We start from the raw sequence: 57232 nt of genomic DNA, 5'->3' as shown, positions 1-57232 counted from the left end.
AGACGAGCGCTGGGGCAGGACGAGACGAGCGCTGGGGCAGGATGAGACGAGCGCTGGGGCAGGACGAGACGAGCGCTGGGGCAGGACGAGACGAGCGCCGTCCCGCCGTGCAGCCACCGGGGGAAGAGGCGCCAGCCCCGGGCTGCCTGGCGGGATGCTCCCTGGCACTTAGTCGTCCTTACTGGTTGTGCTTTGCTTTTTACCGTGCCTAGCGTAGCTCATCTGCACAGAACGTGCTACAGGAGTTATTGGGGGGGGAAGTATCCTTGTGATGTGCTAAATCGTCTGTAGAGACCGCGCCGAAAACCAAGTAAGCGCTAAGTCGGGTTTTAACATGCACATCCCAAACCCAAAGGTAATGCATTAACTCCCTATGCCGCCTACAGCGGGACCAGTCACAGTAATTTCAGCTGTTGTACCCAAGCTTTAGTAGGCAGAGTGGAGGGGATCACAGAAGCACTAAGAGAAATGTAAGAAAACCAGAACACCTAGGCTTGTATCTGCTTAAATTATTCTTACACTTCTGCTGTGTATTAGCACATAAAGAAGCTTTTACCTGTTGGTCGTTAATGCAGATGGGATAAGGTCTTTAAATAACTGGAAGTGAAAATGAGTCAGTGGGATGCCTTTAAACATGAGGAACACTCCTGCAGGAAAAGAAAGATTAGCTCACTTGGAAAAACTTAGCTAACTGTAAGGAACATATTTGCACATGAAAGGTAGAGGGTTCTTGCTGCTGTAGTGAACTGTATTTTCAGTGCTCTACAGACACCATCAGAGCCAGAAGATAAGCAGCAGTTCTTAAATTGGGCTTCAAGTATTCAGAGGATTCTGGGAACTGGTCAGTATTTAGTCAATATAAGTAAAATTTTTTTGCTGCTTAATGTGACTGGAAATGAGAAGAGGATCATGGTTAATTTGTGTTTCTATTATCTGTGAATTTATACCTCACAGTTTATGCAGAGCAAATGTCTCTACATAGCTCACTCCTTTCCATGGTTTCAGGATTTCAGTCCTGTGTCTCAGAAGCCACTTGGTGATTTGACCAAAAAAAATACTCAGAGAAAAATAGCAGCTCATGAGGAAAATGAAAGCAGTTGTAGTGGTCCCTATGGGTTTGCAAAGACAGAGGCTGGGCAGACCTTGCAGGCTTGTGGCCTCCCAAGCCATGAAAGACCTGTGATTCTGGCACTGTTAGTCACTTCATACCTCTTGATGTCCAGGGAGCAGTGACAAAAGATGAGACACTGAAATTAATGTTCTCTCATTCATTTAGAGAAATGGTCTTTGATCATTACTTGGACAGGTATCGTGTAAACACATGGGACACAAAACCTCCCTTTACTTAGGTCCATAATACTGAGTTATTTGACATCTTTATATTGTTAATAAACATACACACCTTAGTAACATGTTTTTGCAGTGGAGGAGCTGGCATTCTAGGTGAGGTGGACATCAAAGAGAGGAAGACAAATACTTGGAAACTAAAGAACACAAAACAGGCAGAAACAGAAGGTCCAGAGGAAGAACAATAACATTCAAGTCTTAGACTTGCATGGATGCAGAAACACAGAAGGGTTCCCTTACTGCTTCTACTCACAGGGAGCAGGGAAGAAAGGGTGGGATGAATACAAGAAGAGCTGAATGCCCTTAACCTGCACCACTGGTTGGCCTTCTTGTATCATATTGTCCCCCACTGAATGGAAAGGGTGTGTACTCTATCTATGGATGAAAAGATCTCCAGTAAATGGTGTGAATAGAAACTGTTGAGTTTTTATTGTGAAGCGATGAGCAATACAGGCTGTATGCATGGGCATTGGAATGTCTGTCAGCAGAGGAAGGTCTGGCCCTAAATAAATGGGAGCAGATGAAGAGAGCGAAGAACAGTGGAACAGCAGTACTGCAAAAGGTGGGGAGGTTGTCTCTGAAGAGCAACAGAAACACCACCATAGATTTTAAAATCTACTATTGCATGCACATTCCATGAGCCAGTGTGAGTCCATTCCCACTCCCACCAATTTTACAGGTAGGTGTTGTGCTCACTTCTAATTTACAGTGCTCTAGCCTCAGAAGAGAGTGCTCGTCGTGATTCTTCAGAAATTACTTGAAGACTATCTTCAGTGTGAATTTGACAGGCTCCCAGCAGAGCCTGGAATATTTATTTTCTGTTTTTAGGGACAGCTGTAAAGCTGTAGTCAAGAATTGCTTACGTGATGTTTTAAGAAATGACAGCGAAGCACAATGGCATATTTTGACCTTTGGCATTAGATAAGTAATTGGCAGATTAAGTTAATTTTTACTTAAGCAGGGAGACTTGCTTTTTGCTTGTGAACTCCTGTACCATCATACAAGATTAAACCCCATGGGTATGTTTTAGAAATAGGTTTTTATTGGCTTCTTTTGGCTATTTGATTGCCCCTTCATGTGAAGGAAGACCACGCTTCACTTCTCCATAAACTATGAGAAGTGTATGGTACGTGTGTGTGTGTGTTTGTGTGTGTGTTTGTGTGTGTGTGTGTAAGGAGAGAATTTTTAATTTCATGACCGACATTCTAGTAGTGTTACAAATACTCTGAAAACTCATCCAGAAAACATCTTTGTACTGTGCAGTCGAGCTAGCTTCAAGAGCTTTGCCTCAGTGTAAGTCCTCCAGTGATTTCTCCCTTTTCCTCTGCAGACACTGGGTTATGGGCAAGTCAGAAAGCCAGATGGATATAACTGAAATGAATACTCCAAAACCAAAGAAAAAGCTGCGCTGGAGTGCCCTGGAGATAGGGCTGGCTGTGGTGGTGGTGCTGCTGGCCATTGTGGCCATCACCATGATCATTCTGTATGCAACGTATGACGGTGAGTACACATCCAGTGCCTCTGGAGGTGTGAATACATATGAACTTCCAAGTATTTTAAGAAATCAGGGGAAAATAATTCAATGAATAGAATCCAGTTGTCGGTATATAGTTAGAAAAATTGAAGTTACATTGTATTAAAATGCTGTATTAGAAAAGATTGTGTTGCATGGTAAATATAGCTCTGCTACATAAATATTAAGAAAATAATGAGGTCAGCTCAGAATTATTTGCCCAATAATAGAAAATTGTACCTCAAGCAGTGTATAAAATCAGATGATTAATAGCTACTACATCATAACCGTATTTCATATGTATGTCACTAGACATTATGACACAATTACCTGAAATGTAAAGCTGCATCCACACTTATTGCTGGATGCTGTTACAAAACTGCTTTTTTCCAGGGAGGACTCACTCATTTGTTCACACAAAGTTGTGGTAAACACAAAACATCTGCTTGTTCTGACTTGGCAAACCTTCTGTTTGTAATTAATGCTTCAGTAAGCAAAACCTCTACAAAATACAACACTGCTGAAGAAACTAAACAACAGTGCTTCTTCCATACTCCTGTATATGCATGAAATTCCTGGGTTTTCCTTTTAGAGGCTGTTGCAGCAAGGACTCTTAGTGAGTGTAGTCAAACTGAGAGGTTTGTGGTTCACCAGCCATACCAAAATATTTAAAAATAGTTCAGGGGTAAATACCCTGGTGATTTTTAGAAAAGATAATATAGAGAAGCTAAAATTTCCATTTGGGGTCAAATTAGAATGTTTCCTTACATCAGAAATGCTTTGTTAATTTTAAAGTACTTAGTAACTTCGTTTCAGTGTTTTATTATAGTCTACTTCAATTATGGAATGGAAAAATGCCATTCTGAAATAAAAAATGTTTCTTTCTAAAGTCTCAAAAGGAAACATTTTTGTGTTCCTGTACCTTGTATTTTGCTTAAGAGACTTCAGAATGCATGTCTCAGAATTGTCAATTCCTTTTGTCATTGAAGGGTATTGCTAAATTCAAACTGAGTTTTCAAGTGTCTTCAGTCCTCTTTTCTTCAAATTTCATATTATTTTGCCCATAAGATTTTGAATGACAGGCACTGAATGACCCCAAAGGGATGAAGATGATGGTATTTTTAGAGTCTGATCCTGTAAATATTCACTTAGTGAGTGTAAGGTGCCCATTCTTCTTTATCTTACTGTACACTGCAATTTAATGCAATTCTGAAGTGACTGCCAATGCAAATAAAATTTACTGTAGGTTTTATTATATTTACATTCATTCAAGAATTAAGAATACAACTGTATCCTCTTTTAGATGGGGTCTGCAAGACACCAGACTGTATAAAATCAGGTAAGAATGAAAATTTGTACATTTTAATTAATTTCTATAATTGTAAACAAAATTCCCACTGTGTAAGTTTCCCATGTAACTGCAGCCAGGCACACTGAGGCATGGGATCCGCTAACCAAAATCATTTTTCTTCGCATGTTTCTTCTACAAATGTAAAATCCTGTGATGTGACATTGTCATATCAGTCATCAGGATGTGCCTCCTTTAAGACTTAGAAACAGCCTCAGCACAGAATGCCCCAGCCCTGCACTGCCAGTGTGAGGTCACTGTTACACCTGTGTACCCCTCTAACAGGTCTCTTGAGCATGTTTTTCTGGGAAGCTTCTGAAGTTGGGAGCCTGAACTCCCTCCCTTGGTGTCCCTTTCTGGCAGGCATTCCTCCTCTGCTTTTTCCACCCCTGTAGAATAACTTGGCCACACAGTTCACAAAGCCTGTGGCCCAGTCACAGAGGGTGGAAAGAAATCTAAAATGGGAGCTCAGAACATGGATCATGTCCCAGCACGCACACCGTGACTCTCAGCTCACCAAGCAAACATCTTGCATTTTGTCCAGCCCCAGTGCAGTCCCTTGCTCAGCAACTGCATGTTGTCATCAGCACAGCCTAAATCCTACAGGATTTACTTTGGGTGGTCATCACTGTCTTCTAATTACACTACCAAAGTTTTCCTGCCACCATGAAAGCTCATGCTGTGATTTGAGAAGTAATCGAGTCAGGGATCTACTCGGTCTTTGAAATCTCTGAATATGCTCCTTTTCAGCTAAATAAGCGTATCTGTTACAAAGAAGTTCAGACTGTGTAATGATGAATGAACTCAAAAAGGAACAGCAGTAGGTCTGGAGAAATAAGGCATAATGTAAACTGAAGACCTATCACAAAGTAGTTTAATTAAGCAGAACAGTTTTATTCTTTTATGCTTCCATTACAAGCTTTACCAGCAAGTATTTAGGGAATAAAACATTCTTGCTGATTGTTGGATCCTCAACAAAGAAGTAAAATTGTGAAAGGATCCCAGTAAGGACATTGATGGGGAGAAATGGCAGGCTTACAAACTTACAGAACAGTGAAGAAGGAGCATTTCTAAAAATATAAATTGCCTCAATTCAACAGAGATAATAATGAAACACAAAATGAGGAAAAAAAGGGAGATAGACTAAACTGTCCCAAAATAGAACTGTACAGTGTGGTTCTAATGTCAAACTCTCTTTTAATTTTTCATTAAAAACAGCTTTATTTTATTCACACATTTATCTCATTTACTGATTGTCATCTGCTCCATATTCTACAAGTTGTCTAGTTCAAACATTGAAAGAGTAAATTCTAAAGAAATGGTGAGAATTTAGTCTCAAAACATGTTCAGTGCCAGGGCAGTGCTATAAATGTGCTCTATGGAGGTGTTTTCTGCTGGCAGGAAAATGAGCTCACATAGAGCTCTTGTGTAATCCCCATTCTGCTGCTGCTATATAGGACATGAAAACTGCTCCACTGCAGACAGAGGGACTACTCTGTGAGTAATTACTACTACGTGTGCAGTCTGGAACACATATTTACAACTGGGCAAAAGGCACCTTTTGTATTTTACCAGCTGCTAATCTGCAGTATCCACATACCATCCTGTAGGGTCCTGGGAGGCAACCAGTGTCTCTCATGAAGTTCTGGCTATGGAGCTATACCTCAAGTAAGGCCTGAACAGAGGTGATAGCTGTGATGTCAGACTGGAACACTTCTGACCTCATGATCTGTAGCCTTAATGTGTGTTCCTGCCTAGCAAGGGTCCATTGCCAGAAGCAGCCAAAAATCTGCATAGTCAGTTAGAGTGTCATAGCAAAGAACCTCCCAGCTGGGGTCAGGGAGCCCCCCAGGACATTTGGCTGTGCCAGTCACTGCCCAACTCCCTCTCCACATCCTGCATCTGTCTGTTAAGGACTTAGAATGGATGGAAATGGCCAGTTTGAATTTAAAATTGTTATTTATTCACTCAGCCAGGATTTACGTGTCCCACCATGGTATAATGCCTTCAAGGTAGAAACTGCAGAAGTTTTGGGCCTTCTCCACACTGTGTAAGTGTGGAGTGCATGAAATACAATTAGCAACAGACAGAAGTGCAATGGGGATGCCTTGCACAATGCCTTCAAGGTAGAAACTGCAGAAGTTTTGAGCCTTCTCCACACTTACACAGCCAGTGCATGAAATACAATTAGGAACAGACAGAAGAGCATTGGGGATGCCTTGCACCAGAACTGGCCAATACTGTGACAATTGTTTGCAGTGAATTTCAAAATTTCGCAATAGGTACAAGCCAAGAATGAAGATACTGACAGAATTTACAGTACATTTAAAAGAGCAGCTTCAAATATATGACCAGAAGAAAAAAAAGTAATGAAAATTAAATTGCTATGCACAGGGTAAAACATCAGTAACTGCATGATAATGCTGTCAAAGTTTGTCAAATCCACTGCAATGCAGCACATGAAGATTCCATGGGATTGGTACATTTTCTGAATAGGCTGACATACTCTGCTGATTCTCCTGAGCTAGGACAGCACAGGCTTATGAGGAAGAATAGGGAATTTTGGTATCTCTTCTACCAGTTTCACCTGGGTAAGCATATTCAGTTTCTCTATGTCCTTCCCAGGTCACTGGTTCTTATGTCAGCTTATATTACTTTATTTGTAAGCTATTAAAGCAATAATTGGCAATCAGGAGTGCTACAATAAAATTAATCATTGAAAGTAATTGAGATAAGGCTGTGTGTTCTTTAGAGAGTCAGGAAATCAAATAAACAAGTGAGAATAGGAACAAACACAAACATTCAACAAAACAATACTGAGGACTAATGAGGAGTTTTATCTGTATTTATATGTGTATAAATTAACCTGTATTAGAATTAAAGTAAGAAAATATTCATCAGTCTCACACTTCTTATCTCTAGAGCAAAAATGCCTCCATGCATACTGTCAGGAACTTGCCATAAAGCTCCTTTGGGCACAAGTAGCAACTTAAAAATAACTGTTAATGATTGCTCAGATTTACACAAGATGTAGGTTTCTCCTGAGGTTTAATTTTGGGTATTTTGTTTCATTTAAAAAAAAACACCTAAGTCACAAGTTAGTGGATATGAACCATCTTTTCTTGGTGTCAGAAGGTTTCTCTCTCCTACCAGTACTTTTTGGCTGGGCTGGCACACTCCTCTGAATGATGGGATGTCTGGTCCTGGCTGTTAATCATTTTATTGCTGGATTAACACATGCCAAAATAATCCAAGGGACAGTGTTGCCCTTCAGATGTTGCTCCAGCCTAGCAGAGGTTATCATAAGGATACCCTTAAAACAGGAGAAGTTAGTAAAAATTTGCAATCTTCCTCTTTTACAGCAAATGGATCAAGCTAAGGTAGGAGAAAAGTGCACTACTCAAAACAGTCCCCTTCCCCTAAATGAAACAGGACAAACTAGGCAGAAACAAGTACCAGAGCTGACACAATCACAGAACAGTTGGGGTTGGAAGTGACCTCTGGAGACCACACAGTCCAACGGCCCTGATTAAGGCAGGGTCAACTAGAGAAAGTTGCTCAGGATCTTGTTTGGTCAAGTTAGGTTGTTTTCCAGATGGAGACTTTGCTACCTCCCTGGCAACGCATTCCAGTGTTTGAGCACCCTTATAGTAAGAAGTTTTTTCTTATGTTGAAGAGGATTTATTTTGTTCTTATTTCTGTATGTGCTTATTGCCTCTGGTCCAAGTTTACAGGCAGAGAGGGAATTTCATGCTCTAATTGACTGGACAGTAGGACTGGATACTTGGCTTTCTCAAGAATGGGTCAAAGGGTCAAACCTAGTAAAAACATGACAAAGTGCAGACTCCCTGGCTGTTGGCATGATTCTGTAGCCTTTCAAATTGAAGTCAGCCTGCCACTGGCTCCAAAGGAAAAGAATCACGTGCTGGTCACTGTACCTACTCCTGCAGTGGTTTTTATGCCACTACAGCAGTCTAAAATTGAAAATGCAGGGGTTTGAGGTTGTTTTCATCTTTGAAACACTGGAGCATTGTAAAGCCATCAGATGTTGGGCTAAAATACAACACTCCTAAGCCAGTTGAAGATTGCTATAAAAATGAGGCAGGGGATGGCGAGGAGGCAAGTCAGCATAAATACCAGCCTGTCTGTCCACCCCTTCTTTCCACCAGTAGATGTGGAAATACTGAAAGTAATGGAGAAAAAACTATAAATATTTGACTCACCCATGTGGGAGGAATGAACACTTGAAATCACAAGCCTTAGCATTTACTAAAAATAATGTCTGAAAAATGGGAAGGATATTTAGTATCCTGGGAAATTCAGAGGTATCACTAGCTCTTGTTTGGCTCCTAGGATCTCTCCTCTCTGTGAGAGACTTTGTGCTAGCACACAAGTGACAAAAGCAGTCTAGGTGGAAGAGGAATAAAAACAAGAAAAAGCACAGAAGGTTTGTGAACAGCAGCTGGGAAACTCATTAAGGAATCAGATTTTGGTAGAGGATCCCATGTCAGGACAGTAACTGGTTAGTCTTTGACAAGTCACTCCAAGAGGGTCAACTCACAAAGCCAAATAGACAAAGTCAAATTTGACAAGCCACAGCAAGAGGCATTATCAGTTCTAGAGTAAAATGTGGAATAAGTCTAAAAAAATCCATGTAGGTTCAGGAAAGTACTGATAGGAAAACGTTCTTGACAAGAATTTATACAGCACAACAAAGTCACTATTGAAACAGACTGGATTCAGCTGAGCCTACATCACACTTAATTACTTAAATTGTATTACGCAGGATACTTAACCTCTGATATGTCATGTGCTTTTAATGTTTCTCCATGTTTCAATACAAAGAAGTGTAAGTCAGTAAACGAAACATCTTACATTTAATTTAAAACCAACCAAGCACTCACATGGGGCAGGAACATCAGTCACTTTACCTATCAGTAAACACAGGCAACAGAAAAAGATTTGTGTTCTGGGCAGTAAAGGCCCAGTTGTTCACTGAACAGTACTTAGTTGGGGCTAGAGCATTCAAGTAGGCTTGAGCCTATTCTAAACTAAATATATATATTACTTCCCTCTTGGAAGCAAACAAATGTATCAATGTATTTCCTCTAAAGACTCTTGATGCCTTGATGTGTCTCGCATTACAGCAGCCCGAATCCTGCAGAACATGGACAGCACTGCAGAGCCCTGCAATGATTTCTACCAATATGCCTGTGGGGGGTGGCTGAAGAGGAACGTCATTCCAGAAACCAGCTCCCGTTATAGTAACTTTGACATTTTAAGAGATGAACTAGAGGTTGTTTTAAAAGGTCAGTGGAGTTTATGTTTGTGGACTATATAAAGTTTCTCCTTTGGCTTACGTGTTATCCTAATAAGATGCAGTTGACTAGCAAAGTAAAATACTAACAAGTGTTTCAGTTTCTTTGTGTTTGGTTCAGGTCAAATCTACCGCAAACTGTTCTCCTGGAGAATGCTGAGGAAGCTGTGCTGTTGTGTCTGACACTGGAGCAGGGCTGCCCAGACTTCAGCACCTTTCCAATTAAATACCAGCTATTCAGCTATATTTGGTGTCTGTGTGTTGCAGATGTCCTGGACACACCAAGCAGCAATGACATAACAGCAGTGCAGAAGGCAAAAACTCTTTACAGATCATGCATAAATGAAAGTAAGTGTCTCCTGAATTTATTGCATGTGGGATACATAAATATAATCCACAGAATCCCATCTTCACAGTCAGCAATACCTATATCCTCCCAATTTCTCTGCATAAATTGTCAGAAAGTCTCTGTGAAAACTAAAATGTGCAATTTCTATAAAGTCAGGTAAGAATGCCAATAATAAAATCAGTATCATGTCTCCTGTTTTACTAGCTTTTCTATTTTAAGTAACACTACATTACTCTTCAGTTACAGGTTTGCTGCAGCTATTTAAACTCAAATTCTTCTCATTACATGGGAGTTAACTTCTTTTGTAGAAATTATCAGGGCTGAGGTGCAAAATAACTGGCATACCAGCCTTCTGGAGAGACAAGGATATAATTTATTTCAAGAATTTGAGCTCGATGCTGCCACTAGAATGAGGAGCTGTAAAACAGTGAGCAGTGCTTCCAAATGGTGTTTCTGTACTTTCTGTAATGTTATTAATACTTTTCAAAACTACTACTTCAAGCTGTTTGCAGAGTGAAAACACAACAGATCTTCAATGTCACAATGGTCACAAGGGTTTCACATATGCTGTTTGCAGTCATGACTGAAACATGTTTTTTAAATTAAATGTTAAAGAACAATGTAAAAATACGACGGAGGATACTTCTGTTGTGGTGGTGGTGAAGATATATTTCTCAGCTTCATTATTCTGAACTCACTTTGATAGTGTAACATTTCTGTGTTTTAAAATGTCATGGTAACTAATTTTATTTTTTTCCAAAAGCTGCCATTGATGGCAGAGGTGGACAGCCTTTAATCAGTTTATTGCCAAATGTATCTGACTGGCCTGTAGCAACAGCTAACTGGGATTCTTCCTATGGTAAGATAATCTGTGTTTATTGCCTTTTACAGCTGAAATTTCTAAATTATTGTATTTTTCATTGCTTACCAAAAATAGAGACAGAGTATACCTTTCATTTGCTTAGGTGCTGCCTGGACAGCTGAGACAGCTATTGCACAGCTGAATTCCAGATATGGAAAAAAGGTCCTTATTAATTTTTTTGTTGGCACAGATGATAAAAATTCCACAGCCCACATCATTCATGTAAGTCTCCTTGGGTGGTATTGTCTTGTTGATCATAAAAATGCAGGAAAATAACCTAACGCATAGACAGAAATGTTAATCAGGAGAAACATCAGTGATTTAAATATTACCAGAGTATGTTGTCAATGAGTCTGTGAATCTATGTAGTTTTCAAACCTAAATTATCAGTTTCAGGGTGTACTGTCCATTGTCTGAGTTAACATCTTTATTCTGTGCACTCATATGCTGTTACTTTCAGTGAGGTGAAAATAACAAGACCCAACTTATGTGTACACTGGGCAGAAGACAGACACGATCTACTTATATATGCATGCAAGCAATTAAGTAAACATGATTTCCTTACAATGTAACTTGGGCAGAAAGCTCTGTCACTGAAAACCTGGGCTGAGGTCCCAAGGGCAGGAAGCTCCCATGAGGGGAGCTGTTTTTACATGGCATTCAGATGCCAAAGCGCTAAGGGGACCTGCAGGCAGCTGGCACAGACATGGAAGTGGCTGAGGACATTTGCATAAGGAGAGTGCCCTGCCTGTAAATATAGGAGGATCTCTGGAAATGGAGAATCCAGAGGATGACAGTGCTACCTATGGTGACTCTTCACCAGTTACTCCTGAGATGCAGCAGGTACAAGAGCACAGGTCCAAGTCAGTGGGTGGATGGATCCTTGACTCTACTGCATGTATCAATTTCAAAGACACAGCAGCAGCCTTGCCAGGTACTGTGTTGTCTCCTGTATAGCCACAGTTTTCACACTGGTTACACACAGCATGACTTGTTCAGCAACAGGAAAAAGGAGACTGAAAAGACAGACAAAAAGTGTAAGCGGAGTGAAAAGAATTAAAAGAGGGGAATAGGATGAGAGATAAAGTCCCCTTTGGCAAGGAGGTAATTTGGCAAGAGGGAAGCATCAGCAACCTCTATGTGAGCAAATAAGAGTAGAATGCTATGCCTGTTTGTCATTAAGCACCTTTTCATTTTCATTTGAATCCCTAGATTGATCAACCTGGGCTTGGTCTGCCTTCCCGTGACTACTATGAATGCACTGGTGCATACAAAGAGGTAAGATGAAGCTGCCAGCTCACTGGCTACATTTCAGAACTTGGAGCCTATCTTTTCAAGTCAGACATATCCTTAAGGGTAGGGACAGGCAAAGAGCAGGAGCAGCACTTCCCCAAAGAGATTTGAGTACTGCCTCTGGGGAACATCACTGGGAGAACTGGTGAATAACGATAAGCATTTAAACAAGGTTGCTCTGCAGGGGAGAACAGCATGTGTGACAGACTGGAGAAAGAAATCTAACATGGGTGGGTGTGCAAGAAGAGAGAGCCAAGAAGGAAACAAAGATACAGAGAAATGAGATTAAGGGCAAGCAGAAATTAGTTAGCTGAGAATGGGAGGGAGGTAACAAGTCTCCTGAAGATGAGGTGTTATTATATTACACCATGAATGTTAGTGACCTAGTTTGATCCTCCTGGCTGCACTGGGAGCCCAGTATGTACCAATTGTCTCTTCACTGGATGGAAAGACTACACATCCTCTGGCATCACTATACCCCAGACATCCCAGCCTATCTCCCTCCCTGTTTCCCCTTCCCTTCTCTTCCATTCCTTCTGTAATCACTGACCACATATGTGTGAGGAAAGTAGCAGCTTTTCCACACAATTCCTGCATGATTATGGAAGTCAGAAGAGGAACAGCTACTTGACTTCTTAGGACCTACTGGAAGGAAATAAATAAACATGAAGAAACTTTAGCTTTGTTACACAGCTTCTGCCAGGCTTCACAGCTGAATCAGGAGGTCCCTCATAACTGTCAAAGTTGTATTAAGACAGAATATGAGTGCTTATGGATCAGCCCTGTTCTGTCTCTACAAAAAAACCCGCCATTTTTAAACTAGGATCAACTGGCATCGATTGGCAAGTGTTGTGGTTGTCAGTGGAGTCCAGGTGAGCTACTCGTCTCACTATTAGGCTTAGAAAGAAAAAAAAGAACCATTCAGAACCAAAACCACACTTTTCTGCATGAAACATCTGAAAAAATCACAGTCCTCTAAGACAACTGCTGAATGAAAATGCAGCAGCTAAAGTATGTGAAACCATAGAAATGGCTTCAGATACCTAAAATCTCATTTGGTCTCCTTTAATTAATATTTAGTTATTATTTATATGCATTTTCATTAACCTGTTAGCACTCACACTCTGTATTCCTTGTTACTAATCTTGGATGTGCTTTAAATCCTTGAGAGCTGAAGTGTATGGATTTGCTGGAGTCATGTGGTAGCTGGAATTGCCACTGCAGTAACCTTTAATTAGCCAGTTTTCTCCTGTGTCATTAAATGCAGAAGCAATGAGAAAGCATGCTAAACATTTTGGATTTGTAGGGATTTTGCTGACATACAAACAGTTAATGATCTAATACTCACTACATTTAATTACAGGCCATATGCTAGTAAAGATAATCATTACCCTATTAACTGTTCAGTTACATTTTTACCACGTGTGAGGGGCTCAAAGGAGCTGGTTCATCTATCCCAGTTTGCTCCCTTCCTTGTCCTATACCCACTGCAGCATTACATTCAATTCCCATTCTTATCTCTGACCTACCTGAATTTACCACACTGCTTGCCACTGCTGGGACATAGAGGAGGAAGTCTTTTCATAGCCCAGACATTTATCACTGAGAGGCAGATTAATTCTTACAAGCATGAATACTTCAAGTGAGAGACGTTCCTCCTTTCAGTCCTGGACATGGAGAGCAGTCTCTGCTTGGCCCTGCCTGCTGCTGTGTCACCCTACTCTTTGAGCTCCATGCAGCAGAAGAGATACCAACCTCCTGTACTTTAACCTCTGGCTTCCTCAGGACTTCCCACCACAAAGCTGCAAGTGGAATCTGTGAACTAGTTATTTTAAAAATCTTTTTCTCTTGTGAGATACATGACTCCTCTGCTCATACAGGAGTTACTCTAACATGTAAGCTCCTACTAAAATACCTGACAGTTTTTTACAGTCCACCTGAAATGAGCTGACTTGGTTCTTTGCTACCTGACCACACAGTCATCTGCAGTTCAGGCCCAAATAAAAGTCCATTGATTGGTCTGTTGACTCACTGGTTGGGGTAATGTCTGTATTGAATTTTTATAAATTGCATGTGGATATTGTAAAATGGTATTTACAGGCTTGGTGTGCACTCTCTTTGTGAGTTGTTGTAGCTGTCAGTGGTTTCATGGGCTTTTCTCTTTCTGATAAAATAATCCATCCTGATTTAAAATAACACAGTCCAGTCCTTCCAGGTGCTGTGAGGCACCTGTCTTTTTGAAGGGGCTGTTGGAGCTTTTCAGGAGCTACTCAGGGTTTACCAGGGCATATTTCTACCAAGAAAGTTGATGATATGTATGCCTTATTAATCCTAGGGTTCATCACTGATTTAGCAGGTAATGCTATTTTGCATAAAACAGATGCATTATTAGTTGGCCAATATTATGTATTATTACTTTATTTTAAAAGCACACAAAACCCAGCATTTTTTGAGAAGCTGTGAGTGTGGCTTATCAAAGAGGAATTCAAATAATATTAAGTTCCATAAAATATGAGATGTGTAGATATATGATAGTGTAACACATAAGAATGGAAATATACTTCCATATTTCCATTCTTATCCTTGGTGAGTTCTGATCTGTTAAATTTAATGTATATACTATATTGTCTGGAGTGTGTCTGGCTCTACTAAATTTAGATGCAGCAACATGACTGCTAAATGTTCCAAGAAGCAATAGAGGAGGGACTCTGCTTCTGGGAGTAATTTTCCCACAATGCTAATTCAACACAGTCCATCAGCATTTCTCTCAGTTTTATGTTTCTGGGAACATTGCTCTTTGGAAGTGGTATTTTGGGGAGTTGTAATTAAAGGGAGGTAGAAAAAACAAGGGTGATGGTTTAAATATGGATGTCTAAATGTCTCATTTTAAATAATGAAAACACAGAGCAGTAGTTGAGACTGTTTAGCTTTGAACAGTGCTACAAATTATACAGCAATTTTCCATGAGAGAATTTTCAAAGTGAATTTCTGTTTGTCATCTAACTGTATTTCAGAATAAATGACTATTAAACTGTTTAAGAAAGGGATTAAGAACTGTAGTTCACAAAAATGAATATGAAATCTTAATCTATACTTTGAAGCATTTCGTTTTTAAAATGTTTGTATTTTTTCCCACAGGCATGTTCTGCCTATGTTGATTTCATGATTTCTGTAGCTAAACTAATCCTACAAGAAAGAAATATTCCTGTCAATGAGAGCAGGATTTCTGAAGAAATGAAGAGAGTTATGGACCTGGAGAAAGAGATTGCCAATGTAAGAAAAATACTTTAAAAGCATCCTTTAAATAACTGACTCTCTTCTTAATACCTAAGAAAGCTAACTGTAAACTGTTACTTGCTAATGTTATTTTGTGGGACCAAAGCTGACCAAAAATGTTTGGGGCCTGGAACACCTAAGAGGAACACACAGTAAGGCAGACATGCCTTCTAACTAGCAGGGGAAAATATTTGAGTTAGCTGTTTTCCAAATAGCAAAATGTTTTATCCTAATCTTCAGGAGATGAAAGAGAGACTTGGTTTCTGTTTAGTCTGGTTTAGAAAGTGAGTGTTAGGAGACACTTTCAGGCCTTTTCTCCCTTTGTCCTTTTTCCCCATTATCCCCTGGTTAGTTATCAGAGCAGCAGATTCCCAACCCCTGGCCTGCCGTGCGACACAAAGTGATGTTTGTCCCACACAATGCTGATTGTTCCAAGTGCATTTTTAGCTAAACATTGTTCTCCATTAAAGTATGGCTTGGAGAAATAGCTAGAATTTGAACTTGCACAGATAAAAACTAATGGAGATTAGAGTATTCATGAACAAAAGCATAGGTTGTGATTATTAAATGTTTCAGAGGGACCTGAAGCTGAGGATGACTGTAAAACAAGCCAAATACAAACCTAGCTTCAGCTGTTTTTCAGGTTACATTGATAGGAAGGGCACATGTTTGGCAGAGGAAAACCTTTCTCCCCCATTTGTATAAACTAAAACCATCTGATTTTGATTGTCTTTATATTTTGCTGAGAAACACACCTCCGGGCTTAGATGGAAAAATATTACAAGAAAAGGAATGAGTTGGAGAAAGACTTGAAGGGGAGTACAAAAGGAAACCCCAACTGCAGTGTCTCTACAGCAGCTGGTGCTGTTGGAGGGCACAGGTGGTGGTGGGTGAGCTGCTGCTGCCTCTTTTCAGTGGCTGTCATCAGAACTCAGCACCAGCCTGAATGTTGCTGGAAGAGAGCTGGCATTGTGCTCTTGGGACTTTGTTAAAGAAAACACGGAAAAAAATGCTGAATGCACAATAGATTAGGAAAGACAAAGCAAAAGAGAGAGCTTTAAAAAAAAAAAAAGGATAGAGAGATAAAAACAGACTTGGCATGACTGATTTTTCAAAGCAGTTTAAATGGGTGAAATCTACTATTCTCACTCCTGATGGAGTTAAGAGTACTTGAGGCAGCAGTGATGTAGGTTCTCTCAGGAATTACTCTTATGGATCACAAGTTCACTATTTTCTTGTAGTTGTTTGTGTACCTGCATTTTCTCTCTTTGCCATCAAAAAAAAGTGAAAGTTAACAGGGGATGGAATATGAGGGGAGCAAGTACTGCTGCTGTCCCAAGGTACTTCTGCATGAGAACAAAGGCATGAAAGAGGATACAGGAATGGACTTCAGAAACCTGCAGAGGCATCCTAGCAAGGGACACACTGATGCTTGGGGAAAACTAGGGGGATATCCAGGAAAGTATTCAGAGACCAAGGGAGGAGTCACCATTCAGTGTTGGTTTTGTCTCATTCTCCACTGTCCACATCCTAATTCCAAGACCTTCCTGCTGACATTTGCTGTCCAGAGACTCCAGTGATTAACTTGCCCCATAAAGCACCACCACAGACCCAGTTCTCTGGCAGCTAGGCAGTTTTATTGCCTGCAAGAAAGGCCTAATTTAGTTGTGCCATGAAGGTGTGAATGTCCACACAGTTCTAACACACTGGTACCAAACCACCTTTCCTGGGCTAACACAAAGCTCACCGAGTTCTGACTGTTTCTGTACCATGGCTCCAGCAAGAATGCATGGACAGCCCCTGCATCCTGATTAGAATGGTCACACTGCATTCCTACTACTCACCCTGTACTCAATAAATTCAGCTCCTTTATTCCCTTCTCCCAAAATTTTACACCTTGCATCCTCCCATGAACATCATCAGCACATTTCTGTATTGAGTGTATCTGTTGGTTCCAGTCTGAGCTCCTGCACAGCCTGAGCTGTTGATGCTATAACACAAAATAAATCCCAAAAAGTAAAGCTCCATTTTGCTGTCAGAAATTTAGTTCAATTACTCTATCCTTTTCTATACTTCTTATCTGTAAAATGCTGTCCATATTTACATGTAAGGTACTTTACAGTTAATACAAACTTACAGTAATGCATTAAGCCAGGAAGACTTTTTCTTTCTACATCCACTTACCAAAATTCCTGTGAACTGACTCAGTGTACTTTGTAGTTTTCTCACTATTAACTTTTAATTATTATTCTCATTATTAACTAGGCAACAACAAAATCCGAAGACAGAAATGACCCACTTCTGCTGTACAATAAAATGACTTTGGCCCAGCTCCAAAACAACTTCTCATTGGAAATTGATCATAAAGTGAGTGAACAATACTCTGATATTTTAACCTCTAGTTTATGACTGATGAGATGAAACAATGAGACTGACAATTGTTTCTTTTCAAGACCTTTCTTGAGTTTACATGTATTTGAAATTGAACAGGATACCTGACATGAACACTGGAGTACCTAAACATGTGATGACACTAAACTATATATAGAGGACTGTGCTTTTGTACCCACTGTTCTTCCTAACTTGAAGGCAGATCTTGCCCCTCTGTTTCAACATAATTAGATGGAAAAGGACAAAGGAAAAAAAATATCATGAGCTTGACTTGTGATGGATTTGGGATCATAAATCTTGCAAAGCTCGTACTTGCACAACCCTTGCTGGAAATCAGGTGCATCCTTTGCAGACTACAAATAATTGCCCTTCCTATAATTACCACAGCAGCTCCAGAGGGCCCAGAACAAGAGTTAGGATGGCAGCCACCAACTGATTCAAATACATTGCAGTGTGACTATTTAGGCCCTCTCTGTTTATCACAAGTTCAGAACAAAAAGTCCTGTTTGTCCTGCATTCCCTCTGTAAGATGGGCTCCCAAAGCAAGCAGAGAGGAGCCCAGGAAGTCACGTCTATGACTCAGGAAAATTCTCCCCACTCCTCCCACTGCAGCTCCCCAAGGATGTCTGAGCTCTGCCTCTTCTCTTACCCTGAGCCATGTGCCATTTGTGCAGTATAACCTTTAATTCCTGGCACCACGGAGTCCAGCTGAAGAGCAGCCAAAGGCTCCTCAGGAACACCATGTCTGACCAGACCTGGGGCGTTTTTATCTTAAATGCCTTCTGCCTCAGCACCTGGCACAGCAGGCAGGCAGGGAAGCACTGTGGGCTGAGTGGCAGGGAGCACCATGGAGTCTTTTGAGGCCAGTGAGGTACTCTGAAATACTATTATTCCTACTACAATTTCCTAATCATGGTTATTGTTATTGACTTGAATTCTTCATCCTGAAATTATGTGACAGTTCACTTCTGCCTGGCTTAATTTGCTTCATTATTTACCTTCTCCCACAGGTCTTAGTTGAACAGTTGCCATTACATTTGTCAGAATGTCAGAAACTAACTTCTCCTGTCACTGAATGGTATTGCCCTGGTTATTTTTAGTTCCTGGGGAGTGCAACTGATCAGCAATAATCATCTGCTCTAAATTTATTAAAAAAATGTTCAAAAGACACATGATGGGAGTTAGTAGTGTTGTTGTAATGGTCTAAGGATAGAACAGCAATTATTCCTAAGATTAGCTTGAAGTCTGCTTCTTCAAATCTGAAGTGATTCTGTTCCTGAAAGATTATCTGCTCTCCTCAGTCACATTAGTTTGTCTGATGAATAAAAGTTTCCTCTCAAAAGATACAGACTGGGAAGAATCACCAATACTTTTCAAAGTAATAGACATAACAAAAAAAAAATTAAATAAAATATGTTCCAAAAAGTAGAAAGATTATTTGTTTTTCTTACATGTAACATCTTCCTTTTCATTACTCACGTGACAAATGAACAGATTACTTAAAATGTAATTTCTGCTTTTCCAGACTAAAAGAGTCATAACATTTTTTTACTGTATTACTTTTAAATCAAAATGTCTCAACCCTCTCTGCTAAATACCACCCTATTTCAAAATGTAATTTTAGAGCACAGAGGATAAAAATTACCTCAGATCAGTTACTACAATGATGACTCCATTTGCAAGTAGTGCAGGAAAACCAAAAGCAGATCATGGGTGTTATGCAAACATATTTAAACTGGAAAAAACAGCTAAATACTGTTTCTTTATGATTTAACCATGTAATAATGCTTATTGATTTTTCCAGGTATTCAACTGGTCAAAATTCATAAATGATATAATGGCAACTGTACAAATTAACATTGATAACACCGAACATGTTGTTGTTTATGATCCAGAATACCTTATCAAGCTGAAGTCTATCCTTAATAAATATACTCCCAGGTAGGTATGTTAGGTATTTTTGTAATTTGCACTTTTATTGCCAGTAAACTTAAAAAGCCTAAAAACATTACAAGCTTATTCTTCTCTTAAACAGAGACCTTCAAAATTACATGATCTGGCGATTCATAATGGATCTTGTGAACAGCCTAAGCCGTAACTACAAGGACACAAGGAATGCTTTTCGTAAGGTGAAGACATTTATCTCCTTTGAAGTTTTGTAAAGGTGGCTTTTATGAACCACAAAAGAGAATTTTTTAATGTAGCTGTAGTGTACAAAAATTACATGTATTTTGAATTTTGCACACAAAAGCTGGATGTGTTTGCTGAAGCTTCTGCTGGGGTGCACACATAATGTATGAGATACATGCCTGGCAGCTGTTGCAAAGCACTGTTCTGGTGCTCAGCCTCTGTGTTTTTCTGAATCTAAATTAATCCCCATTTTGTTAACAGAACAGTGCCATTTCTTTGGAAATGATTACTCAACAGTTCTGATTGACATGTTACCAGCTCCAGCATCCAAAGTAATACATTCCAAGTCAAACATCTTCACACTAGTTTAATACAGCTACTGGAACTGTATCCTCAGGATACAATTAGTCCCACTGAAGAAACACATCAGTTTCTTTTTTCCCCAAGATTTATTTAAATAGAAAAAAAATACATTCCCTACAATGTTGTTGCTGAGAATTTATGCCCCACGAGATCAGGTGTCATTTCAGATGCATCAGCACTGTACACATATGAATCCACAGTAATGCACTTATGCTTTTTTTTTACTAATAAGCAGGTTAGTTTTCAAAAGACCCTTCCTATGTCCCTAATTCTTTAGGGTGAAAAGAAACAGTAATTTTCCTACTAATTCAGTTCAATGTTACAGAGCTTTTAAGACCAAAAGTCTTAAGACCTGTACCTCTGAAGAGATGGGTAGCTGCTTCATTATGGAGTATAAAACTTCATTATAGGACATGATTGCAAAGAATTGCCCTATAATGACACTGCCTGTTATATTACCTGCATTCAGGTGTCATACCATTATAATATCCACTCAGCTTTATCACATTTTTATACAATATCATGACAAAATCCTTGCATACTTTGCAGCAACATCCCATCGAGTAAACTGTCTTCTGCTTTGCAAGCTCCCAGAGGTGGGGGCTCTAACAGAAGCAGCTGCTGCTTGGGAGGAAAACACAATCTACCACTGAAGAAATTAATTTGCTGCATAATCACAAAAGCCCTGTCAGATCTGGACCTGCAATGCACATCTCTGTGACAGCCAAAGTTTTGTGTTAGGGTATTCCTCTTTAACCTCTCCCATTCTCAGCTTTTAGAGTAGTTTTCTGTTCTCCACCTTTCACATTTTGGAAGGATAAAGAATATTGTTAATGATTCTTGTATTTCCTCAGCCTGTGACTGATGTTCCCATCACAGAGCAAGTCCACTTAACTGTTACAAACGCGAAATAAATGCATGTATTTAAGGTTAACTAGGTTCCTTCGCCAGTCAGTCAGTCAGTCACTCTTCTCCTTCATCTTCTGCAGGCCCAGATGTCCCTGGTTTACCCAGTGTTTATGTTTCACAGGCACTTTATGGCACAACATCAGAAACAGCTGTTTGGCGTCGCTGTGCAAACTATGTCAACGGCAACATGGAGAATGCAGTGGGACGACTCTATGTGGAAGAAGCATTTGCTGGAGACAGTAAACATGTGGTAAAGCTTTTAGCAAACAGCCTGTGTACCATCTAAGTGTCACTTCATCGTCACCATGCAGTTCTTTACACAGCTTTGATTACACTTTTTATTAACCTGCACTTTCTAGACAAGCCAGCCTGCAGATGTGTTTCTCCGCCAGTGTACACGGAGGAGTGACAAGGGTGTAGGTGCTGGGAGACTCATTCCTCTGCACCTAAGAACTTCTGCATTACTTGTCTCAAGCTGGCTTGCTTTCCAGGCCAATGACCACAGTGTGAAGTAATGTGTGCACACTGGAGGGAGAGAGGCAGCTGCCTGCTCCCCCTGTGCTGTGCGCCAGGCTTAGCCCAAAGCACCACACAAGCGATGGGCCGTGCCGAGCCAACCCACATGGCCAAGGAGCAGCACCTCAACAGTGAGGAGGCAGCTCTGAGAATGACACTAGCTCACAAACTGACAACCTGGGGCACAGGGACAGTCTGTTATTTCTGTCTTCAGTCACACAGAAACTTGATGGAAATTAACCTTAGTTAAACCTCAGTTTCTTCCTATCCCTCCTACCGTAATCCCAGTTTAAGATGCACCATTTTTTGTGGTGGACACACACACAATAATTTGATCAGATGCTCTGTATCAAGTGCGTGGGTGCCTGACAAATTTGTAGCCTGAGCAACTCTAAATTGCCTTGCCCTGTGAGCTCATGTTCATTCCCTTACCTCTCACAGGACAGGTTAAAACTGCTGCTTAACTTGAGCTCCAGATTTTGAGTGTGGCCTGTGAACAGCATAAGCTTAAGCAACTAGTGCAGGAAAAACAAGTCTGTAGTTAGAAAACTATAGCTGTGGAAAAATAACTGGATCATTTTATGTGGATTTGTAACATACTGGTGTTTTTTCCAAGGTAGAGGAAATGATTGCAGATATACGTGAGGTTTTTATAAACACTTTAGATGAACTTACCTGGATGGATGCAGAAACCAAAAAGAAAGCAGAGCAAAAAGTAAGTTAAATCTTAAATACTGGTAATGTGTATTTCTATAAAAATCAGTATTTCAGTTGTTCTTCCTGAAGAAGGTAAGCAGCAGTATCTATCACTGTTTTATATAGACAAACCCACAAACAGGCACAGCAGCTCACAGGCTTCCTAAGTCAGATCCAGATGCCATGGGAAGGGGCCTCTGTGTGGCTGAGTAGACAAAATAGCAGGAAACCATGGACAAGATTAAGACCTTCCAAGAAAACCAGTGATTAACGGGCTAGATGATTAATACGTACAGGAAAGTAATACTGAAAATGAGAAGGAATGATTTATGATGAATTGCCCAGCTATTAGAAGCAATAGGACAAAACCAACAAGTCAAACCACATCCTCAGCGAGTTCTCTTTCAGGGGAAGATGTAGGTTCAGGCAGTTCATCTCAGTCTGAAGTAAGAGAAACATATCGTAGGGAGCCCGGAACTGGGATTCAAGCAATTGAAAAAAACTATTTATTACATTGCTATTTATCATACTGTAAAGAGAAGTAAAAAATCTTCAATGTTGTGTTTTCAATGATAACTTACGGAAATTTAATTTTTCAAAAGCTTGGAAAATACCATGGTTTTCTTAATTATAGAGCAGGACCTGGCATTTTCCTCCAGAATTTTGTGTTCGTAAAAAACATTTCATAAAATCATAGGATGGTTTGAGTTAGAATGGACCTTAAAGATCATCCAGTTCCAATCCCCCTGCATGGGCAGGGACACCTCCCACCAGCCCAGGTTGCTCCAAGCCCCATCCAACCTGCCCTTGAACACTTCAAGAGAGGGGGCAGCCACAGCTTCCCTGGGCAACCTGGGCCAGGGTCTCACCACCCTCACACTTAAGAATTTCCTCCTAATGTCTCACCTAAATCTCCCCTCTTCAGTTTTGATCCATTCCCTCTTGTCCTCTCACTACAAGCCCTTGTAAACAGCCCCTCCCCAGCTTTTCTGTAGCCCCTTCAGGCACTGGAGCTTCTCATCCACCATCACCCCTAAGTCCTCCTCTGGACTGTAACTATCAAAAAAAAGTTGTTTGATTTATCAAACAACTTCAGACTGTATAGTCTAGAAAAAGCGAGGATGGCAACACCCAGTGAACTGACAACATTCTGAGGGACGAGGCAGTAGGGATGCAGTTACATTAACTAGTGTTAGTTCAACAGCTGCAGGTTTAGATCAGTTCCAACCACACAGTAACTTCAAATCAACACCAGCAGCTTAAGTCAAGTGGGAAGCTGAAAATCCTGAATAGATTCTTTACTATGACTAGACATAGACAGTATATGTACAAAGTCTATGAAATACTTCCAATGCTACCAATGATTTATTTGACAAAATGAGATGCAAACTGTCTGAAAAGTTAGGATCAGAAACCCACACACACTCCACATGTTGCTTATAATGTTAATTTGTTTGTAGGAATAGCCTAATTATTTGTATAAATGATGTGATTTTACTGGTTAGTTTATTAAGACATATTTATATGGAAAACTTGGAAAGAATTGCTAAGAATCATTTGGGTTTTGTTGTGTTGTTGTTGGTTTTTTAATACTCCTGATATTACTATCAAATACAAATCAATATGAAAAGAAACTGAGTAAGGTTTGAGTTAAAAAACTTTGTTCAGGACTTGAAATTGTCAGAAATTGGGAACACTTTAATGAATTAATTCACTCCAATGTAGATGTGGGAGCTATTTAAGAACTATGGATACAGACCCAAACTCAGTCAAGCTGCACACATTTCTGGAAATTTGTAAATATGTTTTCTTATAACATACTGAAGTTAAAAAACATCCAGTTATTAACTTTCTATTTTAGATGCTGTAAAATATGTTATATATTTCTGAATTTCTACTATTTACTTAAACCAACCTTTCAAACCAAAGGCATAGTTTAAATATATTTGGCTGTCTTGTGCACATTTCTCTCAGTTTACATATGAAGGAACAGAACAAACTTCCCAGAATTTTCCACTGTCATAATTAACCACAAGGTCTACAGTGCTTTCAATGAATACAAAAATGTAAGCAAAAACTGTATATCATTAACATTCTGGGTTTTCTGCAGTTGCTTCCATATTGCATTTATTATGCAATTTATGGTTGATTTAAAAACATGGCTGGATTTGCTGTGGATATCAAATTCTCTTGCCCCTAGGCAACAGCAATTAGAGAGAGGATTGGCTACCCTGATGAGATTGTGACTGATGACAAGAAGCTGAACAGTGAGTACCAAGAGGTGAGTGTCCACAGCAGGCAGTGGAATTAGAACAGGGTTTGGAGAGATCCAAGTGTGGTTTTGCCCTCCCAGCCAAGGCACACTGTTTGTACCTGCACAGTCACTCAGTGTTGTGCTGGGCTGCACAGGTGGACACTGGGATGTACTGTACCCGTTTGGTGCAGCTGATCCAGTGCTGATGTGAGAAATACATGATGGTATCTTAGGGGGATGTACACATTCCAGAGGGATTATGCTATAATGGAACATGGAGCAATGCTGGTCAGTATTTACACATCTGCCACAGGCTGCTGTAACACTAAAGCAGATGCAAGTACACCCAACTCTGTGACTGTGCCTATGGATCCATGGATTGGAATTAGTCCCTGAAGGGTGGCCTTGGACTACACTTAGAATTTAAACTGCATCTGAGCTCTTTCACTGCAAAACGTGACCACAATATTCTTCTAGCTTGTAGGCTCATTTGTAACTCAAAAATGTGTTTAGCACACAGGTATGTTCAGGTAGTATATATCTTAGAAGTCAAAGTATTAGGAATGCAGACATATAACCAAAGCTTTTTAAACCATAACTTGTGCCTTATTCATGTGTTTTTTCTAAGGTGGAACTGCAGTTTACCAGGCTGGTAGCTGCTGGTTTCAGGTGGGAAACTCCTAGAGGTTAGGGTCAAAACCAACAACTGCTGAACTCCACTCAAAAAATGTATATAAAGAGGGGAAAAAAGTTTTCTGAAAAAAAATTATACAGCCACCAACACAAATCCAGCTACAGTCAACTCTGTGTCGTGGCAGAGCAGCGCAAACCAAGGTCTAATTGTACATCAAAAAATACTCTTCAAAATGTGTTGCTTACCTCATCAAAGAACCAGGGAATGGTTTGGGTTGGAGAGACCTTAAAGATCATCTGGTTCCAACTCCCCACCATCACGCTTAAGACTAGATTTTCCAGATTCATGTGTCTTTTATTGCAAATCAGCAACACCACCACTAAGCATGTTTCCCTCTTTCTTTTTAGTTGAACTTCAAAGAAGAAGAATACTTTGAGAACATTATTCAAAACTTAGTATTTACCCAGAAGAAGAGGCTAAAAAAGCTTAGAGAAAAGGTGGACAAAGAGGAGTAAGTATTTAAAAATACTGTGTATAGTTTTTCATCCAGTTTCCATAGGAGGAGGTACTTGGAGGGCAATCAGTGATGACTTCATGATGTTTGTTGTGCACTTTTTCCTCCACGAAGAGGCAGGTAAGAGGGCATTGCTTGCTTCTCAAAGACTGGGCCTACATTAGCAAGTAGGGTAAAGAAACTGGGACATAGTGTAGCAGGTTAGGTATTCTGTAGTACTAATTCTAGTCTCGTCTTTTAGCTCCCAGAGTAGATTAAGTGGACTCCTGGAGAGGAGCTTTTTAATTAAGTTCATCTGAAAGATTAATTTCATCCCTGAGAATTTTGTTTCTCTTGCTCAGAGACTGCTGAGCCAAAGAAAACACAATTAAATGAGGATGAGCAGGAATCTACTTCAGAAATGTACTCAGACATGCCTCTGCCATAAGAGGTCATGCTGATCTTGGGATGTACCTTCATTCCTCAAGAAACTGTTTTAAGGAAAAAATTTTAGTAGACTCTAATATGATACTCAGATGTTTGAGATGTTGTGTTTGAGACAGCTGGAGAGATGACTATGAGAAGTGATGCAGTCTTCTGCATCACTTCTAAGTCTTAAAAGTGTTCTGTTTTCCCCAGATGTGTAGATACCATTATAACCTCAGGTTCTGGACATTAGTTTCTGTATCTCTGAAATGTTGCCTGTACAATGCTGCAATAAAACCTAAGTATCTTTGTTAATGAGTTTGGATAACGAAGGGAAAAGGCTACTAAAATGATGAAGGGATTGGAGTGTCTGATGCACAATGAGAAGCTAAGCAAACTGGGGCACTGGACTTGACAATCTCCAGAAGTACCTTCCAACTCCATTATCCTGTGATTCTGTTCTTCAGTTTCTAATCATTAGCTTTGCCATTAAGAACTGAAATGCTAACATTTATTCTTCCGTTGTTACTAGGTGGATAAGTGGAGCTGCTGTTGTCAATGCTTTTTATTCAGCAAGTAGAAATCAGATAGGTAAGGTTTACCAACTTATTAACTCAATACAGATTAATGGCCAAATTACTCATAGATATGTATGTATTACTCATAGATATGTATGTATATCAAGAAGCTAAACAATGTTAATATTATGGGAGTTGCAGAAGGGCCTCAGTGCAGCAAAATCAGAGGTTTCATTATTTTGAACTGCTTTTGTGCAGAGCAAGGAGGGGGCTGGGGAGTCAGGTCTGAAAACACTAGCAGTAGGGAGTGCCTACAAGTTTAAGAGCCAAGTAGATTTGGCGGCCCCAGACTTTTTTTTTAAGGGATGAATAGTGAGTACAGCACCACTTTAACCTGAAGGAAGCACTGGCTGAAAGGAAGTTGTGGAGCTTCATGCCCTAGAGTACACGTGGCTTTCATCCCTCCTGGCCCCTTCACAAGCCCTTTGTACGAGCTCACTCAGTGTGCCTTTGGGAAGGATGCTGTCCTGCTGGGTACTGAACACCTCACTCCCTGCCTTTCCTGCCCAGCACCCCATGACATGCCACGTGGTGGGCCAGCATCACAGAGCCCCATCCATGCTCTATGAAGCACTCTGCTTTTCAGAAGGGTAATTACAGAGAGAGAGACCAATCCAAAACAAATATAATCTCATCAAAGCAACAAATGTTCTGCCTTTGATGATGAAAATATGCTGAAATATTAGTGCAAAGCCCAGCTTATTCTCAGTTCCTATTTCCTCATTTCCAGCACTTTCCCCAATGCAGCTGTAAGATCCAGTGCTCAGAAGACAGAATCCAGCAATCAGCTGCACATAAGCTGTGCCACACACACTTGTCCCATGCTGCTTGGGACCAGAAACTTGTGGGGTCACTGCTCCTGGAGCACGTGGTCACTGTTCCAGGGCTGCTTCCAGTCCCAAGCAGACAGGAGCCCTACATGGTGCTGTCACCACTTTCTCCATGTAAAAATAATAATGACAATTGGAACAAAACATTTGGGGCTTAATGAAACCAGCACTTCCCCAAAGACAAAGTTTACTCAGGAAAGCTCTCACCAGCTGTGTTACCTTTAGCACTTCAAGATCAAATTATGAACCACAGCATGTAAGACCTTCATATTAGTATTTCTTTAAGTAGGCCCATTTAAATTGCAGGTCTTAACTGATAGCTACCTTAAATGCAAAATCCTAACACACATTCTTCTACATATGGCTTTAAGAAAAGTTTTAAGGAATTTTGAGGCATCCTTAATGGCTGTTATTAAGATGTCTGCCAGATGACTTCAAGTTCACTGCCCAACATGTCACTTAATTCTGCTTATTTTGTGTTGGAAAAATTAAAATGAACCAGATATTTATTTTTTAAAATTCTTCATTTATAAAAAGATCACAATTGCAACACCATTTCTTTTTACTAATTTGTTTCTTAAAAGCATAGAAAAATGAGCACAGAAATGGGTGAAAAGAACCACTTTGTTGCAGTTCTTTCATTTGGCCTATTTTTGTGGATTTTAGTAGGAGTTACTGCTATTTTCAGGGGAAGAATAAATTTCCCTCTCTCAGATTGATTTGTGGTGAGGGCAATATTCAAATAATTTATTCTTCTAGGGGAACACCCTCCCACTTGTCACGATGTGAGGTTTATTTAATAATGATACAGGAGCCAGAGGATGCTAAGTGCTGTAAATTGGAAAAGTAAAATGCTTTTCTGCAAAACAAAATAGTAACAAAGTAAAAGCTGATCATGATTTTGCAAGTGTCTGAAGAGCTATTTTCCTCTCACTCAGACTTGAGAGGGTAGAGGAGAGATCCTGCTGATCTGTTCTACTATCCTACAGCCATTCCCATGTCTCAGTTCACTTCTTGTCGCTGGTAAATCCGAGGGCACAGCATGACTTTGGTTGAAGCCCATAAACATGGTCCGTTCACACTGTGCACACAGGATAATGAGGCAAGGCCTTAACTTTGTTGTGTGTTTTTTTGCAGTCTTCCCTGCTGGCATTTTGCAGCCCCCTTTCTTCAGTGCATCTCAGCCCAAATCTCTGAATTATGGTGGCATAGGCATGGTCATTGGTCATGAAATCACACACGGTTTTGATGACAATGGTAAGGCACTGATTTTCTAGTTACAAAACTTACAGTTCACAGAATATTTTATGTGCTTTAGTGCTTAATCATTCCAGGGTGCAGATAAAATGAAGTTTCCATGTATAAGACCAAATCTGGATTTCTGAGGTTTTACAGTATTGTTTCCCATGATGACTCCCAAAAGTGCAATCCAAAGAATCCCACAGACACTTCTGAAGCTGCTGGGCCACAGCACCAGCCCAGGTTGTGGCCTGCAGCACATAAGGGCTTTTACTGGAGCTGCTGGTCACTTGTGGCCCAAAGGCTACATCAAAACCCACAATAATCTACACACACTTGTGAGCAGGGTGTGTCACTAGGCTGGCACAGGGGTGAGCCCAAGAGTCTGCCATTAGACCTGCTGCCCAGACAACTCATGCATAGACCTGCACTGTGACCAATCCAGCATTGAGTCACAGGTCAGAACCATTCCAAGCTTCCTAAGAGAGCCTTAATCCCATCTTCTGATTCAGTCTGAATTGGTTTGTTTTTCTTTTGCACTGAAATTCAGCCCTCTTAACAAAGAAAAAAAAAAAGTAAAATAATAAAGCATCCTCTGTACGACTGCCTCGTTACAGAGACATTTTTGTAGGAGTGACTGCACTCACTTGCTGCCTTCCTTACTGCATCAAAAACCTCTTCCTCTGTACATGCTTCTGGTGACATGTTATTGCAGGCAGAAATTTTAATGAGAACGGAGACCTCATAGACTGGTGGACTGAAGAATCAGCACGGAATTTTAAGGAGCTATCCCAGTGTATGGTGTACCAGTATGGAAACTTCTCCTGGGACCTGGCAGGTGGACAGCACGTATGTCACGTTGATTTGCTACTACCCAGGGTGTTTTTAATAAGGAATCAGAAAGTCTTTTGTCCTAAACATGCAAACCCCTGTGCAAGTGAATACTGTCGTGGCTTGTGGCCAACACTGTCAGCCCTAAATCAAAAAGAAAAAAAAGTTGAAGAGGTTCTTAAAATTCAAGATAGTGGTAAGAACTCCACACCTACCCGGACTGTTCTGAAAGAGGCAGGATTTCTGTTCTGAATGAGTGGCAGTCCCAGATGCCTTTGCCCTAGAAGCCTTTTTGGGACCACAAAGGCTCGTCTTCTAATTCCACAAAGGAACAGGAAAAGAAAATGTGGACATTTGAACCTCATTTCCCTGAAGTGGGGAATCAGGCATTCAGTTTAGTGTCCATGTCTGGAAGTCCAAATTTCACAAGAACAGCTTCAGGATCAGGTCTGTTCTCTGTCCCAACAAGATCAATATTGAAGTAACTCACCCAAACAAGTGATGATGATATTGTAATTACTGACACTGAGCAGGAGCCCTGTCCTGTTCTACCAAGCTGCAGAACTGCCCGTGGAAGGAGAGAGCCCCATGCAGGTAACACAGCACCTGGGGTGCCCTGCCCTATCTCCTGTGCACAACCCAGCCTTCATCATCTAGATACAGCTGAACCACCTCCACAGCTCACCCACCCTGCTGTGTAGGGGTTTTACTGTCCCAGACTTGGGGCAGAGGTTTAAAAAATATTTTTTTAAAAATAAAATTACACATTCTCCATTACCAAAGCTTCAGCATCTTTAGCAATACTTCACTGACTTACAAAGGTATAGCAGCTAAACAGGTATCTCTGTCTCTTGCTACCAAAGAACTACCAAACTTGCCTAACAGACAGGAAAATACTTTCTAGCAGATTTGCTGATGTCTGTTATCTGGTAATTTCAACTATTCGGAGTTTGGATTTTAACTTGTCTTATAGACTACATGGACAGGTTCTGCCCATTCCTCTGATTGGAACTGCAGTAAGAAGCTGAGAGTTCAAGACATGGAGAGAACAGGAAGAATAAATTAGCAGTGACTAAACTTCAGCAAATCTGGGTAAAAGAGATATGGGAACCTAGAAAGTTGCCTCTAGGGGTAGAAAGGGAAAACAGCAGTATCCATATGGATTTTGAGACAAGGGAGGCAAAGGCTTTGCAGAGATGTTAACATAATCTTCTGCTAGAATTTCAGGTTTTAAGGGAATTCTTGCCTTTAAAGGATGAAAAATGCAGAGTTTGGCATTACAGGTCCTGGATAAGCTTTATTTTACAAAACTATACTTTCCTATTTTACAGCTGAGTGGAATCAACACACTAGGAGAAAACATTGCTGATAATGGGGGTATCAGACAAGCATATAAGGTAAGAAGTATCTGTTCTTCTGTTTTAGCTGAAATGATCAGAAATTAAGACAATTGATTTCAGAGCCTTTGAAGAAGCAGCATTATTCTTGTGTTAGGGACAGGACCACCTACTGCATCACCCAGGCAGGGTTTGAAACCACCAACCAGCTGTTGTAGATCTTTAGTTCTAGTAATTATTTCAGGATACATATTATCTGTTCCTAGTGTATTCTTTTTCAGCTGATTTCTTTCTGTTTTGTTTTTTTTTCCTTTTGTGAATAACAAGTTTATAGAATGAAAACATTTAATGAATCACACTTGGACCATCACCTTGCTAAGCTGGTGATCCTAGGCAGCTGTCTGCCTCTGGCTACCTGTCTGTCTTCACCAGCTTTTTTATGCCAGGAAGGAGGGACAGAATGACTTTCTTCTAAGCTTTACCCACCAACAGTCTCTGCCTGCATGGAACACTATTAACTCTTAAAAAAAACTTCAAAATTTCATCTTGTACAAGTGACTTGGGTCCCAAAGATGTCAGAGACATCCTTCTGCTAAGCATTCCATGGCAGTGTGTAAGCGTTTTGGCTTTCCTGTCATTCTCTTCCAGAAATAGATATTTAACTCCTTAGATTGGCCAACTTAGAAACTGAAACTGAAAGCAGCAGAGGTCTTCTCTTTGTGAATGTTAGTTGAGAGGTGAGGAGCAAGTCAGCTTCTCTGTGACCTTTTCTCGTTACCTCCAAATCTGATGGTTGCAGGCCTTAATAACATGAGTTACTAACATAATAACATGATTTTCCCTAAAACCTTGTTCCAAGAAAAAAGATTCAACACTTGACAACTGGACTGCTGTCATTCCTCAACAAAGTGCCTGCTTAGATGTGTGGGACAACTCACACTTCTCAACGTTACCATCACAGCTTCTGCAACAAACCCATCACCAACACTTACAGAACTAGAAAGACGTATTTTGAGGGCAAGTATCATTACTAGTGAGAATTTAAAGAATTCTTTGGAAGCCTAAAAGAAGCATCAGTGTGGCATATTAAGTTAGTCTGATCCTCAAACTGGAATGTTTGTGCATTTAACAAAACAAGGCAGTACAAACCCAGGAAGGGGGATACTTTTTCTGAAAGGAATGGAGTAGCCAGAGAAAAATCAGGAGGTCAGAAGTATAACCCCCAAAAATTAGATATCCATCATTATTATGACATGATAGAAATAACAAAAAAATCCAGAAGGCATCCTGAGAGGTCACCTAGTCCACCCTCCTCCTAGCAGGTAAAATCCACCATTTCTGTATCATCCAAATGTACTGTAAGAGGAGCCTCACTGCCTCCCTGCTGCAGCTGGGGTCCCACCATGCCTTCCCTTCCAACAGAGGAACCAGAGCAATCTCTGCATTTCTTCTCTATGGCCTTTTATGTATTTGAAGACTGCTACATACTTAAGGCCCAGACTTCTCTTCTTTAGACTAAACAAACCTAGTTCTTTCAATCTTTCCTCATAGGTCATGTTTGCTAGACCTCTGCTCATTCTTGCTGCTTTCTTCTGGACTCTCTCCAGTTGGTCTACATCTTTCTTGAAGTGCAGTGCCCAGAACTGGACAGAGTGCTTCAGCTGAGACCTTGCCAGTGCCAAGGAGAGTAGAAGGATGACTTCATGTATCTTACATAAAAGGCTCCTGTTTATACACCCCAGTGTGACACTTGCCTGTTCTGCAGTACTGTGGCACTGTTGGCTCTTGCTCAGTTTGTTATCCACTAAAACTTCCAGACTTGTTAACTACTCACTCCTCAACATGCACTTGTGCAGTTGATTGACTTTCATTATGCAGTAGCTTGGCACTGACCTTAGTCAATACATTTCTCCAATTTGCCAGCATCTTTCTCTCAATAATGACATGCTAACAAATTGCTTGACACATGGTCTTCATAAGAAAGATGAAAGCAGCTGTTCTAACTATGAAAAGGTTTTTAAGTCTTTTGCATTATTATTTTTTTTAAAGAACAGAAACACAACCAAAAAAATCTACTTTTCATAATGTAACCTCAGGTAATTGATAAAATTATTTCTTCTCCCTGCGGAATCACTTTGGGGCTAGTAGAATTGGATCCTCAAACTCTGCATTGACAAAGGGAAAGTTTATCTTACAATCAGTGTGTTATTTTAGACCCTTAACCCTGTAGCTGGCAATACTAAATGCATCTGCGTGATAAACACTGGAGAGGAAAATAAACTGTAAACAAGACAGCAAATATGTGTGTTCCATAGAATCAGAGAGAAGAGGGATTTTTTGCCACAGCTGAAGTTTTTTATCCCATATCTCTCAAGTCTAATGAGGAGGAGAAGAGGGAAAGATGAATAAACAGAAGAATGAATCCTCTGATCATATCTTGTCTTGGGGATCATTTGTACCTCCTTGAGCAGAGGCAGGCTGGCTGCCCAGCCCAGCCACTTAGCCAGGGATCCTGGCACAGGGAATCCTCAAATCCTGTGAGACACCTCAGGGACACTTGTTTAGGGACTGAGCCCTAGGAAGCAGCACAGCAGCATGTCTTTCCTCATGGCTGTTCCCCTCATGCTGAGGGTCACAGGCAGTTGCTGGCCCACAGAGGCTGCACAGACAGAGCTCTGCAGGTGAACATCCAGCCTGGTCTGCAGGCTGGTGAGCACAGGGTGTGCTGCTGCCTCCCTGCTCTCCCCTCTACTGGTGGCAGAGAATCCCACTGTCACTTCCATTACAGAACAAATTCTAGTGTTCTAACACAGAACAACCTTGCTTCATGTAGTCATTAATTAACCCTGTGAAAGAGTTTTCTAGGTAAATAGGTAACAATCCAGTGGAATGAAATCCATTAATTATTGTAAAGCTTGCCAAAGAGTAGTGCTGACTCTGTAGCTACTGCATTTCACAAAACAACTTTCCTCCTTTGCTTTCTTATTTTTTCCCCTGTAAGAAGATGCATAGTTATGCAAAAATCTTATTTGGCTGTGCCCATCTTTCTGAAATGGTTCCATTAGCTTTGGCTTCTTTTCACTACAATAAATTGCCTCTTTAAGCCTGTTTCTCCTACCATTTATTCCAATATAATTTGGCAGCTTCCCTTAACCTGTTGTAAAACAGTAATGTAAGGCCCATTCCATGAGAAAATGAATGTGATTCAGCCAGGCCACTGGTATCACAGAACTCAGAAATGGCCCTGTCATTAAAGGTGGCTTCTGGTGAGATGGATGGCCAAAGCAGTCCATGATTAATTAAATCAAAGAACCATGTTCCTCCTTTTATAATTTTATTTTGGCTGTCTGGGCTTGCAGTTGAAACTATTTCTATTCACCTCATTCTACAGGCCTATGAAAACTTTGTGAAAAAGCATGGAAAAGAAAAACTGCTTCCTGGTCTGGAAATGAACCATAAGCAGCTGTTTTTTCTGAACTTCGCACAGGTATTTTATGCCTTCTTCACTGAAGGCTCTGAAAATCACTTGAAGTTACAGTTTAGCAGTAAGTCAGAAGGAGTGGGCTGGCTGTCACAGCTTTGCTAAGAGCTGGCAGTTGCTACGCTGAGCAGTGTTCACTACAAAGGAGTGAAAATAAAGTCTTGTTAGGCATTTTTTATCTTCCCCAACTAAATTAATTCAGCCCTGAGTAAGTCTGGTACACAGCTTCTTGTGCCCAAGTGCCCTTGTCTGAGGACAACAGTATAATTATTTTTTTTTTTAAACAAAATATACTTTTTTTTTCTCTGTGTTCTAATGTGAAATGTATACTCCTGACATTAAATATTTCATAGTAAACACCAAAAGATCTCCTCGTGGACAATGTTATGACTAACCAATGCTTTTTTGTTCCCTGTCTAGGTGTGGTGTGGAACATACAGGCCAGAATATGCTGTGAACTCCATCAAAACTGACGTGCACAGCCCAGGCAAATTCAGGTCAGCATGTGTAAAAACCTCCAAGGCAATGCTGGGTGCAACACAGCTTTTAGCTATCAAATTTTAAGAGAGGGCAGTACAAGAGACAGTGCAGATGCATTTTACTAATCCAAGCATAGAGAAGAAGTCATGTCCTTTCAGACAGCAATACTGACATGAGAGAGAAACTACACTGTCATATGCCTTTGCTGTTTCACTGAGGAACTCCTTCACCATCTAGACCTAGAAAGACATTCCAGGTGTTCAGCAAATTTGTATTTTCTGCCTTATGTACTCAGTCAACTGCCCCAGAACAGGTGGGCTTGAATTCCGAAGAGACATGCAGGAAACTTGGCTGTTCAGGGTGGAAGCCTTTGGGCCAGATTGGCATTTCCTTTTTTTAACTTAAGTCAGAGCAACCTATTTATCAGTAGTATAACAATGTTTTTTGCTCTGATAAATCTGCTTGGTCAAATGCCATGAGATCAAGAAGTAATGCAGACATCTCAACATCTGTGAGCATTGAGAGGCTGTGGCATCTGCAGGACTCACATACACAATAGCTGATTTCTCTCCTGATAACAATTCAGAACATTAATTCCAGTATCTTTCTTTCAAGGGCATTTCACCAAATAATTATGTTGTTTATCCCACGTCCTCAAATATTTAGTGAAAGCTGTGACTGTTCCTTCAGTTGCTACTTGACTGGCATTTCACTGTGGGTGGTTTTTGTGCTATCTGCAGATCTCTCCAGAGGCAATTGATGCATCAGTTCCTACAATCAGCCCAATTTGGTCCCAATGCTAATGAGGCTCGGCAGCAGTTCCTCAGGACTCTGCCTCCTCTTTGCATACCTCATTTGTATGAGTCACGAGCCCTTTGAAGTTCACTAGTTCAACATCTTTGTGTAATTGTATTTGTGTGTATCTTGGCTATATTGCTTCATGTATTGTGCTGGTTTTAGATCTGTATAAAAGGCTGCAAATTCTATAAGGGATTACACAAGTATTAACGAAAAACCATGCTAACGTTTTTAGAATGTCAAGTAATTTTCAGGATGAGGTCCCTCTAAGAGCTCTAAAACAGAAAGCATTTCAGTACATGAGACACCCACAGAATTAGAGCCTAGGGATACACTATTAAAATGTCACAATGGCTCCTAATATGCCTTTTATTTTTTTTAATTTGGGGCAGTGGGGTGGGTTTTTTGCTGGTTGGTTGTTTTAACACCTGCTACACTGGCTGCAGGCTGCTTCTCATTACAGGTAGCACAGGCAGCTCTTCATAAAAACTGTTAATTGCATAGTATAATTGTTGTTTATGGGCTGGTAACTCTTGAATACCAGACAAGTAGAATCTTGTGTCCACTAGAAAAATAAGTTCACAGAAAAAGACCTTAGGTCAGGTAATTGTCAAAGGCTGGTGAGAGAGACTCTGTGTTAACATGGGAAATTAAAATATAACTAGTACAGTAAGAGATGCAGGTCAAGCCTTTGCTTATGTACCCAACCCTTGTAGTTCTCAGGATACTACTAAATGAAGCAGTGTTCTTATCCCACTGCTGGTTTCTCTCTTTGTTAGTAACAACTGTAAGCAGAGTTTATTACACCCAAAACACTTTTTGCTCTGTTTTGGTAAAAGCCCATTTTGGCAGTTCTGGTCCTTAAGAGCAATGCAGCACTCATAGGTCATGTCAGTGCCCCACTTCTTTTGTAATCTTTTTTTCTGGGCTGTCTACTGTGCTGCTGCTGGCTCTGGAGGCCAGATAAGAAATAGTGTTGCTTTTTATCTCATAAGGATGGTAAAATGGCTGCAGGTGTGAGCTCTGAACTTCACCTCAGCTTCTGTGGACACTTTCTGGTTCTCTTGAATTTAATGTTTAAGTTTATTGACAGAATAATAAAAAATTACCCAAAGAAACAGTTCTTCAACTAATTCCTGGTCCACAATCAGTGGGCACCAGTATCCATAACTGACATTTTAAGCTGAGGTGGTTTCCTGCTCAGGTATGTGCATGTGGTATTCCATTCCTGAAGGTAAAGGCAGCTGCTCTCAAATATACTCACACATGTTCACAATTACACACAAAAGCTGCTTCAGCTGTAATGTCCCCATATTCACTTGAAAACTGTTCTTGGTACAAGTCTTTTTTCCAGGAAACTCATTCACTGGAACCTTGTTGGAGAATGCCCAGACAAGCAGTATGGTCTGTTAAAACTTTTCAGTGTAAAAATGTAAATGATACACTGGAAAGTTCCACCACAGTCCTCTCTACCACAGGGTCTTGTCTCTTTACCAAGAAACCTGTCAGCAGAACTGAGCTGAAAAATTCCTGAGTGAAAACAAATGACAAGCGATAAACCTGCTCCTAGTGAAATAAATGGAAATTTGTGAGAGCCAGGGAGGAGGAAGGGCCAGGCTGATATTTCAGAGGGATTGCAATAGGAACTACACAAATTGAAAAGAGAAAATAGAGTAACAACCTGAGTGAAATGGAAGAAACAGTCAGAGTTCAGAAACACGGGTGTTTCCTGCAGTGTTTTGAGGTGACACCAAAAAAGAATTAACAAAATGTGAGTTGTCTTGTTTGTTTTAAACAAAGGTAAGCAACAATGACAAGATTATGTTGTTTTGTTTTAAAGGGTCATAGGATCACTGCAAAACTCCCCAGAGTTTTCTGAAGCCTTTTCATGCACCAACACAAACTTCATGGATCCTGCTAAAAAGTGCCGAGTTTGGTGACGGACTGGAAGCCTTGCATCTCCAGAAGCTTTCCAGAACAAGAGAAATTGTGAACTCCTTTGAGGAGGGGAGGAGGGAAGAAAACTGAGAGGAATATGCTAGAATAGTCACTGTAATTCTTAGTAAACAGGCAAAACAAAACAAAAAAATCACACATTAAAACATCAAATGAAGGACTCCTGCCAATGAGCTGCTACAGCTGATCAGCTGCTTTTCCTGTCATGGAACCCTGTAGAACTGAAATCCCTTGGGAGTGTACAGGAATATTTCACTTGTGGTTAATCCTGTTCCCCACTTGCCAGTGGCTTTTTGGAATATTTTTAACATTTGAAAATATAACACATTATCTCCCACTGGTCAGTGAATGCATCTTTCTAATCAAGTGGAGGAAGGAAATAATAATTAACACAGTTTTAGACATGATAACACCATAATGAGACAACAGTTTATATCCTCAGTGTCAGACTCTGTTCCCTCTGTTCTTATGATAAATCTGTTCTACCAAATGTTTTCATTTTTACTTGAAACCATTTATACAAGAGGAGTCCAAAGACCTGCTGTAATTAAGTAACTTCTCACTAATTACTCCAGTGTGTATTACCTGAAGTCACTACTTAAAACAGTTTATTTACTGCTTTCCAGCCAAACTGAAATTGTAGGTAATTTATTAATTTTTGAACATGTAATCTGTAAGATTGTGATCAAAGACCCTCTCACAGTTTTCTAAGCTTTTCTTGCTGTCTCTAAAGTCAGTCTTTTTTTAAAGTTTCTAGTAATGTATAAATCATAGTTTTTATATTTAAATCTGAGCTACACTTTTGACTTGAAGTATTGTAATATATTTTATCAGGGGCTGCAGAGAAGTGGGAAATTTGAATAAAGCAGGGGTCAGGCACAAGGAAAGCCTACAAAATAAAGCTTTTCCAACATCTAAGTGTTCAAGCTGACCTTCTCAGTGTCCAGGGTCTGATCCTGCACAGAACTTGTACAGAGTCTGATTGATGCCAGCCCTCACATCAGTAAAGCTGCACAACTGACTGCAAGAATGGAGCTTTAAATAAGAAGGTAAAAGGCTTTAAATCTGCAGTGATATGTATCAAACATCCTCATGCAGATTGCAAAGGAACTTACTGCTTTGTGTATCAAAGCAATTTCCAAAAATTAGTACCATTAGATACAGATGACTGCTATAATAGGTATATTTAAAAACCTATGTATCTTTTAGCTCTCTGAGTTTGTCATCTGATAAAAACATTTTGATAATAAACTGAAACTATGAGCCAAATGCAATGTGTGTTCTTTCTAGGAAATATAAAAGTACAAACCCAACATTCTCTGCAAATACATTTCCCTACTCGCCCTGAGCCGCACACCAAGACGTGTAACAACTAACCAAAGGAAACCTAGAAGAGCATATTTATTGTTGGAGATTGTGGTTTGCAACAGCAGGCATGAAGGCATGAAGGTTTTTTTACTTCAGAGCAACCTATAAACACAAGAACAGCTGCCTCTTGATTCACACTAGTTCCTGAGGGAGCAGGGAAGGTGAATTCATGTGTTCTACCAGGATATGGTAATTTCTTTCACTGTCACAGGAAGAAGTAAAGGTAGCCTTGTGGCAAGTACCCAGCACTGCTCTGGCCAGAGCAGCAACAGACTCTGTAAGAAAGCAAAACCTGGGCAGATCTGACAGCTGGCTTTACACTTGTCATCAGACCTTGCTTTTATACTCCTGAATTAGGAGACTCTCTTCCCAAAACCCCCATTTCATTACTGCTTCTCCCTCCCATCTATTTTATTATAGACAATCCAGCTGTAACAAGGAGCTAGGAGTTTGGAAAGCAGCATGTGAAATATAAACCAAACACAATGCTCATGATAAGAGGAAAGGCAACGTTTCACAAGTCATTGCTGCCTGCACAAAAAGCCAAATAGATCCTCCTTTCATGACATGACATAATGAAGTCAAGTGCATGGCCATCTAGAAAACAACCTACAAACACTGTGATTGCATCTGAGTGAGAAAGGTTTCAAGAAGGACCTGGTCAATGTAGGAACCAAAATAGTCAAAATGTAAAAGTCATTACATATGCCTATGAGTAAAGTAACCTAAGTTATGACTAACCTAAGTTATGAGTAAGTGACAAAGTCACTTCCACAAACACCCTCCAGAGCCCCCTGCACAGGCTACACCACACAGAGGCTGAGGCCGGGAGGTGCAGAGGAAGCTGCTCGTCTCCTTATTCCCCCTTTGGAGCAGGGGGGAAATACAAACAGGGCTGGCTTTACTGCTGGCTGAGCCCAGACGGCGCGGGCGGCAGTGACTGCTGCCGTGAGCCTGGTAGGAAATGAGCACACACCAGAACCAAGAGGAAACCGAGAACCACCTGCAGTGCAGCCCCGACTCAGTGTCTGCTGGTACCCATCTGGGGCCAGACACATCCTTCACCACCCTTCAGCAACACAGACTTCTCCAAACATCACTTGGCACATCACCTAAGTGCAGGGAAGCCTGGAATTAGACTTGAACAGAAAACTAAAACGTACGTGTCTCAGAAAGCCAGGTTTACCCAGCAGCAGTTACCCATTCCTCAAGCAAGTACAAGTGACGTTCAGGCCTTCACAAACAAACCACGGCACGAATCAGTCAGATGGGAGAAATCTGACATTAAACCAGCAGTGACAATCAGAATACAGCTTGCTAATTAGTCCAGCAAGGATTTTCCTTCTCAGAGTGTTAATATGCCCAGGAAGTATTTTTAGACACGCTACTGTAAACATTTACCAAAGGCTTCAAAAACAACAAGAGTGAAGGACCCAGTACTTGATGCCACATTCATATTTTACTTTTGTAGTCTCACATGCAAACACTCACAGAATTCACAGCAGGTGTTCAAGTTGTGTGCAAATGCACTGGTTCTTTCTAGCATTCCCATGAGTTTGGCATGAGGCACCTGCAAATTCAGAAAACTGCCAGTTTCACTGCCAAAAGTTTTAAAAACAATAAACCTGGTATCACTAACAGAAACACTGGGTTCCTACAGTGTTTGCATTTTCTGTGAAATTCACTGGCCTTGGCTGCACTGCTTAAGAAAATGTGCTTGTTTTACTGAAAAGATGCTTGGAATTAAGTCGGCACGATATGATTTGGCACCAGAGATGTCAAGAATATGTGACAATATGTAGAAAAAAAAATAACCAGTGGCCTAGGAAGTGTATGTTTGTTAATGTTCAAAACCAGAAAGAGTAAAGTAAAGCAAAAAGGAGCAAAAAACCCATCAGTCTTACCTCAATGGAAGGTGCAAGGAATTTCTGAAAGAGGAGAGTACTTCATGCCTAAAAAAAGGAAAAATATGTTAATATTTGATGAGAATTTTACCTGATCTTGATTTATGGATGAATACAGACTACCTACTCTTGCTGGATTCATCTAATTCCCTCACCCCTTGTAGTTTTATTCTTGGTTTAGTTTTTCAGCTATTTAAGTCACCTTCCTTCTACATTCTCTTAAATCAATTCCTTGCCAATAACCACACCATCCCATAGTCCATCTGCAGTGTTTTTTTTCTCCCTTCCTGCCCATTTAAGCTTCACCTTCTCCCTCAGTTTTATTTCCTTTTACATACATTCATACAAATGTTGGCACTTTCTTCTTTGGTACAAAAAGCAGCTTTGGAGTCTGTTGCTGTGCAGTTCTACTCTTAAATCTATCATTTTACAGCAGTAACTTCTGCTCCTATCAGTCCGCTACTGGCAAGTTGACCTGCAGGTAGAAGGATCTGAGCAAGCACTGCCAGCCAAAGCTAAGGTCCTAAGGTACAAACACTCCCTGTGTCAGCAGTTAGTGCTGCCCAAATATCAGTCACATCTATCACCTTCCATTCCTAACCGTCAGGGAAAGAAGGGATGACACAAAAATTGTAAATTAATTCCATAAAACAACTGCTGTTCATGTGTGTGTTTGGCTGCATGGAAGCTGCAGCAGGGTGCACATACACCTCAGGAGCCAGCTCAGGAGCCCCTTACCCTAAGTGCATGGTCAGGTTGTTACATCCTACCCACCCTTCCCAAAGCTCTGAGACTCTGTGGACAGCATCAAAATGTGAGGGGAAGAGATGGAGGGAGCATGAGCTCCTCATGATGCATTTCACGTGTTTTAATTTTGGCTGCAATGTCAGTTCAGCTTTGTACTTTATCTGGGTATCCTTGTTAACATCAATGAAATGTACAGAGAAAAAAACCCAAAACACATTTACAGGTATGAAAATGCAGTTATTTAACAGCTTTCTCTGACCTAGTTCAATGCAAGAAAAGACAGAGTTAAACTCCAAAGTTTAATAAAGAGTGAGACCAAGACACAGCAGGATCCAATGGACAAACAGCTGCACTTGTTCATACTTCTGCAGAATAAAACCACCTCAATTTCTCCCAAAATAAAAAGTATTATAAACAACTTAAGGGTATTATTGCCAGCTTCTGTAAAATCTAACAATCAGACAATTGACTTTTCATAGCAGCAGGCTGTCAAAACTTTAGGAACTATGTAAAATACTCATAAATACTGACACAGACCAATTAATTGACAAGGCTCCAACAGTGAAACTGCCACTGATAATGACCTTTAAGGACTTTTTCTTCTGGACAAGTGACTCCTTAGCAAATATTTCTTAACCAGGTGTTACTTATTTTCCTACATATCCTACATTTACTTTGTCCTTTCTGTACCTATAAGTTTTAGATATCGAATCCTGGGCCTTTAAATTAACTCCAACATACAAAAGACCTGACTTTTCCCTACGTTTTGTACTGCCCAGGGGAAAAAACACAATACAGCAAGACATAAAGAAGATATGGCACATACTGTGTCCAAAGGAGCCATAATGGATTCACCATCTGTATAACATTGCTAGAACTTTTTACCACAGTGGCTAACGAGTAGCAATTGTCCAGGAAAGGATTTTCCCCAACATTGTGCTTAATCAGAATGAGAACTGTCAGCAGCTTGAAGAGGAAACCTAAAGTGGTTGAACCCCATGTCCTACAGGCTGTGCTGGAACTGCAGTCAAATACTGGGGCACTCAGGCCTGTCCCCTGAGCAGCCAGAGCCTGGTACCTTGGTTTCTTTTGGGCAGCACAGTTATTTTGTTCCTTGCAGATTCCAGCACTCCTAACTCCTAAACTAGTTCACAGTTTAAATGAGGACACATTCTGATTCAAAGGCTACCATGCCCTCCTTTCAATTCTCACTGGGATGGAGTATCTTGATGTTAAAAATCACTCTTCACTGAAGGAAAATTCAGATGAAACCAAAAAGATAACAAAAAAAAACAAAACAAAAACCCCCCACCCATAGGACACATGATGAAAGGTTTATCAGATACAGACGTCCAGAAAGGAAACTAACTCAGGCTCTATTGTCATGGAACTGAGATTACCTCTTTTCCCCACTGCAGAGCTCAGCAGTGACCCAGAGGGTGCCTCAACCTCCCAGCAGGACAGCAGCCTTCCCACTGCCAGGCTGCCCACCCTGAAGAGCCCAGCACTGCTAGGCTATTCTCTGGGATTAATTCAGAGTCCAAATTCCTTCTTCTCCTTTCCCTTCACCTGCACATCTTCACTTTTTAACTCAACACGAGGAAAGTTTTGATGCTACTGTAACACATCACAGCTTTTGTTCCAGCCCCGACTCAGTGTCTGCTGGTACCCATCTGGGGCCAGACACATCCTTCACCACCCTTCAGCAACACAGACTTCTCCAAACATCACTTGGCACATCACCTAAGTGCAGGGAAGCCTGGAATTAGACTTGAACAGAAAACTAAAACGTACGTGTCTCAGAAAGCCAGGTTTACCCAGCAGCAGTTACCCATTCCTCAAGCAAGTACAAGTGACGTTCAGGCCTTCACAAACAAACCACGGCACGAATCAGTCAGATGGGAGAAATCTGACATTAAACCAGCAGTGACAATCAGAATACAGCTTGCTAATTAGTCCAGCAAGGATTTTCCTTCTCAGAGTGTTAATATGCCCAGGAAGTATTTTTAGACACGCTACTGTAAACATTTACCAAAGGCTTCAAAAACAACAAGAGTGAAGGACCCAGTACTTGATGCCACATTCATATTTTACTTTTGTAGTCTCACATGCAAACACTCACAGAATTCACAGTAGGTGTTCAAGTTGTGTGCAAATGCACTGGTTCTTTCTAGCATTCCCATGAGTTTGGCATGAGGCACCTGCAAATTCAGAAAACTGCCAGTTTCACTGCCAAAAGTTTTAAAAACAATAAACCTGGTATCACTAACAGAAACACTGGGTTCCTACAGTGTTTGCATTTTCTGTGAAATTCACTGGCCTTGGCTGCACTGCTTAAGAAAATGTGCTTGTTTTACTGAAAAGATGCTTGGAATTAAGTCGGCACGATATGATTTGGCACCAGAGATGTCAAGAATATGTGACAATATGTAGAAAAAAAAATAACCAGTGGCCTAGGAAGTGTATGTTTGTTAATGTTCAAAACCAGAAAGAGTAAAGTAAAGCAAAAAGGTGCAAAAAACCCATCAGTCTTACCTCAATGGAAGGTGCAAGGAATTTCTGAAAGAGGAGAGTACTTCATGCCTAAAAAAAGGAAAAATATGTTAATATTTGATGAGAATTTTACCTGATCTTGATTTATGGATGAATACAGACTACCTACTCTTGCTGGATTCATCTAATTCCCTCACCCCTTGTAGTTTTATTCTTGGTTTAGTTTTTCAGCTATTTAAGTCACCTTCCTTCTACATTCTCTTAAATCAATTCCTTGCCAATAACCACACCATCCCATAGTCCATCTGCAGTGTTTTTTTTCTCCCTTCCTGCCCATTTAAGCTTCACCTTCTCCCTCAGTTTTATTTCCTTTTACATACATTCATACAAATGTTGGCACTTTCTTCTTTGGTACAAAAAGCAGCTTTGGAGTCTGTTGCTGTGCAGTTCTACTCTTAAATCTATCATTTTACAGCAGTAACTTCTGCTCCTATCAGTCCGCTACTGGCAAGTTGACCTGCAGGTAGAAGGATCTGAGCAAGCACTGCCAGCCAAAGCTAAGGTCCTAAGGTACAAACACTCCCTGTGTCAGCAGTTAGTGCTGCCCAAATATCAGTCACATCTATCACCTTCCATTCCTAACCGTCAGGGAAAGAAGGGATGACACAAAAATTGTAAATTAATTCCATAAAACAACTGCTGTTCATGTGTGTGTTTGGCTGCATGGAAGCTGCAGCAGGGTGCACATACACCTCAGGAGCCAGCTCAGGAGCCCCTTACCCTAAGTGCATGGTCAGGTTGTTACATCCTACCCACCCTTCCCAAAGCTCTGAGACTCTGTGGACAGCATCAAAATGTGAGGGGAAGAGCTGGAGGGAGCATGAGCTCCTCATGATGCATTTCACGTGTTTTAATTTTGGCTGCAATGTCAGTTCAGCTTTGTACTTTATCTGGGTATCCTTGTTAACATCAATGAAATGTACAGAGAAAAAAACCCAAAACACATTTACAGGTATGAAAATACAGTTATTTAACAGCTTTCTCTGACCTAGTTCAATGCAAGAAAAGACAGAGTTAAACTCCAAAGTTTAATAAAGAGTGAGACCAAGACACAGCAGGATCCAATGGACAAACAGCTGCACTTGTTCATACTTCTGCAGAATAAAACCACCTCAATTTCTCCCAAAATAAAAAGTATTATAAACAACTTAAGGGTATTATTGCCAGCTTCTGTAAAATCTAACAATCAGACAATTGACTTTTCATAGCAGCAGGCTGTCAAAACTTTAGGAACTATGTAAAATACTCATAAATACTGACACAGACCAATTAATTGACAAGGCTCCAACAGTGAAACTGCCACTGATAATGACCTTTAAGGACTTTTTCTTCTGGACAAGTGACTCCTTAGCAAATATTTCTTAACCAGGTGTTACTTATTTTCCTACATATCCTACATTTACTTTGTCCTTTCTGTACCTATAAGTTTTAGATATCGAATCCTGGGCCTTTAAATTAACTCCAACATACAAAAGACCTGACTTTTCCCTACGTTTTGTACTGCCCAGGGGAAAAAACACAATACAGCAAGACATAAAGAAGATATGGCACATACTGTGTCCAAAGGAGCCATAATGGATTCACCATCCGTATAATATTGCTAGAACTTTTTACCACAGTGGCTAACGAGTAGCAATTGTCCAGGAAAGGATCTTCCCTAACATTGTGCTTAATCAGAATGAGAAATGTCAGCAGCTTGAAGAGGAAACCTAAAGTGATTGAACCCCACGTCCTACAGGCTGTGCTAGGCTAACGAGTAGCAATTGTCCAGGAAAGGATTTTCCCCAACATTGTGCTTAATCAGAATGAGAACTGTCAGCAGCTTGAAGAGGAAACCTAAAGTGGTTGAACCCCATGTCCTACAGGCTGTGCTGGAACTGCAGTCAAATACTGGGGCACTCAGGCCTGTCCCCTGAGCAGCCAGAGCCTGGTACCTTGGTTTCTTTTGGGCAGCACAGTTATTTCGTTCCTTGCAGATTCCAGCACTCCTAACTCCTAAACTAGTTCACAGTTTAAATGAGGACACATTCTGATTCAAAGGCTACCATGCCCTCCTTTCAATTCTCACTGGGATGGAGTATCTTGATGTTAAAAATCACTCTTCACTGAAGGAAAATTCAGATGAAACCAAAAAGATAACAAAAAAAAACAAAACAAAAACCCCCCACCCATAGGACACATGATGAAAGGTTTATCAGATACAGACGTCCAGAAAGGAAACTAACTCAGGCTCTATTGTCATGGAACTGAGATTACCTCTTTTCCCCACTGCAGAGCTCAGCAGTGACCCAGAGGGTGCCTCAACCTCCCAGCAGGACAGCAGCCTTCCCACTGCCAGGCTGCCCACCCTGAAGAGCCCAGCACTGCTAGGCTATTCTCTGGGATTAATTCAGAGTCCAAATTCCTTCTTCTCCTTTCCCTTCACCTGCACATCTTCACTTTTTAACTCAACACGAGGAAAGTTTTGATGCTACTGTAACACATCACAGCTTTTGTTCATTTTCCCTTTGATATGTCCCAGAGCTCTCCTTATTTGACCAGCTGCTGACAGACAAGTACAGCTTTCATTTTCTTAGCTAACCTATCAAGGAATCCTTACTCCACGAGGCAAAAATCTTTGCAGCTGCTTCAGGATGTGTTCTCTCCAAGCGAAGCTCCTCCATACACTAATAATTACTGCTTTACACCCACACAGAAACAGACACACGAGCTCCCTGCCTGTGGCCATACTAGTGTTGCAGCAGAGGCAGGGGGTCATTCTAGTGCTCTGTTACACTTGCAGGTCTTACTGCTTTTGCTCCTTTGCTACAGGAACACAGCCCACTTACAGCCTCTACAGTGCTAAAAAGGTACAGAAAACTCATTTTTTAAAAAAATAATATTTTTTAAATTAATTCCAAAGCTGCAAGATTCACAGAGGTTTATTAAATTAAATATCTCAAAAATTACCTGAGAATTAAATCCTCCCACTAACCTAAAAAAAAGCAAAAAAAAATAATGTTTCAGGAGGCATTAGAATAAACTCTCCTCCAGAAGAATCCAAGATGCACATATTGAGTCAGTCACCCTGGGAGAGGGGATAGCAGATTTTGGAATTACTTTATATAATACAACCAGCTTTACACTTCTGGAGCAGTGGTCCACAGAGCAGAAAGCAGGCAGTTCAGAAAATAAATGAAAGTGACAACAATGAACATTAAAAAAACCCCAAAGAATGCATGCCTGAGTTTTGAGAGCAGGCAGATCTTCCCCAGATTTTTCAGATTCCACGTCTCGAGGTCTCCTTTGGTCTGCACTAACTCAAGTTCTTCTTGTCACATCACATATCAAGATGCCAGAACCAAATACAGGAGGAAGTGATAGCGGTGATTTAAGGCAGAAAAACTGTCCTAATAAAATCAGTGTGTAATAGAAAGGGGTCCTAATGAGCTCCAGCCAGCCTCTCAGCCTCAGCAACAGGCAGAAGGCTGGATCCTGCTCTTGAGTCCAACTCACCTCTTTCATGACATTCTACTCACTCCCTCAGCTGGCTCTTGTGGTGCCTGGGCTCTGCTGTGTAAGGACAGACTTTTCCTACATCTTGCTCCAAGCCTGACTGCCTCAGGTGAGGGAACTGTTTCCTGTATATAGGACTGGGCTCCAAACAGTGCAACCCTCAGGGCTTTTCCAGGTACCATCCAAAACCCTACCAACATCAGAATCAACCAATCACACATTTGGGACAACATTTCTCATGCTGGCATTATTCAGACTTCCCATTCACAGCTTCTGCTTCACACTGATCTCCTGGCAACAACAGCACCATTCAGTCTGTTCTGCACTGTCCCTGCAGACCCTCACGTAGCAATAATATGTGACATTGAGGGAAACAACAGAAAACAGGAAAATAATCCTTTGTGAGATTACACATTTAAGGCTACTTAGTTGTCCTGGTTTGAGCCAGGATGAAGCCACTTTTCCTTTTTCTGCCTTCACCCTGGCTCAAACCAGGACATAAGTAGACCATTTAATTGTTCTAAGGCTTCTTATATGGAGGCTTTATTGATGCAAGTTTTAAAATTATCTGAGAAGACCCGATTATTTCCACTTGATTGCTACCAAATGCCTCCTATCTATTCCAAGTCCTGCATCTCAACCATGATACACCAGCAGAATATTAAATGAGAAAAAGCTTGCTGTTGGTCTCCTCACTAAAACAGCAATACAGCATTCACTTCCATTTAGTTATATACAAGCATTGCTACATATATTCATGCTGAAGAAGACACAGTAAAAGATGGAAGTATGGTCCACACAGAAAATCATATGTTATGGTTTGTGCTGCACCTCAGAAGTCAGAATTTCATCCTGAGCTGAACCAGGTCCTGAGAAAGCTTCTCCTCCTGCACAGGCTACCTTATGGTTGTTTAACAGTGCTTCAAAAATAGGTTTGTCAATTACATTCTTCATCCAGAATTGCTGAGCTGTTCTGGTGCTGTTTTAGCCTTGAAGGGCTGACACCAGGAACTTGACTGAGTATTTTATGAGAAGCTAATGTAGGAGCAAAAGACAGGTGTCCTGCTTGTGTTGAGAACCCCTAAGCCAGACTGGACTGTCTTACAGACGTCAATTACTTGCCTGGAGTTCAGCTGTGAGGTTGATGGAGTGAGGCAAAGTCATTAATTGCCATGAGGAGGTATGGCAGCCTGGACAAAAGGGATGGCAGAAAGCACAACTCACAACTGCTGTGGCAGAAGAGCTTGTGTCAGCGAGGAAGCCAGCAGGAACTCCCAGGCTTGTTCCTCAGCAAACAAGTTGTCTGGTGCAGCTTCAACCAGATGCAGCCAAGAACTCACCAGAACTTTTTCACCCATTTCCAAGAGCCCTGTGTCGAGGACAGCTTTCAGGACTGGACTCTGTAAGCCCAGCTGCCTTTGCCAGCCCTGAATTCTTAACTGTAGTTAACTGCTGTTATCCAAGGGGGGATCTCATCCACGCACTGAGCTTCTTTGGTGACCTTCTCCATTACTACCCAGAACAAGACACACAGAGCACTAGTAGCTACCCTTTGATTATTAAACCATAAGCTATGGAATCAGCTGTAAGTGCCGAAGCTTGAGACACGTAACACTAGCAGGGTGTGTCAAGACAGACTCCAAAGACCACAGGGGTTCAAATCAGTGTCTTAAACTTCAGTAAACAAACGCTGCAACAACCGGAATGCAATCCTGCCACACACCTTCCAGCGTTTGCTTTGAGGAGAAACAAGCCTCTCACGAAAAAGGGGAAAAACTTCAGAAGCCCCCTGTTTTCACCCAGGAACCAGCATTAGCACAAAACCCGCCTCCTCCCTGTGGCGGGCCCACCTCAGGTCGGTGCGAGGCAGCACAGCCCGGCCCGGGCGGGGAGGCCCTGGCGGCTTCAGGGCCAACCAGGCCGGGCCCCGCGGCGCCAGGGCCCGGGGGCTCCTGCGCGGCCTTCCCGCCCCAGCCCCGCCGCGGTGACAGCCCTGGAGCCCTGCCCGGCCACCCCCGCCCGGGTAACGCGGGGCGAACCCCCGGGGCCTCAGGGCTGCCCGCAGGGCCTGCCCTCAGGCCCCGCAGGCCCTGCCCAGCCCTCAGGCCCAGCTCCTGCCCATCCCTCAGGTGAGACACAGGTGAGACACAGGAGGTGGGCACAGAGCCCCCGAGCCCCTCTCCTGGGCTCAGGGCTGGAGCAGGAAGGTCTCCTGAACATAACCGCTGGTCTCCGGGCAGGCTTCTCACAACAGCTCTGAACGCTCCTGTGTGTCCTTACATTGGATTACAAACATAGAATATAAACAAGAGGCTGGAGCTGTTACCAGGAAGCCACACGCAGCATCCAGGGGCAGATGGACAGAGAATCATCCCTGATCAACCTGCTCAAATAGCCATTCAGTAGGCAACAGGGAAAGCTGAGCACACAGGCTGTGATGCAAACTTGGCAACCGTTCTCTGCAGCAATAGGAAGCCAAGTGTTTCCACTCAGCATTTGTAAATAAAAAGCTGAATAATAAATCAATGAGTAAAAAAATATCATCTGGGATCACAGAAATTTATCATTTGATCTGGAAAGGAACAACAGAAATGAAAAGGGTACTTGGAAAAGGTGCCCACCCTAAACACAAGCAGGCCACCTCTGCTCATTGAGAGCTGGATCTCAGGTGATAGATCCAGCTCTTTAGACCTTGGCATTGTACTGTGACGAAGCCAAAGTCCTCTCCAGCATCATAACAATGCCAGTGTTCCATGCACTGCCTCCGTGACAGAAAAACTTAAGCTATTTCCACACTTTAATAGCAACACAACTGAGTTTTGGAAGAAATCTGAATGTGTATGTTTCCTTCTTCTCCTAAATCACTAGCATCTCTCCATTTGAGAGAAAAAAACTTAGCACCCAAACACTCATTTTATTTCTCAATAAGAAAAAAATACTCAAACCTTTTCTTACCCAAAACACCCCTGCAAGTGTGGGAAGCTTCAGCAGTGCATTGTAAAGTTTCATGATGAAAAGATGCCCGAGTGGGTTGTCCTGAAGGTGGTTGCAAAAGGACAACTTTGCAGAGTGGTCAGTGGTCCCTAAACAGCATGTGAGATGCATCTTTTCTTGGAATAATCCTTTTTATTACTCTATAAAACTGGCAGGAACTTCTTTTCCTTTGTACATAGCAAGTCAGCCTGACAACACTGAAGGCAACTAGAAAGTTATTTTGTTTTCCTCTGCCAAATCAGATCTTTCTGCTCTCAAAAATCAGGTAAAGCTAAAACATATTGTAATGTTTATATTTTAGCTCTCCAACAGCTTAATTTGAAACATTCAATTTCAGATGTTGTTAGACACCTGAAAAAGCCACTTGGGTCAAGTGGATCTTTCAGAACTATTTCCAGCAGTGCCTGGTAAATAAACTGACATGTAAAAATAGGCGTGTGATCCAGCTGACAAGTGCAGGGTGACAAAACCCCTGTTTGCTTTGCTGGGTCACAAAAGGAAGAATGAGCTCCTAAGATGAGACATAGGCTGGGACTTCATATCATGGCAATCACCTAATTTATCAGCACAGGATTTTCCAGGAAATTTTAACACAGACCAGAAGATTGAACTATGTGTGCACCTAGCTCTGTCTTCAAGGAGCCTCCCTGTTGCCTGGAGTTCAGACAGTCAGAGGTTCTGTTAGGCTTAGAAAATGAGGCACTGGTCCTCAAAATGAGATAATGAGGTGTCCTCTTGAAGTACCTGCTTAAACTAGCTTCTTACCTTTCCCAGTCCATGCGTACATGTGGGAAGGGATGTTCTCATCTGGAAGTGACTAGAAAACAGTTGGTGATGCTGGAGGTTGTCACATGGAAGCAGCAGCTGCTGCAGAGATTGGGAGTCTCCAGCTTTCCAACTGCAAGCTTATCCCCTCTCTTCCAGGACATTTGATGAGAAAGGATTGCCCCTTTGTCCTTGGTTCATTCACAGGTGAAGTAACTTGGTGTTGAGGCAGTTCCCAGAACTGACTGTCATGCTTCGGTGCTTCTGCCAAGAGCTGATGAAGGTGCAAAGGAATTTTCATAGTTGCACTGCAGTCAAATGTATTTTTTGTTTCTATTCCTAATGGATAACAGACACTGACCACAGATGGTGACAGTACGTCCCATTGATGTGCCTTCCTCATGTTCCCAAAATTATTCAAATTGCATGACCAGGAGTAAAAAATAAAAAAATTCTTTCTTTATCTAGTCCCTTCACGGGGCATTAAGACTTTTTTTCATGTTCCCTTAAATACACATCTTGCCTCCCACAATCAGTTCTCTAATTGGGGATCAAGTTGTCCATGACTGAGTCTTCTGAGAACTGCAACTTCTTAGTATAAAAATCTGAGCTCAAAAGCTGTGAAAATGCAGGGGCTCAGATTACCTGATGATCATTTGTGATTTAAATGACCAGGCCACTGAGAGGTCTCAAAACACATTATCTAGCGGGTGAATATAATTATCTCCAATTATAATTTTAAAAGGCAAAATCCCTGATACAAGATAGTCAAGAGGCCACAGCAACTCTGCCCCAATTCCAGACAACTCCCAAAGCTCCCTCAGCCTTTCCTCATAAGGGAGATAAAAGTTATCTCCAATTATAATTAAAAAAGGCAAAATCCCTGGTACAAGATAGTCAGGAGGCCACAGCAACTCTGCCACAATTCCAGACAACTCCCAGCCCTTAAGTAAGTCTGATAATTTCTTTCTGAAGAACATACATGTTTCTGTTTCATAACAATAGATTCCAAAACATTTTCCCTGTAATGGTAAAAATACTTCCCTAGGCCTCATAAGAAACTAACTCCTGCCTGTTTCTAAAAAGTTTTAAGTTCCTTAGCTGGCAGCAGCTGTTTAAAATGTTTGATATCCAGTGATATGTGAGGCCAAGCTTCTCAAGAAAGGCATTGCTCCACCATTCCAAGGAGCATTCAGGCAACACTGTGGAACCTTCAGGTGACTGCAAGGCCAAGAGTTCAGTGTCCTACATTTCAGTAGATCAGGTCACACCTACCAGCCTAGCTCACCTGAGATCTTCTCAGCTCCTGCCCTTGTTTGACCAGCACGTTGCTGGTGTTCATACCAAGGTTTTTCCCTTTTCACCCCAATGTTACGACTTTGCTGACCTGAACCCAGGTGGAGATTAGTGGCAATTCCCAAGCTCTTTTCCAAAAATGGCAATCCAGGCAGCAGTTCCCTGTCCTGTGTTTGTTCTTTTGAGCAGTTCCTGCAAGGTGTAGAAATTGAATTTTCACCTATTGCATTGGTTACAGATGAGCTATTTAGTTTCATTTTTAGTTCTACCTTTGTTCTTCCTTCTCCCCAGCTTACACCCTGGCTGGTGCCAGCAGAGGGGTCTGCTGCCTTGCCAGAAAACAGGGCTGCACTTCCACATGGTCTTGATCCAGTTCAGTGCCCACCAAGTCCAGCAGCATTTGGCAAGAACTGGATTGGAAAAATACAAAAATACAGAATTTGTCTCTGAACATCATGGAAACAAAAGAGACCAGCAGTTATTTTGCTATTTATCAGCATACTATTAAATAAAAACCAAATGGTTTAGGATTTAGAAAGTCCAAATCATATGTTTTAGGATGTGTTGCTTCCAGGCAACTTTCCCTGTCTGCCTTTTATGCTCTAAAGGACTTTTCTTGATTTATGAATGAGTGTGCTTGTGTGACTGATTGTTTGCTTTTTAAAAAGAGGCAGTTAATGTCGTTTCAGAAAGCTTCTTTAGACACTAGTACTTCAGCTCTCAGACAGGGGCAGTGTATCCACTACCCTGGGATTTATATTTAAGAATTTTTTTTTAATCACAAGACTTAAAAGTTGTCTTAATTCACTTAAAACTTTCCCCAATACATTGAGGTGCCTCTCCAGCTGGGCATATCTCACAGATGAGCTTTGCTCGCTTTTTTGTCCACTATTGCACAACAAACTCTGGGAATAGTGTTTCCAAAACTGCTAAAATTCTAGGTGCCCACAATGCAGGCTAGAGAACAAGCAGGTCTCTGGCCTACTCCAAAAACTTCTTGCTCAATAACAAACCATTTGAAAGCTGGGAGATCAGTCTGATTATTCAAATTAGCATTTTAAACCTTTGTCGTAGATAAAACGTGCACACAATGTTTACAGTGTTGATATTAAAAATAATTCATTTAATGCACATGGCAGTCACTAGAAATGTCAGTTTCAGTTCCAGGTTCTTCTAATGAACACAGCTGTAAATTCTTCTGTCCTGTAAAATAAATAAAAAACACAACAAACATTTTTAAAGGTGGCAGTACAAACCAAAGACAGCTTGGATGGAGCAGGACATGCAGAAGGCACTTACTTCCATCAGGAGAAGACAATGTAAACCATGAGTGCACAACCCAGGATCCAGCCAACTGCAAGGAGCAGAGGTACAACAAGGCGTGAGAATGGGGCTGAAAGAGAAAAGATGGTCTTTTCACTGACACTGAATTAACTACAGGAAATAATTTGGATAAACCAGGACTGTCACAGAGCAAAAAGAGCTGTGAGCTGGGGCTGCCTTATCTAGGATTGCTGTGTTTAGCATGGAGCCACCATACCCTGGCAGGCCTTCGAGGGACAATACCTGGCAAAAGCCCCAAGAGAGTTCCATGCTGGAGTGTCTGCAATCAGATCAGTACAAGGCTTAGCACTTCCAAAAGCAGCAGGGCACAGGGAGGAGACAGAGCATGGCTCTGTCCTTGGTCTCCACAGGTCACTGGGAGAACATCTGTACTGGACTTCATTGACAGCAGCTGTCCTGGCAGGTTCAGGACTCAATCCCTCACGTGTGCAGCACCTGTTAGAAGTGTCATTAGATTCAGACAGTAAATAAAAAATACTGTGATTATTTGGTATCAGTGTTCCTGGGGGCTGCAATGAGGGGATGCTGCATGAGCTCCCACACCCTAGAGAGAGGTTTGCCAGGGGCTGTGGGTCAGGGATGCACAGCTCATAGGACAAGGGATAATGGGTTCAAATTGGAGCATAGGAGGTTCGAGGTGAATATCAGAAAAAAAAAATTTACTGTGAGAGTGACAGAGCCCTGGGACAGGCTGCTCAGGGAGGTTGTGGAGTCTCCTTCACTGGAGACATTCAAAACCCACCTGGATGCATTCCTGTGTGATGTGCTCTGGGTGCCCCTGCTCTGGCAGGGGGGTTGGACTCGATGGTCTTTCGAGGTTCCTTCCAACCCCTAAGATTCTGTGATTCATGTCCCTGCTCTCCGTGCATGGTGCCCCACTCAGCCCTCTCCTACCCTCTCCTGCAGAGATACCAGGCACTTTGGGTTGATGGATTTACCCATTGCAAGAGCTTTCCCCACTTTCAAGTTGGAAAATGTCACAAATGTGACATCTTGCCTGGAGTGCCCACTAGTACTAGAACAAGATAAAACATGACATGGAGGCACGTAGTCCAGTGCAGGCCATGGCTCTCCAAGGAGCATGCAGAGAGCAAGACTAGGCCTTCATACAGATCTGTACAGCATCAGAATTTCAAAGACCCTTCTCTCAGTCCCCTACAAATGGCAGAAGGTGTCCAGAGAGCAGCCCAGCAACCTTTGGGATCACATTACTTACGCATATATTGCAACATTTTAAAGCACATCTTTCTGCAGTTAAAAAGATTTCCAGGTTTTTTAAGGGATTAATGAATAATGTAAAACTATTCACAACACCTTGCAGAGTTTACATCAAGCAGACAGACTGGGGAGGGATACTCAATAATTTAAGGTTTTGCAGATTGCTCTTTTAAAGCCAGGCACACCACCAGCACGTCCCACAGGGACACTACATGGTGCATCTACCAAGAGGGGAAGAGAGAACATAGAGATAGAAAATCTGCTTGTGCAACCACAGAGCAAAAAGATAAAATCCTGCTCTGAAACTGGGTGTCCTTTTGCTGTAGGGAAGTCCCTGTTTCATGTAAAGATTTTTATCCCTTTGATAGTTTGCAAGGTAAAGCTACTCCTGTTGGGAATCAATTCCCCTTCCTTGCTTTTTTTTTTTCCCTAAAGGTCCTATTACAAATAAAGGGCTGGATCCTGCTGGGGTACATCTGGCAGGTGTGTGCTGCCTTCCCTGGTGTCTACTGAACCTGCTGCTTTGTTACATGAACCCAGTTTCAGTGCAGTAAGATTGGAGGGACAGGCAAGTCCTGATGGATCACAGGGATGCTGCACACATGTTGAGAGGCAGCAAGGAGCTGGCTCTGAGGGACAGTTTCATGGGAGCCATTGGGAGTACTTGTGTGTCATAGCTCAAGAACAGAAATGACGGTGAGATCGTGTGTAACAGGACAGGTACCCCAAGACTTGAGTTAAAACAAGTTCTCGACTACAGGACACAGCAGCCCAGCTTTCCAAGCTAAATACAGCCAAAAATTACTTATAAACTTCAGCTAATTGCCATCTTCTTTTTTTCTGGGCTTTACATTTTATCCAGAACTGTAACTGTTGTATCTGAGTTCAGTAGAATTCCACTGTCCTTCTTAGATACCAGTGGGAAAGATGCAAAAAAAGTGAGATAAAAGTCTTTAAAAAGTTTTAATGTAGCTATGAAGCTGTATAAAAAAGATACTTTTACAAGGAAAAGTACTACCTGAGTAACTGTGTACACAGCTGACACCACATTTAAACTTAGAGTCCTTCCACCATCCAAACCTCTCACAGTGCATCAAGTAGAAAATGACAATTAGTATAAAAGGTATTTTTATAAGATGCCTTATCTCCTCGGAGTAAGTGGAAATGTGCTTATAGTGAAAAGGTCATTATTAACATTTCAATTAGCTCTGCCACTTGGGTTAAAATCTAAGGATACACTCACCTGGGCTTTACACTCAGATTTCAGCAACACGGTGAATTTAAAACACTGTCAGACATAACTCAGAATCACAACTACAAAAAACTGGTAGGATTCAGAAATATGGGAGGCACCCAATTACTTTAAACTTGTTAATTGAATTAGCTTTTAAACTGAGTACACTTTGTTACTGAAAAGTAAAACATATAGTATATCACACAAGAATACAAATAGCTGAGTATTTTCATGTTACCTTGCTCAGATTTATGAATTTAAATAATACATTGTTACATTCACATCTAATTGTGCATCTTACCTCGTTCTGCCATTCCCCCCTCTGCTGGTTTTATTGGCAAGTTTTGAGGTTTGTCTCTGCAGTTGTTCTTGTGAGCCTCGGGATGCTTTAAATAGAGCAATATTTGGAACATGCTGCAGCTGCCGTGCTCCCTGCTGCCAGGGCTTGGCTGCTTGCATCCAATTGTCTAACAAGGCAGGAGCTCAAGGTTACCTCTTCCTATTCCTGCAACTGCACATCTGTTTCAGAGAAAACAGAATTTTTTTGAAGAGGGCAAAAACTGCTTTCTGGTCTCTTTACAGCCATGACAGACCCCCGTGGTAAATTCACATAATATTTATGTGCAGCCACATTTCTAGAGCGTGACAGGGACCCGGTTCATTCCTG

At 41.2% G+C, this 57232-nt stretch overlaps 1 protein-coding gene across 2 annotated transcripts; it reads left to right on the top strand.

Annotated features, from left to right (window-relative positions):
• Window positions 1-2684: 2684 nt before the first annotated feature.
• MME (membrane metallo-endopeptidase) lies at window positions 2685-37767 on the top strand. 2 transcript variants are annotated; one of them, XM_010004711.1, is made up of 22 exons: window positions 2685-2847; window positions 4164-4199; window positions 9356-9517; window positions 9793-9873; window positions 10638-10733; window positions 10840-10958; window positions 11949-12014; window positions 15168-15302; window positions 17571-17672; window positions 19501-19637; window positions 19732-19825; window positions 21220-21348; window positions 22231-22329; window positions 24511-24591; window positions 25606-25709; window positions 26650-26708; window positions 28663-28782; window positions 29480-29613; window positions 30927-30992; window positions 34324-34419; window positions 34834-34910; window positions 37532-37767. In XM_010004711.1, the coding sequence occupies exons 1-22, from the start codon at window positions 2688-2690 to the stop codon at window positions 37629-37631; spliced, it is 2253 nt and encodes a 750-aa protein (XP_010003013.1). In that variant the 5' UTR covers window positions 2685-2687; the 3' UTR covers window positions 37632-37767. The 2 variants fall into 2 exon arrangements, with proteins under 2 accessions (XP_010003013.1, XP_010003012.1); XM_010004710.1 differs by having other exon boundaries at window positions 2688-2874.
• Window positions 37768-57232: the final 19465 nt, after the last annotated feature.

This window comes from Chaetura pelagica, unplaced genomic scaffold (assembly GCF_000747805.2).
Source record: "Chaetura pelagica isolate M959 unplaced genomic scaffold, ChaPel_1.0 scaffold829, whole genome shotgun sequence".
In the NCBI taxonomy this organism is placed as follows: Eukaryota; Metazoa; Chordata; class Aves; order Apodiformes; family Apodidae; genus Chaetura; species Chaetura pelagica.
The sequence above is the reverse complement of the archived record's forward strand: the minus strand, read 5'-3'. Positions and strand labels throughout refer to the sequence as shown.

Coding starts and splice junctions, on each gene's coding strand:
- MME (XM_010004710.1), top strand. CDS start 2,688: ATGGGCAAGTCAGAAAGCCAGATGGATATAACTGAAATGAATACTCCA. Junction 10,734..10,839: donor TAACTGGGATTCTTCCTATG/GTAAGATAATCT, acceptor TCATTTGCTTAG/GTGCTGCCTGGACAGCTGAG. Junction 34,420..34,833: donor TTTTTCTGAACTTCGCACAG/GTATTTTATGCC, acceptor TTCCCTGTCTAG/GTGTGGTGTGGAACATACAG.